Source organism: Odontesthes bonariensis, chromosome 13 (genome assembly GCF_027942865.1).
Source record: "Odontesthes bonariensis isolate fOdoBon6 chromosome 13, fOdoBon6.hap1, whole genome shotgun sequence".
Classification (NCBI taxonomy): domain Eukaryota; kingdom Metazoa; phylum Chordata; class Actinopteri; order Atheriniformes; family Atherinopsidae; genus Odontesthes; species Odontesthes bonariensis.
Window position 1 is genome coordinate 20194824 of NC_134518.1, and position 54742 is coordinate 20249565.

Consider the following 54742-nt stretch of genomic DNA (forward strand, 5'->3'; position numbering starts at 1 on the left):
ACAGAGCGTCACATCTCTCCAAACGCCCATCAAACTTTCACCACAGCATGCAGAGAGGACCCAGTCCTCTGGAAGAGGCCTGTTAGAGACAACGAGGACACGCTGGATCCTGGACTTGTAGGTGGACAGCGATGGAGACACTTCTGTTAATGACTTTTGGTGCAGTTTGACCCTCCCGTGAATTCCCCCCCCCCTGAGAACATCTTCTTTAGTTTTCTCACCCTTTTATCGGCAGAGCGAGGGATGGAGCAAGCACCCAGCGCGCCGAGCCCTCCTCCAAAACCGTCCCATCACGAGCCCATCAGCTTCGGCATCGACCAGATTCTGGGAGCCGGCTCTGAACCGGAGAATGGGCGCACGCCTGGAAGGCAAAGTGGATCAGATTTAAGCAGCGGGGACGCTTATTACAGCTTAGGAAGCCCGACAGGGACCAACGCGCCCTCGTACACCGCGCTGTCTATTTCGCTCTCCGGCATAATGCCTCCGGTGGAGGCTTCAGGTTCGTACGGAGAGAGCAGGAGTCTGGGCAGTCGGGGAGTGATACGAGTCCCGGCTCACAGACCCGTGACAGCCCCGGGACCCCCGACCCCGGTCCAGAGTGCTGTTCCTGGGTTTGGAGGGCTGTGCTTTCCCTGGATAGGAAACAGGTTCGCTAAGGACAGAATATCAGGTAGGCCAGTTGGTACACCAAATGAGTTCCCCTCATAAATATTTGATCATGTTGGAAACAAAAATAGAACCACTTCTCAAACATTAAAATAACACACACCTGGCTTTTCACGGTCAAATGAAAGACTTTCTCGTCAATCACAGAAATTGTTTAAAGTGGCAGAAAAGACATTAGGCTATAATAATTTGTATATTATTTTTAGATAAAGTAATATCCTCATCGACACTTAGATAGTATCAGCAAAGGTCACGGTTTTACAGATTTGCATCGTGTTTTAAGAGTTTCTTTTTCAATTCCTAAATCATAAAGATGGGAAAAAAGAAAGTTTCAAAAATTTGCTCGAAAATGTATAGAAATATTATTAATATGCTGTACAATTATTTATTGGATAATATATTAACAAAATGTCAGAATTCCCTGCAACAGAGGTGCAGATGAAGCGTTTAAAGTTGATGTAAAACATTTTATTACACAAAGAATGTAAAGGCCCGTCTCAAGGAAGATTAATAGCCCCCTTTTTTCTTTTTCTTTTTTTAATCACAGGGAAATAATTTATGTGATGGTGTTGGAAATAGGCCTAAAGGCCTGCTGTCATCTCTGGAATTAATGGTGCAGAAATCAACTGTTAAAAGTCCAAACAAGTTTAAGAATTTCTATTTATTTAGTTTTTATAACTGTACTGTTTCAAATAGCGTACTTTGGTCAGACTCATGTCACACAATAGATTGCATATAGGATTTCTCAAGTTTCTGATTCAGTCAAAACAGGGAAGTGCTGTATAACAGTGCAGCTGTAAGTGATAATGGCCTTAAATTTCCACTCAGTGTGAGCAGTGAATCAATCTGCTCGGCGTTGTCTAAAATCTACGACTCACCAGAGTGTTTCCTCCCTGCAGCCGCTCTGGTGCCGTTCGCAGTTACGCGGCGGATAGGACACCCTTACCAGAACCGGACTCCTCCGAAACGGAAAAAGCCCCGGACCTCCTTTTCCAGAGTTCAGATCTGCGAGCTGGAGAAACGCTTCCACCGGCAGAAGTACCTGGCCAGCGCCGAGCGGGCAGCCCTGGCCAAGAGCCTGAAGATGACAGACGCACAGGTCAAAACCTGGTTTCAGAACCGCAGGACCAAGTGGAGGTTGGTATGAAAGACTGTGTTCAAATTTGCACCTGCATTCCAACATGTTTCACCACAAGAGAAGCCAGAGCCAGGCAGCACAGGACCTTTTCAAAAATTAAACTTTCCTCCTGGAAAGAAGACCAACCACGTGATTTCCTGTTAGTTGACCCCCTCGACACGGAACAACATCAAATTAAAAAGAAAAAAATAAATAAATACACACACATTCATACACACATACATACATACATACACGCACACACACACACACATATATATTTATATATGTAGGCTATATACTAAATAAGTAAACTTTATTTGATCAAATCTGAAGCCACATTGTCTTTATGCATTTATTTATCTGAATTATTTTCTATGTGTGTGTGTATTTTCTCACGTGCTACAGGGCAAAGAGGTTGTTTTTGAAAAACTGTTTTTGGGGCGTAAACACCACACTTTGTGTAATTTCAGCCCAGTCTAAAATTCTAAATGGAAAAAAAAAAAAACTCTAAAATGAAGGCTTTCTCAAACATCACAGACCGTCTTTATTTTGTACATTTGTATGCTTAAAACAGGTCTTCTCTCATTTTTGGCATCTTGTAATCCTACAAACATCAAACTGCTTCTTTATGCTGCACATGGAGCGGACGTGTGTGTGTTTGTTTTGTTTTTTTTTCCATGTGGCGTGGGGGAAGGTTCTTTAACATGTAACCTCATATTTAGTTGATTTCTAAATGTTTAATTTCCCTCATGTCGTCTTTTAGGAGACAGACAGCCGAGGAGAGGGAGGCGGAGCGTCAACAGGCCAATCGCCTCATCCTGCAGCTGCAGCAGTCCGCCCTCCAGAAGTCCCTCAGCGAATCAGCGGTGTCGGATCCACTGTGCGCCCACAACTCCTCCCTGTACGCCCTGCAGAACCTCCAGCCGTGGGCCGAGGAAAGGGAATAAGGAACACGATGGATCGATTCAATGAGGACGGTGGGAAATATTTTAGAGAGGGAGAGAGAGAGAAAAAAAAAGTGTGACCATAAAAACCGAGGTTGGGTCACACCCATTTGATCCGATGGTTTTGGAACTGGACATAAGGCTGTGGTGAGTGATGTGCGTTTATTGGGAGAGACTTAGATGGACTGTTTCTGCAGCCCTGTACGTGGAAACTGCTTGGAAAAGTTTGCAAATTTAAAAAGGAGCTGAAAAGGACTTGCCATTAAAACTTATCGTCACTGTCTTTGTCCTCTCATGCTTGTACTTATTCTGTTTATTAGAATAAGAGGGGGGGAATCAATGTACTTTATGCTGTATACCTGAAGGATGTAAAGGAATCTGCAAAGTCAAACACAAGATTTTGTGTTCTAGTGAAGGTGTCTTTCTCTCTTTATTCTGAAGCTGACTGTGCTGCACTCGGCCACAGTTTTGTAAAGGAAGGGAGGATTTATTTAGTCACCGACTAAATAAAAACACATAAAAGCAAGGCCTACACTTTAACACATATACTGCAGAGAACATGCATCAAAACGTGTCGATAAGATTTAAATTAATACATCTGCTCTGCAAAATACAAAATGTCTTAAAAATGAGAAAAAGGCTGGGGGGGGGGGGGGTATTATTTATTTGCTCTGGTGCTCAGAACTCATTTTTAAAGAATATTCATGCATCCAACAATCGCCTGCACGTAGAAATGGTGCACCACTTTGCCCCCACAAAATGTTTCCCCAAGTGTTGCAATATGGGGGGAAATGCTATTTTGAGCAGTAATAAAAGAGAAGCGGGCATCCAGCTCAGTGAGGTGAAGAAAGAGAAATATGAAACAGTTGGGTAATAAAAGGAGTGATGCATGTTCAGTGATGGTGGTGAAGTCTTTTCATATTCCCATTGCTTTATTTGTTGGTTTTTAAACGCAGGCACAAACTCTTTTTGTACTTTCACTGTACATGTGTAAATACCAGTATAAAATGTTGTTGTGACTCTCTTTGCTCATGCTCTTTCTGACGCACCATGGGGAAAAAAAAAGAAAGAAAAAAAATATTCATAGGTTTTTTAACTCGCTGTTATGATGATGTACAAACGAGAAGAACGTGTGGAGTGAGGAAAAAAACAGCAGACATCAGCTGGATTTATTTCTTGAAAAGTTCATTGATAAATATAATGATTTTATACAATATCTCAACACACACATAATTCTAATTTTGACAGTTTTAAGTGTCTGTCTGTATGCCTGTCCATCTGTCGGCCAGTCTATCAGGGAGTACATGTCTGGGTACATTTTGCATCTAATTTCTATGACACTATTGGCAGCACAGTGAGCGAAAGCAAATTCTTATTATATAGTCTAACTTGATCTTCAGAATGATGGCTCTTGTTTGAAACATGGCTTCCATTCCTCCAGAATCAGTGTTAAGGTCATCATCTTCAGTGTTATTCTCAGATCTTTGTCTCCGTTCACCTTCCTTCCTCCCAGCGTCTTCCCCTCACAGTGAAATGTTGGTCGCTCTTTGTCAACATTTTTAAACAGGCAGAGCTGAGAACGAAACTCTCCTCTCGGGCAAAAACACAGTCATCATTTCAGCATCCACAAGATGAAACTACATGCCAGAAATAAATATTGAGCCAAGCAGGACCTTTACATCAGGACACATAGACAAACGCATGCAAATGCCTGTATCGTTCCCTCTCTTTATGCCAGAAAATGGGTTCTTTATTGAACTATTAATGTCATGATTACAGAGTCGCCTCCAAACAGACAGAGGGACAGACAGAGGGACAGACAGGTATCCGACAGACGCACATTATCTCAGAGAGGTGAAAGGAGACCACACGAAAACGGCAGATAAATATCTACAGTACACTCAAGGCGTTGAAACCTTCAAACACTGACGAATACACACAAACACACAGCAGAACTTAAGAAGAGTGTCAGGCTTGTGTCTGAGTTTAGTCTGAAAACAGGAGGGATGCCACACACAGGCCTGGATTCTTACTTGTAAGCATTTAGCATGAGTATATCGCCACCAAGTCCACAGGGCACCGATGCACTATTGTGCTGTGGGCAACTGTCCTGCATGCTTAACAAAACTGCTCCTTTCTCATTTTCTTGCAGTGACACAGGAATTCATAATGAAAACGGCTATTAATCTGAGCCGCGAGTGAGCAAGGTGTGCTGTCAGTTGATTTCACAGGCTTTTAAGAACCGTTCTTGCCTAAAACACCATACCAAATGAGGGAGGGGCAGTATATTCACACAGTGGAATGAGGCGCACACAGTCCAGGAGGACGGTAACTGTCACAACAGCAACAAACGAAGGAGACACAGACGAGGCTGACAGTCACAGAACGATCACATTTTGTCTGAAGAACGCTTTCTGAAACCAGAGAGTTTGTCACCATATTTGTTACACTAAGAGGCCTCTCATGCGGTTCTGTGGCACACTGTCATGCCCAAAATGGCAATTTTTAGCTACTTGTTTCCCTTCTCACACAAGTTAAGCTCTTCCCATTTTTTCTTGCAAATTCTTGTTCATCTCTCATCCTCCCCATCTTCCTTCTCTCGCGCTGTGTTTTCATCTGTTGCTCCATCGCCCTCTTGTTTGTTGTTTAGATGACGTTTTCAAAGAGCTGTAGAGACCTCATGATGTTTTCATCCTGTGCCAAAAGAAATTAAGAAGCTGGCTGTGAGGAGAAAGTCCTCCAACAATCACCCTTTAATTCATTTCACTGGCCACTAGGGGGCAGTAAAAGGTAATAAAATCTTAATGATCTCACTGAAGACAAGAACACTGATAAAGAACATAGCAAAGAGCATAATTAATAGCGATGACAGTGAGACTTGCAAAGGTGGGAGGCCTTTAATGGTTGGTGATATTTGTCCTTTTTTAATCTTTCTTTTTTCTTTGACTTGTCAGTTTAGGTGGTGCAAATAACATCTGCAATGACTCTGCTCTGTTGTATTCAGCCATCATAGTTATTCATGAAAGTAATACGGATTGTCATGTTTGAATAGGAAAAAATACTGTACCTCTTGACAAGAGAAGATGAATTCATCGAGAGTGACCACACCATCTCTGTTTTTGTCCATTTTCTGTGGGCAGATGCACACACATTGTCAAATATTAAATATTAAAGACATGCAGTTTGTGAAAAAAACCCTGGAATACACACTAATCTGTGAGATGTTAAGTTTGCCACTGCTCATGCTGACAGACTCGTTTTTTTGTGCCGTTGTAGCTACCAGATATACAAAGTATGCTGTGTTTAAATGATGCAGCCTTGTTCAGTGAGTCCTTGGTGTTTGTGAGCAGTTTATCAGATGTAAATAAAGGAATCGGGCGTTGGTACCTGAAAGAAGGCATCCACATGCTGTTTGGGAGCATCAGTTTTTAAGACAGGGTAGGTGTACTTCCCCATCATGTCATATATGGCCCTGACGATGTCAGTCATCTCCTGTGAAACAGAACAGAGACACACAGACCCAGTGAGTCCTGAGTAATAAAACCCTACAGTAGAGGGGGAGGGGGCAACACAAACCTCTTTGTTGATGTATCCATCTCTGTTGATGTCGTAGAGGTTAAAGGTCCACTGGAGCTTCTCTGTAACAGAACCCCTCAGCAGGGTGGACAGAGCTGTCACAAAGTCCTGATGAACAGAGAAACTAAGTAAGAGTGACAAACTGCAAAACGTAGAAGAGGGGTGAGTATCGGCAGGCAGAGAGGTGGAAAAGGGACTTTAGATGAAATCAAACCTCGAACTTTATGGATCCTGTGTGCCCTGCGTCGAATGCATTGAACAGGTAGTGTGCGTAGGTGCTGGCATCTACAGCAGCAGAGGAAGAGACCAGTTTACTTACTGGGTAGAGTAGATACAGAGACAAAGAAAACACACACACACACACACACACACACTTCACCTCCATGTGGGAAGAACTGCGAGTAAATTTGCTTGAAGGTATCCTCGTTTACGATGCCACTTGGACACTCCTGAAAATACAGAACGACACAAAAAAGAGTGTGAAAACAAGACGGGCCTGCATCAGGAGCGGGTCTGATAGGTGTCTGGTGGAGGGTTCAACAGATGCAAACTGTGATGGAATCAGTCAGTCAAACTATCACAGCGGGTGTTGCCTAAAAGCTAAAAAATGAAACAGCCAAATTTCACTTTGTAGATATGAATATTGCCAACTCTTATTTCTAAGCCGAAGTTGCAATTTCTCACCCATTCTCCTGGGTTTGAGTTTTTGTAGGGAGCTTTAGTCTAAATTATCCACCTGTCAGTGATTCAATTAGTTCTTTTTCTTTCTTTTTTTGACAACCTAAAACATATTCATTATGTAGAAAAATGATCTAAAGGCATGATCTGAAATGTTGGTTTCTTCTATTAGTCTAGTTATTTTATATTTAACCACAAGATAGAGCTACAGAGTATGCAGCAATTACAGATGATACAACTATCAGTAAAATGTCGTCCATAGACCATATATGGACTTGCAGCTGAAATATTTACATGATTTCTTTTTGTTAATGTCAAACCCTCCAATTTAAATTCAATGCTACTTAAAGCAATTTGTCTGCAGTTTAAATACAAATAGTGCTCATTTCGATTCAAAATGTAAATAAAAAAAGAGTTTGTGACTTTTAAAACCCAATATTTAAACATGAAAATTGTAAAAAAAAAAAAATGACCAAACTGAGATTTCTTCTTTTTTTTAAATATGAGAAACATGCGATGTCATCCACATGACGGCCAGGATTAATTGCTTATTTCAGGTGGACAATACCAAACTATGACGCACTTTTTTTTAACAAGAAAGAACTAGAGGAAGGAGAGGCCAGGTGCCTGCAGTCCAGACCTGTCAACCTGACCAGAAAATCTTTGATGTGTTATAGAACACAAAAATATTACAGAGGATCGTCTGAAATTCCATATCAAGCCAAAATGGGGCAACATTTTGCTTCTGTGAGTACAGCAACATGATCTTTTCAGCTCCCAAACACTTGTAAGTGCGAACTAGAAAAGAACAGCCTGTTTAACGTTTTTGACACTTGATGTGGAATTGAAATTCAACATTAACTAATATTTTACAAATTATAAACTGGGATACTGCACAGGTCAGCATGTAGCATTGCAATAAAGGATTAATACAGTTGTCAAATTCACAAAGCCAAGGTGGGGGGTACGTATTCAAACACTAGCACAACAACGCGTGTCTCCCCTACATTAATCTTATCAACAAGATTTCGAGATGTGCCAACCCTCACAAGTAGAACTTAAAACTCGAAACTCAATTAGTTGTTCCATCAGAAAATAAGAAAGAAAAAGATAATTATGGTAAAACAAGAAAATAAATCATGAACACCTGGGTTCACTCAATGGGCCTCATGCAAGAACATTTTCGTATTTTTATTCTAAATTTCTCTTACTTTTTTCGTAAGAAGGTCTCGTACGAACACGCCACGTCAGATTCAACAAGCGCTCTTAACTTCGGAAAAAGTGTGTAAACGACCTGCGTAAATGATGAATCACACCTGTGCGTATCTTAAGTTCACGTGCACGAGGATAGTAGATTTGCATACTCCACGCCCTAAATGATACCATATAAGGCTGTGCTTCCTCGCTGCTGTGCCAGGAAGTGTTGAGTGCTGAGAATACGGGCTCTGAGATTAAAGTTCTGCTTTCAGAGATCCAAAAAGGAAAATCTGTCATTTTTAGCAGTGTCAGCAGTGGACGGGACCTGCTAAAGTGAAGAAATGGGAAGCAATTACGAGTGCTGTTAATACCATGTCAGCGAAATAAAAAAATAAATGGTTTGATATGAAAATGGCTTAAAAAAAAACGTCTCGCCCTGGGCAGGCGATCGATGACTGCAACTAAAGCCGTGCAATCAGTTGTTGCCTCATCATGATGGCACTTTGATGGGGTGGTCCATGAGGGGGGTCTTCTGGCACCACAGCTTCTTGTCTGCCTGGGCTGGTTCAGGTTGTAGGAGACCCTCGTTCATGGCAATATTGCGCAAATCTGGCATGCCTCCTCTGGGCTATTTTGCCCCCAGCTGTATCGAGACACACCCACCTGGCCTTCAGCAGTGCGCTCCACAACGGCACGGGTGTTTTGATGCGTATATGTCTCGTGCTCCAATTATGATTGGCAGTCCAGCCACGGCATGAAAGTCCCTCTTAATTTGCACTTGTTGGACAGCGGTGTATGGGAATTTGATGTACCGTGGGTGATAAACTGATGAGAGCTTTGATGACCAAGGGGAGCGCACGGCTCACAGAGGACTGGGACACTCCGATCTGTCTCCAATCTCCCTCTGAAAGGTTCCCGTGGCCAAAAATCCAAGGGTGGTGAGGACCTGGACATGTGGTGGAATTGGGTTTGATCGGCGTGTTTCTCTCTGGAGTTGTGGCTCTAGCAATTAAGCTGCATATTTGTAGCAGCACAGTCCTTGGCAATCTGAATCGCGATCTCAGCCATTCGTCTGTCTCCACACGCTCTCTTCCAAGAGCCTGACGCGCTGAGGCGTCCAAAAGTCGCAAGTCAGCCGCTGGTTACGCTTCCCATTATATACAGATTCAAATTAACCTTCGATTAGTGCATATTTGAAGTCAAACAGAATAATGTCAGCATCATTGTTGGGTATAATGTATATATTTATTTATGTTTTCTTCAAAGTAATTAAATATACAATCCATTAGTCAAGCAAACGTGATTTGAATAACAGCGGACTATTTTACGAAACTCCTACGACAGCTCTGGATCACTCGTAAATTCTGTTCGTACCTGAAAGAAAACGTAAAATACGAAAAGATTGGTGAATGCGCAAATTCTCTTAAATCACTCGTACGGACGATTTAAGAACAAATCTGTGCGTACGAAAGCTTCTTGCATGAGGCCCATTGATTGAGTGATGTGCTGAAATTCATCCTGCAAGTCATGTTAAAGATGCAAAACCCGAGTGACAGATCCAAATTAATAATATACCTTCAGTGAGTGTGAATTTTGAACTAACTCAGCAAAGACACACACTCTCATATGCACACATCTCGTAAAGTCTCTTACATTCTTGAAGCCCCTGTAGAGCACTTGGAGCTCTCTTTTACTGAAGTTAGTTTGAGCTTCTAGCTGGTCGAGGCCCTCTGGTCGATGGCACACCATTGTCATCTCCAAGTCATCATCAGCTTTGTCTAAAGGGACAAATACAAAGAGAGGAAGAAAAAAATACAAATCATTTGGAATGATTTTGGCGAAAGGAGTGACATCAATTTGAAGAGGAGAGGAGGATGAAAGATGGAGGTGCAGAGAGGTAGAGGTCTGATCAGCGACTCTATGTTCCTCCTCTCCGCGGTCCTATCATTAACAACTCATTACTCTCCTCGCTGCAGGGGATGAGAGAAAGGACACATCATTGACTCTACTCACACACACACACACACACTCATCTATAGGTGAACATCAGAGTATAAAATCTAACACCCTCCCCATATCTCTTTTCCTCTGCACAACTCACATCATCCCTGAAGCAATCTACAGTGTAATAATTATGCATACTGTTATGAATGTGCAGAATTTAATAGAAGTACGAATAAAAATTCAGAATATGATAAAGTGCTCATAATGTGAAGAAGTAAAAGGCTGGAGCAAAAAAAAAAAGGAAAGAAAGAAAAATCTTGGTGGTGTTTAAATAATAACATGCTGTGTTTAATGAAGGCCTTTCCAGAATATTATCTGTGTGATTGAACAGCATTTTAAGAAAGTCTCATAATTTGTGTAAAAACTCAGCGATAACCATACGCTTATAATAACGATAAATCCTCATAATCTTTAACAGACTTAAGTTGCTGGACTCTCTGCGCCAGCACCTCAGAAATTAGGCTTGTTAGTCTTCACACAGGTCGAGGCGTGTGCAGCTCTCATGCTTGCTGTCTGCGTGAGATTGAGCTGGAATGGCCCATCTGATGATCTTTTTAACATCGGTTTGAAAATGATATGTTCCCCACTAGTCCACCGACCAATCCAGAAGTGTTTGATTTGTGACAACATGCTTCATTTTCCCAGTTTGAAAAGTTGATTACCGAAGAGATAAAACTCAGTTGAAATGAGCACACGATTGTAGCAGAGAATGCTTTGAACATGGAATGTGTCACGAGACACGGAGTCGTCTAAGCTTCCGATTCTGCTGTAATTGCGGGTCACACAGTGTGAGGTTCACCCCGTCTTTTGCAATCAAGACTTTGAACCATCGGCAGTTTTGAAATAGAAACATTTTTGTCTGTGTGGCAACACCATTAGTGCTTTGTGAAGCCTCATTACACCAACTAATCTCCAGTTCTGTCCTCTCAATGAATCACAGGTATGAGGTCGGCACTTCACCGTGCAACTTTATCTCACTGCTAAATCAACCCTCGGTCATTAGTCTAACCTTTTCAGATCGAGTACACTGTGTTTCTGCTTTATAAATCACAGACAGCACATTCGGTTTGAATTTTTCCTACCAGTATTGATCAAACACAGAAATGATGGAATCATTCTCAGTGTACATGCTAATGCAATAACATCACAAAAGAAAACAGAACTAATGATAATAATATGTTGTCCTGCAAGACCTCTTTGAATTGAGCCACCTTATTTGGTGTATTTTGGAAGCAATACGAGTTTGTAGATTGTTGAGTTGCTCAGCAATTAATCATCATGCAGCTCCTAACCCCTCCTTCCTCTCTCTGTTTTACACACACCTACGTACAGAAACACACACACACACACACACACACTACTGAAGGTCATGTGCTTCATCCCACAGAAAGATCTTGCTTTGACAGCATCCCATTGGGGTGGAAGTTCAGACTCTTTTTTAAAAGGAGCAATATCAACACGCACACACACACACACACACACACACACACACACACACACACACACACACACACACACATCAAAAGAATACTAAAACAGTAATACAGAGGTACTACAGAACATATTGTATGCATGTGAAACACAACATATATTAACACAACATTGGAACTTGCACACTGGCCATATAGAAGCAGTTACAGTCACACTTCATGCTTTCACCAAAAACCATCAATGTGCAGATTGTCCCATCTTACAGCAAATCACACATTTTAAAGAGAAACCACAACAGGGACAGCTTTTTTTTTTTAAAGCAGCTTATATCACGGCAGCAGGAGGGCTTGGTAAGACTGCAGTATAAAGATCATTTGATAAACTCAGCATGTGAGCACACGAAGAACTGCACGGATACCTGAGGTTGAAGTGTGCCTTATATAAATAAAATTATCACAAGTGTGTAGTCTACATTGTGAGAGTTGGCTTTAGATAGTGTTCAGATTTCATTTTGACATATTTTACCAGTAACATTTAGTCAGAGAGTAAATGATAAGAGAAACGTCTCACATGGTTGCCTGTTAACTGTCTCCATGGAATGAGTGGTGATTCATTTCAAGAAGGGAAATTATACTAAGCAAGATGTACTGTATGCACATGTTTTTTTTTCAGGCTTGCCAACAAAAAAAAAGATTGTAGAGACTCTAAACATGAAGCATCTGTTCACATCTTAAAGCGAGTGGAAAACAAGATGAGATCAATTGAAACATGTATGAAGAATTGAGAACACTGGTGATCACACACTACTGATGCACTGGATATTTTCCAATCTTGACTTTCAGTGAGCTGAAGCTGCGTTAGGCTCAGTTTTCTTCATTCAACATGACATTCGGCAATTACAGTAAGAGAAATGTTGGAGTTTTGCGGCAGTTTTGTTATCTGTGGACAAATCGGCGAGACAGCTGCCAAGTAAGAATACTAACGCTATCAGCACATGGTGAAAAACTACAGATCCTCAGTATTTGAGAATTTATGCAGTTAAGAGTGAAAATCTGACTCTTGAACAACAGCAGCACCAAACCATCTAACATTTGATGTATTTCCAGTGTGGGCTTTTTTTTCTCTTTCTTCTCAGATCTTCTTTTCAAAAAGTTGCTTGTCGACAGGAAAAATAGAATAAAAAGCTAACCACGACTCTGCTGATTGAATTTGAGCTGGACTGGATGATGGCAGTATGGCGACTCACCCTCCACAGAGATGACTCCCAGTAGGTGCAGCATTTTGACGGCCCCACAGCACAGCAGAATGATGACTATAGTGCTCAAGCTGCTGTCGCTCTGCTCCCCTCTTTCCATTTTGATTACCTCCTACTTTCCTTTGGTCTCACTCTTTATCTTGAAGCGTTCTGTAACTAACTTTTCTTCTTATTCCAAATAATAACCGAGTTTACATACTGCAGGACTAGAACACTCTTAAACCTTTGCTAAATGCAGCTTTCCGTTAACTTAATTCTACACCAGTCAGCTAATTTTCTTCTCTAAAAAGCTTTCATGACCATAAACTTTCTGTCCATCCTGCTTCCTCCACCAGTGAGCTCTGCGCTCACCTGCCTCTCTTTATTTCAGTCTTTTTATCCCCCAGCTTCTCCACTCCCCTGAGCATCTCCCTCTTGTGCCCTGACCTTCTCTCCATCCCACTAATTCTCCATCTCTCTGCATCTTCATGCCCCACAACCCCCCAGTCCCCACTGTATTTCAGCCACTGTGTCCTTCACTTTATAGGACTGGGCTTTAACTGGAGGGTCCGTCCTGAGCGTGCTGTAACAATGATAAACTCACCTTCAGCTGTTCCACCATATGTGTTTGTGTGTGTTCATGAGGAGATCGGCGCTTGATTAATTGTTGCCATTTACACACAGTCATCTCCAATCAACAGAAGGCTTAATTCACTGCAAAGTGACTTTTCTAACTGGACACGCCCTATTCCTTTCATGTGACTTTTTCCTCGATTTCCTCGATCTAATTCAGAAATCATGAAATACTTGGTAAGAATTTCACTAAAATGTGGGTTTTATATCAATAAAATGATTCTTAATGAGAGGATGCAGTGCATCAAAGGAAGAGCTATAACTCATTAATACCAGCAGGGGGAAGCAGAAACCAAAACACAGCACACCAGTGTGTCAAAACAGCCCAAAAAAGCTTTCAGGTTTCATATTTAGCTGTTGTTTTAGCTATCTAGCAAGTGCTATGAAAATCCAACCAAACATCTTCTTTTCCAAATAAATCATGATTTGTTGTTAAGATGTAAATCATTCAATGCAGGTGAGGTACTTTGCATGCTATATTCTGTACAACTGTGTCAAAAATGAGAAAAAATACAATGTGCTCTCAGTTTGCCAGCATATCACTAAACCTCGGCATGAATTCTTAACTAAGGAAAAGTGAGATATACTTATCTTTGTGGAAAACGCTAGTGTGCATTACACTATGCCACATTTTCCCAATTTAGTTGATATTCTTAATTTTTAGAGGAGTTCAACAAAAACGTGACTAAATAAATAGCTAAATAATAGCTAAATAACATATTTGGTCTTTTGAGACACTACAGCTGTCTTATTTTTCCATAACAGCCATGGGACTTTGGGAAGTTTGTCCTAATCCTGATCTGTCCATTAAGTTCAGCTGAAAGAGCAACCACGTCAAGGGTTGCATTGTCTTCTCTCACCATAAAACTCACATTTTAGAAGGACCCACAAGCGAAGAAGGCAGGCAGGTTCATACTCAGTCTAGGCCATCATGCAATGGAGCATCGTCTTGCATAAAGATCCTGGATTTCATGAAATGCCACTGCTTTCCTCTCCTAGTACTGCTTGCAGAAAGTATCTTCCAGAAGTTGGCAGCAGAATTGAGAGTTTGCAGTCTATCTTTAACCAGTCTGACTTGCTCAGCTCATTCCAGTCACTCTCCTTGACCCTGCTGAGGCCTGACTTGAAGTGGTGCCCTGTGTCTGTTCCAGCACTGGCTCAGTCACTCATTTTATCTGCCAATAAAACCTTTAAAAGCCTATGTTCAGGTATTATTAGATTTTACTTAGCGGTGAGTTGCTGTGTGCCATCCTTGCTTATTTTGGCCACGACTAAACACCTGAGTCCTTGTAATTCTGGCATAAAAAAGTAAGGGGCGGTTGGTGGGGGTTAAGCAGCCACCCCATGTACAGAGGCTACAGTCCTCACTGCAGCGGGCCCCGGTTCGAGTCCCGCACCGGACGGCCCTTTGCTGCATGTCTTCCCCCTCTCTCTGCTTCCTGTCCCTCTCCAACTGTCCTATCATTAAAGGCATAAAAAGCCCCCCCCCCCCCCCAAAAAAAGTAAGGTAAAAGTCCAGTCATTTTGCCTAAGCATGCACACATTAATGTAAGGTTTCAATCACTTCAGATAGCATACTCACTAAGTAAAACAAACCCCAATCACTTGAAAATAATTTAACCAAATGAGCATCTAGGTTTATGCAGTCTGGAGTTGGAAAATCAGCACAAAAATACAGATAATGACAAAATACTCACAGGCCTAAAAGCTTAACACATAGTGCAGACAGAATCTTTTTGTAGTGCTAAAGTACTGGTACAAGCTGGCGATTTATAGCATCCATTTAAATACAGCAGGGATCTGTGATTGCCAAGTGTGCTCAAGTGCAGCTGCTCCCCTACAGACTGCAGGGGGCTCTGCTGCATCACAAGGTTTCCAACAAAGACAGAAGTTCCACTTCTACTTTATTTACCATTCAGGAATCACAGTAGCCATGCTGGGGACAATTAAACTTAGTGGCATGAGTATGAATATGATTTATGTGTTTACTACACAAACACAATTGAACACAGTGAAATACGAAACTTCCTGCAACAACTGATGCACAATGGAGGCTCAGTGTAGTATTATTAGACCAAAACATTATAGGCAGCAGAGCATCTGCTAACAAAATAATCTGATTTCACTTTGTCACTGTAGTCAAGACGATGAAAAGCTGGTGCAAAAAAAAGTAGCCATGTGAGGTTGTGAGGACACAGTGAGTTTGGTCTATTTGGCTTCTGGAAACACATCCCAGAACAGGATGACAGTTAAACACAATCAAATTTCAGACGTGGTGATTGCAGTAAACTGAATACCTAACCCTGCTACTTTTCAGACAGAGTAGCCCATCACTCTGTTCTTTTCTGCTCCTTCTGCTGGAGCTATTTAATTTGAGTTTTTTAACAGGAGTCGCACACTTCCCAGGCTTTAGAGGCACTGCAAAAGGTAGAAGCAGGTAATTGCTTTTGAAAGGTGAAATATTTCCAATACTTAATTGTTACATGTACCAAATCAAGATCAAGGTTGGCTGTTGGTTTCTTCTATTAGTCTAGTTATTTTATATTTAACCACAAGATAGAGCTACAGAGTATGCAGCAATTACAGATTACAGTCCAGGTGAGACATAGATGGTTGAGGATTGATAGGATTTACAGACACAGGCCGAGCCAGCTCATTTTAATGAGTTTATAATTTACCAACAACAGAGGCTCCACGTGTTTTGGTACAAATATAATAGGCTGCGAGCGTGACAGTGACCCTGCTTACCACTTGTGAAGTTGTTGAATATATTTGAGCTGGACTCTTTGGCGCTGATCCAAACAAGCATTTACTGTGACATAGTTGCATTCTTTTTTTTTACTTCATTCTTCTTCTTGGTTCAGGACCATGGACAGTGCACAAGACTAATGGTTCTCACAAAGTCAGAAAAGCTTTACTCGTAATAAAAACAATTTGAGCTTATATTAGTTTATAATGGACAGCTATTAGTGCACAGGCCTACTACATCCATGCTTTGTTGGAAATAGAAGGCATAACATCAGTGTAAATCTGAGAGCCTCCTGGCTTCTTGTAACAGTGTATAACCCTGTAGTGTTCCCACTAGGATCAGAGATACTGAGAGTAGAAATTCAGGCGGTGATATCTAAAAGAAAAACATGAAAAGTAAAGAAGAGAACAAAACACGAAGAGCTGCAAAGATTTTGGCTCAGCGGGTATTGCGAGATTCTCATTCTAATTGTATTTCTTTTTACAAAGCATGTTGTGAGAGTGTTTAATACAAATGCAAAATGTATCCAGTGTATTACAACTGTTATTACTTTTATTATTCATTATATATGTTCATACAACATACTTTTGTGGCATTACTGATCAATTAATGCAAGTGAACAAAATTCACAGCTCGCTGTTTTTTATTTGTATTTTCATTCTTTCAACAGTAATTCATTTCATGTTGAGTAAATTGGTTATAGCAAGTCTTCATAAAACACACTATGACATTCACTGAAATACTGTCGACCCCATATTTTGCACTTGGAAAGTAAAACTTCCATTGAAGCCAAAAGTAAATCTAACCTCAAGTCTTCACCAACATATGTGACATGCATGATATGTTTTTAATCTCAGATTTTCAGATTCTTTTCCTTCTGTACTTATCTTCTGTACTTAAAGGGAATGCAATTCATTTGATCTCCTCCACTTGTCAGCTTTCTCCATATATTCTCTTTAAGCTATATATTTTCTATTTATATGGGCACTAGGCATCACAGCTTTCATTTCAAGCTGAAAACTCACTTAGTTCAAGAGTTAATGTTCTGCTAGACACTGGAAATAGTGACCTTGGAGATCATATATTTTCATTCTTATGGTTTAATTTCATCCCACCCTCCTGGCAATATCATTCAATGTCCTTTACAAGACAATGGTTCTGAAAAAAAAAGAAGAATAAGAAAAGGTAAAAAGGTGATCTCTATAAAAGTGGTTGCTCTAGCAAGTGACCACACAAGATTAGCCTTTGCCGTGAGATTACCCTCTATTAAAGGTTTTTCAACCTGAATGCAGTATTTCTATACAAGTGAAGTGTCAGTATAATGGAGTTCTCATAGGTCACACTTTCTGTTGCAAAGTTTTCACCAAACAGGTGAGAGCTAGAAACCCGCATGATCCATGCAATGATACATTCTGCAGACTTTGCAGGTGAAGAAAACTTAAATAAACCCAACCTAGAAAACCACCTTGAGAGCTTTGCTTCCTTCTGTCACATGAGTTATTATAAGCTATGGAGTCTGACAGTGAGCAAAAGCATGAAACATTCTTTTGTGGAGCCTATTTGGAGTATCAAGGGGTGGCCTAAAATGTGCTGCCAAGAGAGACTGGCTTCACTCTCCACCGCCAGCACACTCTGTCTTGAGTCAATACATACTCACTCACTGCCTAAAGCACAAGAACAGGACTGTTTATACATCCACCAGTGTCTAATGTTAGCTCTTACTTCCCTCTCCGTATCTTGCTTTTTTCTGTTTCCCACTAATTTTTCTCCCTTTCTTATCTGTCCCTCTCATCCTGCCAATCTAAGCTCTCCCTTTCCCTCTCGTAATGTGTCCTGTAATCCTTGCCAGAGAGTGTGTCATTTGCATAATCTGAATTAGCCTAATCTGCTGTGCTGGCGGCGATGAAGAGGGCTCGCTTTCACTGCACACTATCCAAGAAAGTAGCTGCTCCACTGGCCATGAGCTTTGGGGAGGTGGGGTCAGTTGTAACAGCCATATCCACTGTAAACCATGCAAAAGATGAACACATAATCATGTTCCACACTGTGAAGCTCTCAGTCTGAGACACATTGTTTTCCAGAGTCAAAATCCAAGTCAGTGGGCACAAGGCCAATCCCTGACTGGCCTTTGGCTGGTTCCCTGAAAGTCCAGTGACTTGCTCACACACAAACGCAAAATATTAAAGCACCCATGTGCATTGAACAACTGGCACCCCCATTCGTGCACACATATTACCTTAGCTTGTGAAGGAGAACTTAAGCGCTGGAGGGTAGGTGTTTTATTATGTGCCTGTGTAAGGTAGAGAACCCCCCCCCCCCCGCACACACACATAGAAAACTACACAATGTCACTTCCTCACATATTATTGTGGTACTGCCGATTATCTTTTGGAAGAGTGAGTGAAGTACAGCTCATTTAGACATACAGAGCAGCGTCCCAACATTGATTTTCGAGCAAATACATGTCTAGACCACGGATCCGCAGGAACACACTCATGGATTCTTAGGGATAAGGAAGACTTAATAAACAGTCACATCAGCTAATGAGAGCATGGAGGATGGAGAATAGGAGTAGACGAGAAATAAGAGGCATAAAAGATAGAAAGTAAAGGTATAGCAATGAGGAGGGCTCAAGAAAAGATTGTGTTGACAGCACATGAGGGGGAAACTGGAGGTAAGTAATGGAGGGAGAAAAAGAAGAAAAGCAGCTGGGGTAAGTGGAAGAGATGTGGAACTGTGAAAAACAACAATGTAAAGAAGCCGAGGGAGGCAGAAGAGCAAAAAGAAAGAAAGCTGATAAGAGGAGTAGAGTGATGGGTAAGAAAAAAAGAGCAAAGGAGGATAGGGAAAAGACTGCAGGGAGTAAGTTAGGAAGGCAGAGAAAGAAACAGAGAATTCACCTGGGAGCGGGGGAAAATGTTAGGAGAATTTTGAGGCCACCACAGGTAAACAAGTCCAAACAGACAGTAAATAAGTAGAAGAAAACTACAACCATTAAGAGTGCCAAATAAACACCAAGAACTCCTGTGAGAAGATTAAAACTATTTGAGAGAGCAGACACGTAAATGTCGATGTATTTCCTTTCCTAGTACAGCGATGATGCCATACTCAGAGGTTCTTGTCGGAATTGAATCTCTAAATATTGGAGATGATGCATGGGTCTGATGCAGTCGTGCACTGTCTGTCAGTGTTGTGATTCTGGGTTAAGTTATCAGCAGCTCCACAGAAATACTGCTTACATTTAGTGATGCACTAATCCTGCATGTAACTAAAGCACAAGAAAGATGCAACCGCCTCATTTTTCAAAATAGCAACAAATTTACACCTTGCTCACTCACGCCCTTGGGAGAGGTGTTTGTTTGGGCTTGTGAAGGAAAATAAAAACTTATTCAAAAGCTCAAACCAGCCATATGTGCTCACTTGGAATACGTCCTGTATGGGCTCATTTGGACTGAAAGCTGATAACAGCTTGCCTCCAGACATAAGTTTAAGTGACTGCACTCGAGAAGATTTTTTTCACTCTGGCACTGATCTCCTGCTTTTTGTGTCCATTCATTCATTCATTCATTCATTCATTCAGTTTGGGTTTGTTTAATTTGAACTAGGTTAACTCATTTTTAACCACATGAGGGACAATAAGTGAAAAACATTTCCCAAAGCAACAGGTCTTTAAGTCCCACTTCTCGCCTCTTCTGCACATTTGCACCTCTGACTCTGTTTCTCTTTCACATGGCCATGACTTACTTAGGAATACCCCAATCTCATAAAAAATCCTACCAAACCCTCCCACCCAAAACCGACATCTTTTGTTGCCATGGCTACCATGCTTCCAAGGTAACAGCAAGACAGGAAAGCAGTGTGTGAGCAGAGTGACAAATACCTTCGACATGTGTGTGTTTACTAGTGTTGACGCTCAGGTCTTTACACATACACACAAACACTCACACACGTCCATGTTTCACACTCTTTCTGCATTCCCTGAACCATCACATCTGAACACTTGGACTCTAAAACCATTTTAAACTTCAAATAATTAGCTCGGGGGGGGTCGAATACAGATATAGTACAATACAAGCACGCATGCACACAAAGATGTCGTCTCTTTCTTTCCTCCAATGGTTTGCTGTATCGAAAAAAAAAAAACCCACTAACATGGCTGCAGTCATTGTCTCACTAAAACTTTGTTGTGGAATAAACAGATGCACTTTTCCCTCTAGGAGCACCTGTTGCCCCTTTCATGTCAGTGCCTCTTAACAGAAACACCAGCAGTTATTAATCTTTGCTTCGCAGCTTGTGTACATGTCCCGTATGTTTGTTCTGGAGCGTGTATGTATGCGTGTGTGCGTGTATGCGTGTGTGTGTGTGTGTGTGTGTGCGTGTGTGTGTGTAGCTCAAATGAACACACAAAAGTTTCTGTGCGCACAGAACACTCATGCATGTGTGTTGATTAAAAAAAGAGAGAGGAATCACAATGTGTTTACCCCTGGACGGCCTCCTCTGCTTGGTCTGCATGGTCAGCGTGCCCACCACAGCCCCCATGTTTTCCGCTGTCGTCGTGGAAACAAGTGCGTCTGGATGCTGAAGTCAGTATCTCTTTGTCACGTGTTAGGATGGCTAAAACACACACACACACACGCTCCCTCTTTCCTCTTCTCATCCTCTTCTCTCCCCTCCCTCAATGGCTGTTCTCACTCTCTCTCTGTCATCCCTCCTTTCGTGCTTTCTCACTCCATCTCAGCGCTCCTCCTCGCTTTTTCTCTCCACCACCCCTTTTTCGCCCCACACTCCTCCACTCTCCATCTCCCTCCCTCCCAGCTCTTTGTTTTTCATCAGAGGTTGTACCCTCCCTCCTTCCCATTCCCTCGCTCTCTATATTTCTATCGCCCTCCCACCTTCACTGAAAGCCCAGAGCCCCGAGCATCTGTGATTCAGTGTGAAATCGACAGGATGTTGATTCACTAAATAATGAATTAATATGATTTTACCCTTAATGACACAAAAACAACAAACACTGTTACACTGCCCTGTTACACTCGCACACCTACAAGCACCTGTTTCCCTTTGATGGAGGGTAAATATTAAAAATTCAAATGGCTTGAGATTTAACTATGAATTATTGGGGGCGGGGGTGGGTGAAGGGAAACCGCCAATGTGACGGAAATTAGGAAGGACGCTAAGCTTTGCCTTCATTCTTCATGAAAAGGCCACTTCAATCCATCAGCACTTCTACCTCCTCCATCATTCCTGTTAATCCATCCATCCATGATGCCCGAACATTCTCCTACACACTGGTGAGATGGGTAGGGGGCTGTAGAGGGTATGTGTGTCGTGGCAGATTGATTCCCATGGCAGGAGAAATGGATGAAAGAGAAATGGGCAGGCAAAAAATATGTAAGTATATATTTATATATATAAAGCTTAAAGCTGAGGAAGTGAGAAGAGACGGCTTTTAAAAAGGAAGAGGCTGTTCAGATGTTTAATAGGGCAGAAATAGAGGGATCAAGACAAGTGCCAGATGATATTGAGTGTGTGCGCTTGCCTTTAGGAGCACACACCAAGATCAAGTCAAATTATAATTACAAACCAATCCATACAAAGTAAGTATAAAATTTTTCACAATAAAATGACAAAGGAAAGAACTGGGGGCAGTTCCAAATGCAAACACTGCACATACCAAACATTTATTACAGGGGGAGAAAGGCTCACAATTTTCTTTGCACATTAAATAGCTATTTCTCTTCTTGAAAAGCCCAACAACAAGAATTTACTCAGATAAATCTGCCGGTAATACATAGTCCAAAATGTTACACTCAGTCCACGGCCGCATTTATAAGCTAAACCTAATGTAATCTGGTAGAAATGTTCTGCCATAATTTTTTTTTTTTTGTTATATTAATGCATTTCTATTGATAGGCCTGAGTTTTTAAGGGTGTTGAGAGAAACATTTACACCGATGTCTAGTTTCTTCACTTTGACTGCTGGACCTCCCTTATTTTGATCTTTTATACTTGATCTTTATTATCTTTTTTTATTGGATTTTATAAATATCTTGTGACTACAATGAAGCTTGTCCACCAGCTTCAATTTCATATTTTTAAATTTAGTTTTGCCTTTAGTGTTCTTGCATTTTATTTTACTATCTATCTTAATTGGGCATCTGAGATTTACTCCAAACAATATCACATTGCTCCTCCACACAGTGACAATAAAGTATCTAATGTTGTGCTAATAATTACACTATACTCTGTATATACCCACCTTAAAGCGTGTCTTCAATAACCTAAGAATGACACTAGGGGTTGTTTGTTCGTGCAGGCAAACATAACCTATAATTACCAAAAAAATCAAAGAATATGCAATAAAAAGCATGTGTGGTCATGAGAGCAACTGCATGTGAAATGTCAAAATGGTGTCTATTGAGGTGACGGTGGCATAGAACGGAGAACACATTTTAGTCTTTGACATGCTTTTATTTTGACGCTAAGCAAGAATTTTCAACTTTAAACTGACACAGTATGTCATAGTAACATACTGTTGTGTTACGTGTCACCAAGGCAACCAGAATATTAATGTCCATTAAATTGATAGAGCTGCTTTACAGGTATTTGAGGTTATGAAGAAATGACAGTTTGGATTGGAGGACTTCTTGTTCTGAGTGCCATAGCCTACTACTCAATTCTGGATTTTTTATGTAGAAGCATTTCAATCTGGTTGCTTGTATACTTACAACAAAGGTTAGACTTATTATGCCGCAATACGCCACAACATTAAAACTACTGAGTATTGCGTATGCCACCAAAACTTGTTTCTGACTTATTGGGGCTTAAACATGAGACCTCTGGGGTGTCCTGTGGTGTTTGGCATGGCGACTTGGCAGATCTTCGGGATCCTGTGGGTTGCCAGGTTGGAGCTCTGCGGATTGGGCTCATTCCAGAGCCTTCCCACAGATGCAGATTGGGATATGGGAATTTTGAAGGACCGCTCAACATCTTTGGCTCTTTGTCAGGCTCCCAGAGATGTTCCGCAAAAAATATTTGCTGTGATGAGGGGTGCTCTGTCCTGCTGAGGGAGTCATCTGCCATGACGCGGTGTGCATGGCATGCAACGTTTAGGTGGTTGGGATCGTCAAAATAAGATCGCCTTAAAAGACGCAAAAGCTCCCAGCTGCACAGTGCATCGAAATGAAAGAAATGTTACTTCAACTGGCTGAATGTAGCTGTCAAATACATGCAGTAGGAAGCAGACTCTAGAAAACTGTATACAAAGCTATATTTATTAATATAAATGAGTGACAATCAGCAGGATCTCTCTTGATGTTTTCATCTTCTCATCACTAACTGTTGGCACCAGCTTAGAGATGTAAAAGCCTCTAGCCTGAGGACACATCCCAGGCTACAACATGTCAAAATGCCATTTTCTGTTCGCCTCATGGATGAACACATCATTACTGTCCCACTAACAATCAAATAATGATTTTTGAAAATAAGCATATGTCTGCTTTCACAGCTAAGTGTTCAGTTGTTGATTTGGAGAGAAGACACATTGTCTCCTTATATAAAGCCATCTGTTTGTAATAATGCCTCTGTGAAAGTGTGACAACTACTCCAGAAATGAGGCACTTTTTCTCAGCTGATGGTGAATCATGAACAAGCTGTAATTGTTACGAAGCCATACGGGCAGAGCTAGCAGAAAAAGATTTATTTTAGCGGGTTAAAAATCTCCAATCTGCTTCAGCGAAAATGTGCTTGAACGTGTTTTTTTTCCCTTTTTTTCTCACAACAGCTAGAGAGACAGAATGGACAGCAGTGGGGAGTAATCTTTTCACCCTGCCTACACTCACACATGCTCGCACGCACACACAAAAAAAATCACACATATAAACGTACTTATATTTTGCAAATTGATGTATCGTGGGAAGAGAAAAGGGTCTGTAGACTCCAGTGGCATCCAAACAGCATGCAGCACCATAAAGCATGACCATATCCTGCTACAAACACACACGTGCCCTTCCTCAGTGCCTGCTCTGCTATATAACTGCCTGTATTTTACCTACAGGGATTCAAAGGCTATCAAACTTGTTTTTTTTTTTTTATTTATGCTGGACCCTACTTCATCTTTAACCTTTAACCTCATCTATCTATCTCTATCCACCCCACAATCTATGAATCTGTCTTGAGGCATACAGCCTACACCAAAACACCTTTATCTAACCATCTCTCTCTATAAATCTCTGCGCTTGTATCAGTGTAGTGTTCCTGTCATTTTAAACACATCTCCCTGCTTGTTCCAATCTCAAATCTCAGTCTCCCTGCAGACCCTGACAGGCCTGTTTTCACACACTGACAGAAATGTTTCTCCATCTAGTAATCATTTCAAAGTCTGTCTGTAGAGCACAGAGAAAGAGCGAGAGGTTGGAGTGAGTGTATGTGCTTGCTTTTGTGCTTGTGAGTAGAATATTGCGAGTGACTTGCGTTTGTGTTTCCCTACAGGGTCGTGTGTGAGTGACTGTAGGCTGCTTTGCAAGACCCTTGTCACACTTTCATGAAAAGATGTGAAAATGCAGAGAAGAGGAGCATAAAGTGGCATACGGTACACATGCGTCTTCCTCTGTAAGCTACCGTTGTGCATATATAGGAAGAAAAAAGCTGTGAAAGTAGCAATGGAAAAATATTTGGCACAGAATGGTGAAGAAGAAGAAGGAGGAGGAAATACACTGGTAAAAGCTTCCAGCGGGAGATTAGACTTCAATGCAAAGAAAGAACAAAAGGGAAAGAAGTGGGTATGAGCCAGTAGAGTGGGCGAGAAAGCAAGGGGAACGCAGGGGACATGCAAACGTGATATTTACAGAGAACAGGATGGGAGAACAAAGAGAAGGAGCAAAATGGAGGAACATGCATGAGACAAAACTCTAAAGATCTTGATAAGGATTAAAATGCTGGGTCACAGTGTCAGAGAATCCGCTCAATAAATTCAAAGCTGCAGAGTCAAACCAACATTAGGGCTTACCTGCAGGCCAGCAGCATCAAAACTCATTATTTCTTTTAAAAGATTAATCACAACAGTTATAGATTGTCAGTCTATCATGCCACTGTGTGACAGTGTTCAGTCGACATTCAAGGCTTTGGCAATTATTCATCAGTGGCAACATGGCTGACAGGGAACATTTTTATTAGAAAAATCAATACTGACACCTATCGCTGTCCAAATGACTTCTCAAAGCAGCTGCTTCCCTGTATCTTGATCTTGGAACGCACGCCAGGCTTCTTACCTGCTTCCACTTATGGAAATGGGAATAATCAAAGGAGCGTTACCTGCTGATGTGTCATTATGGAAGGAAAAGAAAAGCAAAAAGGCTGCAGCTGAATAACATAAATAAAAGAGAAACACAAATAGAAGAAGAATGGAGAATAGTGGTTTGAGGTTTCTTTACCTATAACTCTGAAAAAAGGACAAAATGAAATGCCGTCAGTCAGTCAGAAAGTGTAGCTCTAGCTGCAGTTGTTCAAAGGATTAGCTTCAGCCATTATACAGTCATTAATAACCCAGTGCTATAGATTATCATGTGTATCCCCTGAGTGACTGAAAAAGATTTTAAAATAACCCACTGAACCCAGAAACTGATGGTGGCAGATGGTTGTAAAAGTTTTGGTTCCTTTGTTATGAAAACATAATAAATCAAGGCATCTTTGCCTGTCTGTTGGCTCTGCTCCCATCACGACAACCATTCATCCAATCCACTTGTCTGGTGTCTTTCTGGTATGTTGCACAAATTAGGAATACTGTAAAAACATGGCCAAACCTTCCCATCAAACCATGCACCTCCCCATTGCAGTAGTGCCAGCGCCTTCAGAATGACAGCATTTTGATTAGAACCATTTTTCCTGTGATTTACTTTGATGTGCCACCACAGGGCAGTGCGTATGTGTGTGTCTGCAGCAAACTGCCTTCTCTCCATGCCTTTCCCCTCTCTGGAGCTTTCCAGCTTTCACAAAACATGGTTGATAATCCACGAGCTGTTACCTACCGTTTTCAGCTTGTGGATTAGGCAGACATGTGAAGGACAATATGGAAATATCTAACTGATGGAGCATCACTCAGGACAGTTCAAAGGCACCGCAAAGCTCATCAGAAAAAACATGTTTACAAGCTACACACACTCGGTAAACCTGGTAGAGCAATTGTCATCTGACTTGTACAAATATGTCAAAGAGTGATGGGTTAGCGACTGCGGGAGATAACACAGTCACATCAGCAGGGCTCTATAGCATTGGCAATAATTTCCTTTACTATTTGGTTGAGAGTTCTATGTCCCTTTAAAGCCTGGTTACCACAGATGTACCCAGGATTGTGACCTGCTGCATTGAAAAAAGAAATTGGATGTGCAAAAAATGTTTCCTGCAGCCAAGTGAGTCCCAATCAGAGGTTGTCACCTACTGTGAAAAAATAATAAGAAATAATGCTGTGTCATCCATTTTGTCATTACTCTTCCTAATATTTTAGGTTTTCACTGTGAAAATGTTTATTATCTATCTCAAGATATTTTGGTAGGTGAAGTATCAAAATCATAAATTTGTAGGTTGTGGCTAAACTTGCTGATTGGAACCAGACTGATTGGAGTGTGTTGTAGAGTTTGAAAATGTTCAGATGATGGATGGTCTCATTTTGGAGATCTGTTCTGTTCTGCTGGTTATCAAAGAGTCCAACGGCTGATTATGCTCTAAACATTAGTTACTGCACAAGCACAGCTGGATGCCAGCACAGGGTAACCTTTTATACCAGCATTTAAGGACTTTTTGCAGTCTTCACCTTCACCAGTAGATATCAATCCTGAGAATATGATTTTACCTTCTTTGGTTTGGATGGGTCTTACAGATGCCGACAGAGGCAGACCTGCTCACACACATGCCGCTCTTCCATCCTTTCATTCTCACAATACACGACTGCTTGCAAAAGTCAGGAGATGTAATACAGGCAGAAACAACACCAAAGCGCCTGTCATACCAAGTAGTGTGACATCAGTTTAGTTACAAGCCACCATTCACAAAGTCGAGAATGGCGAGCAGAAACTTTGCTTTCCATATTGCTCTGTGACCTCATTATGATGCCACCAGATCAGATAACATGGCAGTAACAATCATCACTTTTCATAATCCACACACACACGACTCGCCATGTTTTATTTCTCGTCTGATTACTTGTCTGATCTGATCTTTCTGTAACTCAAACAACAGCACAGAGAAACACAAATAAACTACACGTATGTGAATGTCATTGGCAGTGATGATAAATGCCCTCCATCTCTTATGTGTCCTTACACATCCACCTGTTTTATTTCTTTATTTAGCCGATAATTGAAGCTGTTCATCTTGCCTGTGTCTTTCCTTCACACTGCAGCACATGTCAAAGGTAAACAAAAACAAACAAACAAACAAACAGGTAGTCACCTTGGTAAGTGCTTTTAAGTAATTTCGAAACAGGAAATGAAAAGTGAGCATTCTGTTTGAGTTTTCAGGATTAGTATTTTTCTTTTTTTGTATTCTGCTGTCCAAATTATAAATCATAAGGGAAAAAGATGTACTTTATTTTAGGTAAGAATGCATGGTGTAAATGTAGATGGAATTGACTCATTTGTGGTGTTTGTGTGCACTCAAGTCCTTTGTGTAACATGAGCGCAATTAATGCTCATAAACTGGAATGGCTGGTGGGAGATTGTTCACTAAACAGAAAGAAAACATTTTGTTTTCAATTTGTGTTTGTAAAACTTGAATCAAACTTAAATTCCCAATTACGTCTATTAATTGCTCATAGAAAATATAACACATGCCCCCTGAATCTGCTCAGTGCTGGATTCTGTTTACCACATTTGTCCATTAGCTGCTAAAGAAAGAGAAAAGAGAGCAAGTCTGATTGAGTATAAATCAATAGGGTTTTGTTTTTTCTGGTTTATTTGTTTCCGGTGTTTGTTTTTTTAGCTTTTTTTTTCCAGCTGTCACATTAATTTAGCTTTAGTTATGTGCTGCTGTTTTAACTGTACGTTCAGGCTTAACCAAACAGCCAGAGCTAAGTAGCTATCTATATTCATCATCTGCATTTCTCTCATCGGCTCCAGTGTTACAAAAGCCTGAGGGCAGGCACAGAGCTGAACCGTCAGCGGAGATAAATTGCATAGAAAATGTTGTTTGTCTTTGAAAAACCGAGAAAAGCACATATGCAAATAAAGTATTTTTATGCATACAGTATATTGATTCTTCTATTTGATAAAATGCTTGAATGTGGGTTTAATTTGCAACACTGAGAGATCAAACGACAACAGAGGATCTTAAATAACAGGCTGATTTTTAATGAAAACGATGGTGTGAATATTTACACGCTGCAGACTACAGTGTGAAGAAATATGAGATTTGAGGTCGTAGTATCCAAATCTCATCATTTGATACTGATGCACATCACACAGCATGCTCCTGGCACCGGATTAACCACAAACCTGTTTCATGTCAGCAATTGCCTATTAGAGCTCTTTTGCTATCCTAATTGTCCCTTTTGGTGCACTTCTTTTGATGTTGGATCGAAGAGAGTGAAGGAAACTGTGAAGCCTGTTAAAGAAGCAGGGATCCTGTCTTCTTCACTGTTTAGCCCTGCAGCAGATGGAAACACTGAGCCAAATGCACTTGCTCGCCAGAAGTACTCACACATGCACAAGCCCACTTATATTTACATCTATTCTGCTGGCCCCAAACCGAAACTCTGCATGTTAAGTAAAACTTCAAACAGCAAGAGTGATGTTCTTGTAGGCCAAGGCTGTGCCAGAACTAAGAGCAGAGAGATGTGAGGCTTCGAAGGAGCGGATGAGATGGAAACATGAAGATAAACAGCAAAGGCAGAAGAAACGCAAATAGATCAAGAAGACTCGGCCAATAGAGGGGGAAAAGCTTAAAGGGAGAAAGACGTAAAAGACAAAATGAGGAGGTGAAATGAGGTGAAAGTGAGCAACACAAAGAGAAAGTGATGGAAAATTCACTTGACAGAGAAAGAGAGGGCAGATAAATGAAAGCAGAGGCAGAAACAAATGGAGCGAACAAACAGGGAGACGAATGTGTCTGTAGGGTGCAAGTTTTGTAGTTTATGACCACTGGGAAATATCTCATAGAAGCAGCATAGAAGACAAAGAATGAATATCCTCTTTTTGCCCCAGGTGAAGAGAGACCTACTGATAAATGTCTTAACACCAAGCCATGGCGATATGAGCTGGTGGGCCATTGACTGATAACTACGTTGTAGCTCCAGCTGTAGAGTTTTGTAGGCCAGGGGATCCATTTGGCATCCATTTGGCATTTGTGTGGCTTCATTTAACAAAGCACAAACACCTGCTTTACTTGTTTTTTAGCATCTCTTTCATTCAGTCAAGTTGTCACAAATAAATGACTCTGGACTGTACTGTAATGCATCTGGTAAACCAAGGTGCTCTATGGTGTCACTTTCCTTATGTGCAGCCCAGAGCTGGCCATGGGGAGCAACTGGGTTTCATGTCTGGCTCAAGAGTACATCAAAACACAGAAGAAGGTAAAAATGAGTGAGAATAAAAGGCTGACAGACAGCTATGCTCATGCATAGCTAGATCTGGCTGAGCCACTGGCTAGACATCAGAGAATCTTCATTCCTAAACTGGTAATGGAACCTCTAACACTGGCTTCTATTATGAACTAGGTTGAAGCAGCAGTTTATTGCAGGGATTTTACTTTTCTTTTGTGGCTGTTATTGTGCTGAAGTGAACAATTGAATTTCGCTGAAGTAGAGGGAAGGTGCACTGAATGCTAAATTGCCTGTTGGCGATAAACAAACAGTAAATCTGTGGTTTGTGATGAAATAATGATTTTGTGTTTCGTGTATTATCATTTATTGAACAAAGCGTGTTCCAGAAAACCCCTTTCACTGCTGAAAATGTGTCAAGCGGAATTTAAAACTCCTATATTGTGAAAATGAACAATGAGACTGTGTGTGCGTGTTTTTTTTGTCAATAGCATGGAGGTAAAATGCTGTGAAAATGTGTTGTTGCTTACTACTGCCATCCCTACCACCCTCATACAACTAGATTGCTTCCTGGCTTTATGAGCCATTAAGAAATTCATCCCGTTTCTACATTGCAACTCAACGCTAATAGTCTCTGAGCTGAACATTTGCACATTGTCGTAGCTCGTCACTGGCTTGGCTGAACCACCAAGAACAGTGTGGTCAAGCTGCCACGGCCAACAACAAAAGGTCTCAGCAAATGTTCTGTTGTTTGCTGCAAGTGCAAACACAAGAATCATCATGGTGTTTCTGAAGTGGGATACTTTTCCACAGTCAGTGTTTTGCCTATAGAAAGCTTTCAGCACCCTCCAGGTTAGAGATGTGGGGCACAGTACAGATGCTAACTCTTCACTCCGACATTTTTAGCCAGCTAAATAAGCCACACCTTTAAAAAATACACCAATCCCTCTATTTCCCCCTATTTTCATTACCATTATCATTATTTTTTTGTTGTTGTTGATGTCACCATTATCAATTTATTCATGGTATTTCATTTCAATTCCGCTTTATTGTTCAGATATCATCTGGATAAACAGAGCTGTACACATTCACACAACACACCCTTCATCACACTACTTACCAATTACACACACGTTTTACACTTTTCCTGTAAGGTTTTCCTTGTCCATGCATCATGTCACTTCTTTTTTGTGTTTTTTGGCATGTTCCATATGTTGCTAAATAAACAAAAAAAAATAATAGATAGAAAATATTCTAAAAATTTAATTAAATGAATATATGAGGTAAAAGAAAATTTCAAACAATCACTCAGTCCCCCTCCAAATATCAACATTGTTAACATTGTTTTAAAGATGTTTTTTTTCTTTATGTATAAAGAACATACAGTGTCACGCTCAAAATCATCCATCATCACTTTGTCAGGAGATTTCTGAGGACAGACAGCCTTTGTGTTCCATGTGGAACTTTGGAGGAATCAATCCCAACAACTCGTGGGGTGAAGTTTTACAGCTATTTTGTGTGCGCCAATAAAATGAGTAGCTCTTAAAGCTGGCAGACCTCACATGTTCTGTTTATGACTGTGATAGAACAAAATCGGATTGCGTAAGTCTTTGTATCTTATGCAGAGATGTTCGACTACAACAGTAGAGGATTTAATTTATTTGGACACACGATAGTGTTCAATCAAAAATCTCAGAGAGGACAGAGATCTGAAGTCTTCATATTTGAGAAACCCGAGCAAATTAGTCCTAAAAATGGCTGGGTTTTGTCACTTAACAAATTCTATTAAAATAATAGAATAAAATCTGATGCTAATCTGTGAGAGTCTCTGCAAATATGGCTGTCATCTGGCAAAGTTTTGCTGTATTTTCCTCTGTCCCATCTCACTCCTGTCCAATTCCTGCACTCTGGCACAAAGCCAGACGTTACACACCCGATGGCCCAACCCGTCTGCTTGGCACCTGCCAGTGTTTTCCCTGAAAAAGAATTTGGTGTGTGGTCCTTGTTATGAAACTTATTGGTCTTGAAAATATGTGCTACCAAACATCCCAGAGCTGAGAACAAGGTTTAGCTAAGATTAGCATCATATTACCAGCTGATAACATATTATCAATCACTGTTTCCAAAATTGTTGAGAGTGATAGAAAGTTTCAACATTACCATTCGTATACATCAACTTGCATGCAAGCTTGTCATCTTTATCTTCCTCTTCAGGATAATCTCTTACTGGTTCAAACAATTCACAGCTGAATTACCCTAATTACCCTAATTACCCTCAGAGAGGGCCTAATGTAATCTGAAAATCAATTTTAAAGTCTTCAGTTGTAGAACTATTGTGCAACTTCTTGATTTTAAGTAAACCAAATGTTTTTGATTGGATAACCCTTTAATTTGATCCATTCAGTTTATACTCTGAAGGGTTCATAGAAAAAGGTCAGATGTGTGTTTAATGTGTTCTCTGTCGAATTACAGAAGGCAACTGGATAGTAATAAGAGATATATTCAAAATTACAGAAAAATGAATCAATGAAAACTTTTCCTTAAATGGGTCGGTTGTGTAATCAAAATATAAAAAAAGATCTGCCGGTTATGGGATGACAAGTAGCCAACTACCCAAATTCTTTTCAGTGTAAATCTTAACTGAAGAACGTGTGCCAAGAACAGTAAACCAGCCAGCTGGCCTTTTGCTCATGACGGTAGCAGACAATGAAGATGACATCAATGTCAATTTATTAGCAGTGCAATTCTTAAGATGAATGTTTAATGCAGAGTTCAATCTGAGCAGAAAATCAAGGCTATTGTGAAGCTTTTCAACTCCACCAGCTCTACAAGATACTGCTGGATGACAGGATCAGCTGCAGGGCAACTGCTGGGATTGTTGATTATCTGTAAACATGCGTTTTATTCTGATTGCAAAAGGTCAACCCAAGTCACGATTGCTGTTGCTCATATTGCCGCATCTGTGCTGTCGTTTATTTAAATAAAAAAATTTAAAAAAACAGTTGTTGTGCTTATCAGTGGTGAAACTACCAAATTCATCATGCACTCTTACCTTAAATTACTTAATAACTGTTTTGGCACTATAAATGATTAATTTTGTGCCCTGCTTCACTGTCATCTTTCAGCACCTGAGTGTATGCTTGTGTGATGGCGTGATAATTAGTCTGGAGGATTAGCATTTTCCCTGAACACGAGCATGTTTTTGTAATTACACAGCTTCTAAAGTGAACTGCCAGACAAATGTTTTCCTCAGTGAGGAAACAAGAGGGTCAAGGACTAGGAGTCATGGTTTGTGTCTGATATGGCCAGTGCATAACATGAAAGAGTCCGAAGAAAGAGGGCAGGCAGTGTCACTGCCTGTCTGCTATAGGCAGTGCCAGACTTGCATAATAATAGATCCCCATTCACTGAATGAGGAAAAAGCTGTTGAGTAAAACCCCTGCCATTTTAAGACCACCATAACTGATTTTCGGAGCACAAATACACAAGTTTGATGGGAAAAAATGTCTATATATTTTTTGTAATATTTTTAGAGTAGGCCTATCAATAACTTCCGGAATGGAATTCTAAGGAGTTGCATAATTAGGATACATTTTGAAGGTTTAAGCAAATTTTACTTGGAAAAACAGACATCAACACCATCATACACGCAGGGATATCAAGTCGGCATTGAATGTGAGACTGATACATCACAGTTTTCACACACTATCATGTTAGAGCTTTCTTTTTCTCCCAAAATGAAAAAAGTATTCAACACTTATCATGTTGTGGCTTAGAAGAGGAGACAACATCCCCAGTCTTGACAACTCAACAATTTATGCACCCACCAGAGTGAGATCTTAGAAACATCTCTCTCTGCCTCTGTCTCACTGCTCCATGATGATAGAGGTGCCTTAGAGTTCCTCCTAACTCCTAACTGTCAGACATTATAGTGCATGCAGATATCGCTGAAATCCCTGCATGAATGTTGTCTTTAACTTGATGAATTACATGTTTTTCAGCGACATGGAAATGTGGTCTTCTTAATGGGCCACTTTTCAGGAACAATTTGAGATTCCATTTTGTGACCAAATAAACAGGATAGAGTGTGAACAAGAACAGCTACAGCTGGGAATAGTTTCAACTGGGAATTTGGCTATGTTGATATGCTGTAATACGTGCAGGGAGTCGGAGAGAAGCAAACGTGAGGAGCTGCTACAAAGCAGAAGCCAAGTGCCGTGATGACACTCTTTGTGCATGCAGCACAAATGCTACAGTTTGGCAACCAAACACATAATCTCTAACCGTGAATATGTTGGGTTATAATAAAGTTAGCAGCAGGACGAGCTCATGTTTCTTTGACAAATAAAGCCTCAATTCTGCTTTGCAGCATAGGCAGGGAAAATGGTTGCTCATTGATAGTGACACTATCATATTATTATATATTGTATTTACATATTATATTATATTATATCTATATTATAAAATGACATATTATTCAGATAGTAGGCAGTTGTGTTGATGCTGAAAACCTGTCTACTTGTTTCATCATGGAAAACTGGATAGAGAACTGGATCAACAAGAAGCATTGATAATGGCACTGGTGTTAATAAAATCGTACCAATTCCTCTCCGTACCTACAGTACATGTACGCTCTTTTCCAATGTAATCTGAAATCTTTAAACCCGGTGAGAGCAAACTCAGTGTCCATGAATAATAACTATATTTGTTGTTGTTGATGATGATTAAACTTATGTCTCGATAAAGTAAATTTGTTATGATCAACAGTTACAGCTGATGTCTACCTGCTGGTGTAAAGTACTGTTTTGCCTGAAAGTGAAAATGTGGTTTCAGAAATGTGAATATCATTTTTGCCGCATTCAACCATGAATTTGAATATCTAGGCGTCAGTCAGCAATTGCAAAGGCAAACCCCGACGCAAGTCATGAGTTTCTGATTGAATCGGGTCACATTTATGTCGTTGGATTAATATACGTGTCAAACTTTATAATTCAAATTTCCTCCTAAAATCTTCAGCCAGTTAACCTTAAGTCCTTCTCAGCTGGCCGTTGCCTCGCTTTAAGGCTGTGATCAAGGGTGGGCCATCCTTCCATGCAAAATGAGCCCTGCCCTGCTTTCATTAATCCACTTTTTATAACACTGCAGCAGATGGTGAACACACTCACATTCGTTGACGCGCACACTCCAGCCCCCTGAGAAAAAAACCTTGCCTCCTCTCTCAACGTTTCTCAAATTTTCTCCCTGACTTTTACTCATCTATCTCTTCCTCCTCACATCCTGACTATGCAAACTTCAAAGTGTTGGCTACTTTTAGGTCACTCTTCAGGAGGTAGGGAAGAGAGGGGGAGGTTTTCAGCTTGAAATTGGCTAAAAATACAACCAGATTGCTTTGTAACCATTGTATCCCATTGTTAAATGTGTTGTCCTGGAAATCATTACAAAAGTTTCTGATGTGTAAGTTGGTTCTGTGGAAAGCATCCACCTTGAAAATGTGCCTCAACGCACTTCAGAAGCTGAGAGCTGTTGCCACACAGTTCAGAAAATAAAATAAACAGCCCACGCGTGCTGCTATATGTTGGTATATCACACACCTATTTACAAGTTTTTTTTTAACAGCAGACTTTACTGTTTAACAGCTATAACAGAAAATACAGACAGATGAAAGCCATCTCTCTGAGGGCCTCACACAGCATTTGCAGAATATAATCCACATCCCTCACATCACCTCCGCAACTTTTGTTACAGCATACGCAGCCAGTAGCCAGTTTTGCATGATCCCACTGTGGTTAATGGTCCAAATACATTTCTGAATTATATTGCATTTTTTTCCTACAAGAGGTGAAAAATAATCTGGCTGATAGTGTGTGTATGTGTGTGTGATGCATTTCTGTGTCAGTTTGTGATAAACATCAGGTTTAAGGTCAACAGAAGCAAGACAAACCATGGCCAAAGGCTGATGGATTACACCACCCTGATTTACAATACTAACACACACCACTACGGCTGCCTCACAACTCACACAGAATGCAGCGTCCCTTGCCCGCTGCCATGTTTTAGCAGTGAATTATGTGTAGCTGCACGGTCCCAAGTATATGTAAGAGAAGCAAGCACACATGAGTCAAGTGTCAGCACCTGTCAAACAGCAGGGCATATGGGAGGCAGGCTGGTATGGAGAGCAGACCGGGGTAAATACTTTCACCTATTATAGACATGCCCAATGGCACAGCGACACACACCTACATCCACAGTTCAAACTGAGGACAGGTGGCCTGAAAATTGCATCCTAAACTATCACCGAACCACATTTTTTGTACCAACTTGTTCAGTCTACATTCAGCTAATTCTCAGAATGCACTTTCTGTGCAATATACCTGATTCTTAGAGCAAACATGCACAAATTCCCGATGAAGCCTCAAACAAATAACAGCAAATACAACACATCTGAGTGACACTCAAGAAATTTGATCAGTTTAAAATGAGAATTCTTACCCCTGTGGTACGACACCTGCTTGGACTGCAAGGAAAAGGTTCCCATCACAATACCCATGTTGACTTCTGGCTGCAGGAATTTGTGTGCGTGTGTGTGTGTGTGGATATAATCAAGGTGTCCAACTGAATATGCGCACGCTGGAGGTGTGTGTAATTTTTGATTAAGTTAGTCCATCAGCCGGCTGTGTGTGTGGAAGTACAGATATCACTTCTCATGCTGCCTCACACCCACACAGTTCTGCCGCTCCTCTTCGAGGGTGTGTAAGTGAGAAAGAGATTGTGTGTGTGTGAGTGAAAAGAACGGCACACATGCACTCTGAAGCTACCTTTGTCTGCGCCGTCACTGAAGCTGCCTATTTTACATGCCTTCTGTCTCCCTTTCCACACCGCACACCCTCCGTCTTTCTCCCTCTCAGGGTTTTCTCTCAGCACCAGACTGTCATTCCATCAATTCCTCTGTGCCTCTTTATGTATTTGCTTATCCCTGCTTCTGCTCTTTTCCTGCTTGTCTCTGTCGCTCTGTGTGTGTGTCTGTCTGGTGGGGAGCGGGGGGTTGCACACTGTTGCACGGTGAAACGCAGAGAGCGGGGGAAGAGTAGGAGAGGAGTACGCAACTCACAGGAGAACAAAAGAGAGGAGATATGAAATAATGATCAGAAGGACGAGAGGGTGAGGAGAATAGAAGAGCAAAGTTTAAGAGAAGAGGGTGAAGATAGCAAGATAAAGAGAGCAAGAGGTGAGAGGAGAAGTGGGATTGCACGACTGATCTGTCCCACTTTGCGATTCAGCAGGCAAACAGTCTGACTGAGGGGTATTTTCTGCTTTATCTCTACATGCACAAGTCTGACAGCTGGTGCGTGTACGTGCTTGTGTGTGCATAATTATTCTGCCAGAGGGTGGGTCACCAACAAAGCCCTGTACATCTGACTCTGCTACATGTGCAGACATGCTGCCTTGCAGATGCTCGTGTCTGCATCAACATGCTTTATTCAGAATGTTTTTACTATCAAGTCCAAGTCTTTCAGCCTGCTCTCGCTCGAAATGTATCACACCTCAGCTCAGTCATGGCCCTTTGGCGTCAGAGAATGACGCAGTCGGTACGCTTGTTGTGAAAGTTGTGAAAGGTCACAATTAAAGTCAGACTGGGATCTTTTCCCAACCCTGACAACAACCTTTTAATAGCTAAACATTTAAATGACCGTAACCAAATTATTATAGAATGATAATTCCTAACTTATGAGTGACTGAGAGCACAAAGGTGGGAAAGACCCACATGGGAATGGAGCTGCAGTTTCCATGGTAAAGCCAAGAAAACAAAAGGGTCATCCATCCAATCTCTTGACAGATTGTGAAATAGTTACATTCTGGAAGCTAACAACAGTGGCTGATCCCGTAGGAACATAATTGGCAATGCTGCCAGAAGAGTGAAAAGAAAATAAACCTAAGGAATCAAAAATATTATCCTCAGCAGAATTACTTCTTTTCCAATATCAGTTCAGTAACTCTTGAGCTAAACTCTTCTAGCAGCATTTCTGCTGGAAACCAAAAACGTAGTGTTTGGTGTCAGTATGATAGAAAATGAGCTGCCAGTAGAACAGATCAAATAACTTTCAATCCCCCCTTGGAAGAGAAAACTGGAGAAAATAACAGATCTGAGGATAAAATCATGTCACACATCGTCTGTGTCAATAAAGCCTTCAGAGTCAAGCCGTCAGCCAATCAAAGCAGAATTGTGTCATCATAGCAGTGTTTCCCAGCCAGCGTAGTAGGAAGGAAGCGACTGTACCAGCTGTCCTTTCCTGAGTGTAGCCACGTTGCTCCTCTGAGACACCATGTAAAGCGATGACGTTTCTGCAGCGGTGGCAAAAGTTGGTTTTCTGACCCTTTGCCTTTGTTGACCTGCCACATGTGTCGAGTCAAATCTGCATTTGGGTCCTCTAACACAGAAACTGTGACAACTCTCACAAAATTGTCCCAAATCAAAACAAATGCCATCTCAAGGCAGTTCAAAGGTACAATCCAATTAATCAAATTCTAAATAAGTCCAATTCATACACAGACAATTGAGCAAAAAGTTGCCTAGCTTGGGAAAACCAACAGATTGCGTTGAAATTTCTCTTCGATCCAATCTCGCATCCCGAGCAAGAACGAGGCAACATTAGAATTGGCAACTGAGTTGAGGAAGCAACTGTTTGTCACACACCACAACAAGAGGAGAGGGGAATTGAGTTATTGATTAAAATATGTCCAACGCCACAACACTGTCGGCTGTTAGAAAATGTTCAAGATATTCTGCTGCCTCTAACTAATGTCGTCTTTAAATAAGAATAGTAAATAGTGATTTAGTCAGGGGATAGCTACAAGATCCATTTCACACAAACTTTTCTGTCAGTCGCGCTCCTGCGTTCTGCGTAACACCCTGCTGTTGAGATTAGCAAGCTGCACCGATGCTATTGATGGCAGCCCCCTATTGAAATTCATCACATCACTGTAGTTAAGAAAACAAATTACATCTGCGGTTGAGCTGAGGCTGTCGAGGCCAATGATAAAGCCATTAGGCCATGGCATTCATTAAAAGCCTCTCGCTGCAGCAGCGTGCATACTGGGTATGAATGCAGAGTTAAAACAAGAAGAAAGAAGGCATGAAGAGACAGGAGTGAAAAATTAACACAGAGAGCAGGAGTGTGAGTGTAAAAGGAGGCATTTTTTAAGGTGTGAAACACACAAATCTTGTGTCTCCTTTTCAAGCTCTGCAGAAAGAAAATCTGACAGAGGTTTCTTCCTATGTCACTAACATTCAACCACACATCCATGCACATGTGGAGTAGAAACATGAACAAACACCCGCTGGTTACAGTGAGCAAGAGTGTCAATGTATCACCAGAAAGACACAGGTCTTTGAATACACACAACAGAAGTAACACAAAGACACACTGATTGAATACAGAGAGAGTCTGCCTGAATAGACGAGATAAGGGGGAGCACGATTCACTGTACTGACGATGTTTAACTTCAGTGGACACGTTACACACACATCTGTCAGTGGAGAGAAAGCTGTAGTTTGAACAAACACCTTCAAAAACCGTCTGAATGAACAAAAAGAATCTCAAAATATGAGAGCTGAAAAACAGGCTGTTTTGAGCCGTCTCTGAAAAAGTTGCCATCTTATAAATACCAAGTATTTAAACAACACTGGGCGAATTTTCTGTGGAAACCGGAATGCAATGACTGCATAATAGAATAGAATAGAATAGAATAGCTCAGACTACTCAGAAAAAGAGTCATCCCAGGAAAAACAACAGCATCAGTCATTTCAGTGAGTGCACAATGACCCCCTATGTTTATACTCAGCTAAGACCTTTCACAGCCATAAGAATTATGACTGCAATCTTTTTGGGGCAAAGAAGAAAAAAATTAGATCTTGTTCCAGAGCAACAAAGTCTGCAGGAAGAAGATGGATGGGACAACAAAATGATGAACTGAAAAAAGCTGCGATTCATTTCCTTCTCTTCCATCACCAAAATGTTTCCCTCCCAAGGTATTTTTGTACCCTAACTGAGCCTAACCTCCACAGTATGAAGTAAGAAACCATTTCAATTTTTCAAAAGATAATCTGTGACAAATGTGGAAACCACTCACAATGTCGTGGTAATAATCACATCTGAGCTGAAAACAGTTAAACGTGTTTGATTCCACGGATCCCAGAATACAGAAGTCCTTCAAATAGTACAAACCCCATTTCAGTGCTCAATCTTGTTTGAGCCCAATGATTTGTATTTATGTATTGAATCTACAGTGTGCATTTTCTTCCATATACTGACATGCATCTTCACCATTAGAATGAAATGCTGCATTTAACGTACTTCAGAGGAAGGAATTTGGAACTTGAAATTGTTATTTTCTACATTCAAAAGCTACACTTGACAAAATCATGGCTTCCAAGCTTGCTTTGTTCCGAACATTAAACACTCATCATCTGTTCACTGAAGACCTAAAACTGTGTAGAATGCACAGAAATATTTTGTGTTTACTGTGTAAGCCTCCTTTTAGAGGAATAACATTGATTTCTTCTAGTTTTTGCCCACATCATCTTCTCCTTTTACTGTATTACAGCCATTTAAGTTAATGCAACTTTTTTAAACATGTCTTGTATATGCCCCAGCATAGTCCGATCAGTTTTGAGTCAACATTGTTTTTCTTTAAATTCAACATCAGTGCCACAGAAGCCACCATTTTGATTAAGTAGTGGCACAGTGATGCAGACACAATGATGCACATTGATGTGTAAGCGCTCACACTGCAGATGTCACTTTCAGTTTAACACAGAGGTATAAATCGAGCTTCAGGTTTTTCGTTCCTTTGGCTAAAAACTTATGAGAAATGTTTACGGTTTAACTGCAGAGGTTCACTCTTTGAAGGAGCCATTTCTATGATTTAATGACATCTAGTGGTGACTTTGCAGATTGCATAAAACTGAATACTCCTTGCTGCTTTCCCTGGTTACTTGAAATGGGCAGTTTTAATAAAAAGTAAATAAATAAAAGTCTGTGTTTGTGAATGCTCTCTGCAATGCTAACCAGCACTGCCAGATGCAGACCAGTATTTCTCAACAGCGCAGCGAGTTACATCTGTGAAAGTCACCTGGGAATATTAAAACACTCGACAATGTTTGTAAATGTATCTGCAAATGTGGTTTATAAATTCGTCTGAGAAGAGTGACTGTTAATGCCGCTCTATGCAGCAGATTGGTAAGTGTTCACAAACATAACTGGTTTTAGTGTAATTAGAAAATTAGATTAACTCAGAGCTTATGTTCTACTGCTGCTTCGACTTCACATACACATTTGAGCTCAGTTTTTCATTGCTCTCTCTTGAATTAAACGCTTTGCTGGCTCTGGATTTTTATCCATGGTCGTGCCGACATTTTAGACTGGTTGGTCTCCATGGTTTCTGCGAACAGGCTGCTTGGGTTAAGATAGAACGGATACATTTTGGTCACCAGTTGATGTCCAACAGTTCCCGCCTCACATCTCACTGACATACGCACTATCGTCAGATGTTCTTGTGATTCCTAAATGGTCTTTGTCTAAATGTAACTTATCTTGCTTTTGCTGATCTGAGTATCTTGATGCAAAGTTTGCCTACACAAACAGCTTCCTTTAGATGTTCCAGCCAGCTGCCAGATATAACATGCATAGACTCCCATACACTGATGGCTTGTCTTTCACATAGTCCCTCTGCACCTGTTTTTCATCTCGATTAAAACATGGTTCTTGTACATGACAAAATGACATCCTAAGATTAATAAAACACCCTTTTTAGCTTTTTTCTTTTCCCTTTTGTTACCAGAGCCTATATTAAGAACTATTTGAATCGTTATAACTAATCATTTGAATGTTTGTTTGTTTGTTTTTTCACTAAAGCTCTATTTCAAATTGGATATACAAATCATCACGATTATCTTACGATGTCTTAGGGATACAGCTCATACCACACAAAGTAATTGAAGAATTACCTTTCCAACTGTTTCTAACAAGAAAACCAAATCAACTCTGTGAAGCTAATACTCCAACAGGCTGACGGACCCCAGCCTCACTGCAAGTCACGAAACAGTTGTGTAAAATTAATCTATTAATCGTGTTGATGCAAACATAATGAACCAAAAAGTCATTTCATGTTTGTGCAAATGACTATTTGGCTCATCATGTTTGAACCAAAAGGAATGATAGATGCATATTACATAACTGCGTCATGAATTAACTAGGTTTGGCTTCATTACATTAGACCAAGCACCAAACCCTTCCAACACATTAAACCTGACATCGTTTGTACTGCCTCTCTGTCCTGTCCAAACTGCTGTGGATCACTCTGTGTGCCAGCCACTTCCCATCATTTATCAATTATTACACACCAGACCATTTACAGGAATCGACATGACAGTTTGGGTTGGAGGGAGGGAGAAGAAAAAAAGATGACATTTGGCCGTGGAGCTGAAGGGTAAAAAGCATGTTACTGTAGAAACAGAGGGTGTTGACAAGCACAGAATGTGGTGAACAGGCACTGAATAATAAATTGGCATGTTAGTTGCTGTCCAGTCTTATCATACGATGGCTGGATGGAATCTGTCAGTGATGAGCACACAGACGAGAGGAGGAAGAAAAAGCCGAAAGCACGGAGGGAAAGAAAGATGGAGGGAATGAATGAAATAAGACAGGACTGGAATAACTGCAGAAAGTGAGAAGACTGTAGGACAAACAAGCTGAGCAAGATGGATAGGTTGTAAAGGGGAATAGAGTAGGGACTTGGGAGGGAGATGTAGATGTCAAGAGTAAAAGGAGAGGAAGGAAGGAGGGATGGATAAGTGGAATACAAGGAGAAAAGAGAGAAAACTGCACCTGGCCTCTAACAGGTTCTCTGACATTTGAGTTATCAGGAGCAAAATAGATTAAATCAATGATCCTGCCAGAGACTGGAATGGCATGTAATACCACCCAGATCTACAAGTCAGTTTTCCTGTAGAAAAAAAAAAACAATATGTCAGTTGCTCCAACACCAGACTACAAATAAGCTGTGCAGCAAGGCTGGAGAACAGTTAGTGTGCAGCGAGTCAGCAAGCACCGCCAGAGTAATGTCGCCCCTAAAGTCAATCTGCTGTATATAATATCATCGCGTCTCAAAGATGGTTCATTTCCCCCATATCATTTTCAGGCTTTTAAAGGGACTTAAAAAAAATGAAAAAAAGAGAATAATTCTGTGTGCTTGAGAGCATATATTTGGGTGTCTGCAGTCCTTACTGACTCAAAAAAACACAACCCTGTCCCTCAGAATTCTCCAAGTCTGAAAATATCTCATTCAGTGAGCCGTTCAGATTTGTATTGGATTTCTACAGTATATCACACCCCCAGCTTAGAGTTGAAATATCCAGCCTCCTCATCTTTATCACCACTCAACTTCAGATTGAAATCATGCTGCATGCACTTTGACACAAAGGCTAAACTCAATTACTCTTGCTCTTTGCTGTGCTTTGAATGTAAGACCGGGTTTTGGATGTTTGAATTATTGTCTTACATAAACTATCGGAGGGCTGCGGGTAAAGTAAGAGCACGAGGACAACTTCGGCCGTATAACTCGATCCACTTTAATGTCCGACCAAAACAAAACGTCAACTCTCACATCTTACATATTACTCCGCCAATCTTAATCATCACTCACATTACCTGCACGTAAAGTGCGCCATATTATATAGTTCCAGATGACACTTAAGCAGCAGAATATAATATTTAGAAATGTAGAAACAATTAGATAAATTAAGTGGACTCAAAATAATGAACAATGCAAAATAAGGCAATCTGCTGTATATGTATTCACACCAAAATAAATCTCCTCTTACATTAACAACAAAATCCACACCAGCAGTTATTTAGTTCACCTAAGTAAGAAATGAATGTATGCCTCTCTGAACAGAAGTGTAAATTCATGACTGGGAGACAGTGTAGTAGTTTTGTTTTTCTGCTCTCATTTGACCAAAGCCTGTAAGGGACATTTCATCAAGACCTCAGAAAATTGTGTCAAGCTGTGGAAAAAGGGCAAATACAGTATGTCCATCTCTAAGATTTATCAATAGATTTTAACGACCGATTCATTGTTGTTGGACACAATTTGTATTTTTTTCGCATAGGCTACATGAACACAAAAAACAATGAAAAAAAAATTTGATTCAGTTTTTCCATTGTTAACTGCCATCAGTCCACATGAGAGCTGGTGGGCTTAGTCACAAAATACCAAAAACAGGCGACATATACCACAAGCAGGAAAGCGAATGATTTACATTAACTGGATGATGGGTCTCACCTATCTAAAAACAGATCAAGTTGTACAGTTATGAAAAATGTCTCCAATTCAGAAGTCCTGCCAGCTGTCACAAAAAAAGGAATATAAGGCTAGAGTTCTACCGCAAACTCAGTACAATGCAAATGAGAGGAATGTCACTTGATTTGAAAATTAAACATAATTAAGGAGACAGCTTTGAGCTGAAATAATTGGTTGATTATAATGTAAAGCTGAAGCTGTTTTTATTTTTGGTGATTCAATTCACACAGCTGCAAAAAATTAAACTACGATCATTATGTCCCATCAACAATTGCTCGTAGAGGTTGTTCTGAGGTCAAGTAGCGACAAGCATAACTTTTTAATAAATCTTGCTGGATGATAAGCAGCAACTGAAAACTGAAGTATTTCCAGACTGTGGGAAAAAAAAGGAAAAAGGAAAAAAGAAAAAACACTGTAACACACAGACAATAATTGTAAATGCCTGGGTGTAAAGTTCTGTATTTAAACCCCAACACCTCTAAGACCTTATACCTCCACATGCAGACTTTGTTGGTATTTAAATAGCCTCGGGGTTTTGTGTGGCTACAGCCTCAAACTGCTTAATTTCACCGGCACTGTTTTCATAGTGCACGCACGCTGACCCTTTGAGTCATTTGTTCAGAGGTTGCAGTCATCTTTTAGCGACACGTAGATGAGATCCATTCAGTCATTATGGGTTTTCAAAGTATTTCTTTCAAATGAAAAGACTTGAAGAACAAGGACCAACTCGCTGGTTTAGCATCAGCTTAGCATCTAGACACTTTTGGTGGTAAAACAAAAAGAGCAACTTGTGATATGTCGAAAAGTGGATACATCTCACCAAATTGTTGCCAGTTGTGGGCACCAATCTTTAACCGAAATGAAAAATGAGATGACTGGTGACCAATGGTGGTCACAGTGTTTTACCTCTTTAAAAATAAAAATGGGGGGGGTGGGGGGGTGGGGGGGGGTGCTTTGGTAAATCTGCTCAGTCTTGAGTTTCTCTCCATGACAACAGGCTTCACTGAAGGCCACGGTGGCCGATTTTCTGTCCCACAGTAAATCTCTCAGAAAGATTCACCACTGCTTTCCGGCCACAAACTTTATGTCGGCTGTCAAGATGTGAAAAATAACCCACACCTGCAAGCCGATACACAGATGAGACCTTTTGCAGAGTTCTCTGAACTCCAGTCAGCTCGAGGGGGAAATAGTATGAAACACACCAGCACAATGCTGTTCATCCAGCCGTCCTTCTGCCTTGTTGAAAAAAAGGTAGTGGCCCATTTTCTACAAATGCTTTATACACAGCATCACCTTGCCTGTGGGTGCTACTGTACTCCGGCCCTGTCATCCTCCTCCAGCTACTCTTCCTGGACACAGAGCGTTTTCTTCCTCAGAAGTGAAGGTGAAAACGCCATTCTTTCATTTTTGTCAACTACAGATACAGTCTTGTGAAAACTGAAGTACACCCTCTGCCTTTCCAGCTTTAAGATTAGGTAAAGAGATCCTCAGTTGAACAACAGAAACCCATGATATATTTCACTGTCATTATTTATTTAACAAAAACAAAGTCAAATCACAGAAGCAGTGTGTCGAAAACAAAGCCTGGCCCGTGTTTCATTTGCTTTTAGAAACACTTTCAGCAGCAATAACTTGAAGTATCCGGTGTATGTCATGACGTCATGAGTCTGGAATTGTTTATAGTATTGCTTCATTGAGTTTTTTGCAGACAATTGCAGACATCTCTTAAAGCTGTTTAATAATCAACAATCTTTTTTTACTCTCTTAATCCCATGGAAGCTGTAAGAGTTTACTTTGTTTATCACTTACTGCTTCTGCTTTTGGACATGGTATAATGTGTCAAGTGTTGTTTTCATGTCTTGTGTTTACTTTGATATAGCTCTTGATACGGGCCAGATGACATTTTATTATGTCCTGATATGTTAAACCTTAGAATTGAAAGGGTCCTTTCCTTTTACTGCGACAGTAAATCTTTACACTCCAGTGGTTAGTGTGTAGTAAATCAAAACTCCTCCAGTTGTTTGCTTTCTCTGTTTGGTTTCCATTTTCCTCCCTCTGTAGTCGATGAAAGTGAAATGAGAGTTAACTGTATGCAGACTAATGACTGATTGATTTGCTGGGTGGAGGATGGCATCTCCTCCCCAGTGAGTCTTTCCTATGTGAATTTTTATGCACTTCATTATGTATTGAACATTTTCCGTGTCCTCTGTGGAGCGTTTAAAGTGACATGACAGCATTTTGGAGCTGAGCAACACACACACACACACACACAAACACACACATAAACAGATAGACGATAGCAAATGCAGACACGCATCCACCTCAAAGCCATTTACATGGCGCTCACTCAGAAGACAAAAGAGAATAATTATGTACACAAACTTGTCTATTCCCATCCTCCCTTTTTCTCATTTGCTCCTCTTTCCCTGCTTTTCCTATTTGAATACAGACCAACTGAATCCCCCAACTCAAAGGGGTTTCAGAAAATATCTGAAATGAAAATGAAGCTCCTAAATATTTTATTAAATGCTTACAAGGAACACTGCAGATATGAGTCGCTGTGCCTAATGACAGTGAAACTGTGAAAATCCACCTTGTTCTGTGTCATTCATCAGCCGACAGAGTATGAGCTGCGTCGTCAGCAAGCTTTCTGGTCCTAAATATGGAAAGCTTTGTTTGGTAAAGGCTCCAGTTCTGCTCCAATCTCCTCTGGCAGTGTTGGAAATCATAGTAATTGCATCTTGAGAGAAGTAGATGAGAGATCTGATGCCCTCTGCTGTGCAGCGTGAGAAACACAAATCTGAACATGAGATACCAAAACTGAGTGAAACATTAGAATCGTGCCAAGAAATGCATAAAAGAATATGAAGCCATTTTAGAATAATATTTTTATCTTAAAGACCAGATATGGTGAGCCATGTACAGCAAATTTTAAAACAGACTGCCTGCAGGAGAAGGAAGATTAACTTTTGTATGATCCTCCCGTTCACAACAGAAGAAAACTTTGAAGCCTTCAACTTTCTTGTTTTGTGTTTTTGTTTCGTTAAAGGTGGTTTGTTTCTTTTTTTTCAGCGAGCACTCAGAGGCAAATCTAAAAAAGATTGAGCAGATTTGAAAAGATCAGAGTTGAGACTTTTTTTTTTATTTTAGAGGCATTCTTAAGGGAGGAAGCAAGTTCAAATTATGAGGAAAAAAAGAGAGCAGATTTGATCTAAAACATGCCTTGAACTGGACTCAAACTATGATGTGAAGCTTCTTTGGCAAGGAGAAGAAGGCCTGCTGTGGATTTTCGATTGAACAGGGATTTGTTAGCTGATGGCTGCCACCAGGTGCTTTCAAATGTGCCCAATTTGCTGCAGGTTGGCAGCAGGAAGCACCAGAGGGCAGGCTGCATGGAGAGGATAAGTGGAATGGTGCAGGCTGTGTACAGCCTGGTGCTTTTAACAGAGTTTTCTGAGATGAGAGGAAGCTGAGAAGAAGTTTAGGGGTTTAGGCGGTGCGGAGAGTGACAGACAGGCAGAGATTAACTGAGTGTACAACCAATGACGAAAGGGATTTGGTGTAATCAGCCTGCAACTAAAAAAGAAAGAGAGACGAGCCAAAGAGAAGCCTGAGATCTCTGTGGAGCTGGAAGTACAACTGTTATTTTCTTAAATGATTATTTACAGGAATGTTGGGTGTTATTAATACATGGCTGTTAGAGACTGAAAAAAAGATGGAGGATACAATGAGACAGAGCAGATGATGGGACAGGAAGCATCAAAGATGCACAAGATTGTACTGGTTCTAATGCCTCAGGCTGCAGACCAGAGCAAACATATCAAGGTCTGGAGACTAATTTGTTTATCTTGGTCTTGAAATACAGATGTACAACATGTGTTTTTGGGGAAATGGAAACATATAGACACACACAAAATGGCAACAGTATATCTGAAAACAACATCTCATTTAGATCTAAGCTTATTTAACCTTTTTAGTACAGTCAACAGCTATTAACTTACTTAGTCATCATTGTATTACTGTATTATAGCCTTTAAATTGATTACATTTAAATATACTTTGTCATTTTTTTGTCATTTTCCACTGATTTACTTTATGTTTATAATTTGTTTATATTTGTTTAACTTCAAGTTTGTTCTTTATATTTTCAGTTCCTCTCTGTGAAGTTACCACAGCGATATACTGACTTTTCCTTGATTTTACACCTCACGATTTGTTTCTAAACACAGTTCTCTTACATAATTAAAAAAAAAGAGTACTTTATATTTGTTTGGAAACTTTGAGATGGTTATTTAATTTGTTTTTGATTAATTATTTGTTTTACAAGTCTGAGAGTTTAGAGTTTGATGTTTTTGGCTCGAGGCAGAGCATATCAATCGATCGAAATTCTATTTTTTTTCCTGTCATAAAATGTCTCATATTTCTGAAAGGATGATCTGAGACAAGAAGTACAAATTGGAGTTGTGTTTTTATTTTTCAGCTAACTTGTATTTTGTCAGAGCTACCAGTGGAGGTCAGTGTTGCTCTGACAGGTGTTACAAAGTGAACATTATTTTGGGGTACCCTTATTCCCTGGACTGTGTCTTTCCTTTCAGTATTCTGAATGGATAAAACCCTCACTGCTTTCTGCTTCACCAGCCATGCTGCTACTGATATGAGTATATTTTTGCTACTGAGAGAAGAAGAGGTAAACTCTTCATTTTCCTCAATTTATTGCTGCAGCTTTTAAACTGTTCTAAAATGCTGACTGTTAAAGGTCATCTGAAAAAGAGACTGTAAGATGAAGTTTAGTGTCAAACTTGCAGCCAGGCCTCTTGGCAACAGGAAGAAATTGTCCTTCTTAGCCTCTATGTCAGCATCTAATTGAAGGAAGTAATTTTGTCGTGGTGCAGTGAGTGGAGAGATGGAAGGAAACAAGGAGGGGAGATTGTTTCAGTATCTTAAAAGCTGTATTTTACAAACTCACTGATCAAGCGTGAATTTTGAAAGGATTCATGTAAATTCTGTGTTTTGGATCCAGAGGCAAACATTACATTTTGGAGATAATCAATGCCACCAAAGGCAGAATCATATTTGAAGAGCTACCTGCTTTTCTAATGAGATGGAGGACACAGAAGATATCTGTGAGAAATCTGTGTGTGGAGTTTTACAGACATTTCAGTTATGAAGCACTCGTGTTATCTGATCTTCACCAATTATCTGGAAAAGTGATCCTTTGACAAACAAAATATTAGACACCATTAGGCGCTATTAGAAAAAAAAACATAAAACCAAATAAGACCACTTTAGATGAGTCTCTTTTTCCACTTACTCCAAATGGCTTCATAAACAGCTTACAGCTATCCAGTTTCTAATGCAAAGATTATCTGAAAGTGACCAAAAATAGAGCCAAGATTCTCATAATAACTCGACCACAATTTCACACAATATCTCTCACTGAACAGTTGTTAACACAAGCCACAAAACTACACAACTGTAATGTCTCTTTAAGGAGCCGGTAGTTGTATGTGTGTGTGTGAGAGACTTTGAGTTTATGACCATTGTTTAATCAGATGAAGCTCCCAACGGAGCTCTGAAAAATAGCAGATGTGGACCTGCGTGTGTGTGTGTGTGTATGATTCTGATATTTTCCAGAAGCAGAAAGCTTGGTCCTGCAGCTCATATCCTGTGTGGGCGTTTTAATGACTGTGTGTCCATCCCGTGTGGGATTTTTACATACATGTGCAGCATGCTCCTGAAAGCTTCTCGACTTTTGTGCGTTCGTGTGTGTGTGTGTTTTATTTCTTATGACAGAATGAGACTGTTCATGTCACTTCGTTGGTCCTCTAAGGAGTCATTTGTTATGTAACAGAAACCTCAGAGGCACCTCCTCCATGACGTTATGAGAGTGTGAGACCTCGAGGGCATTTCTACCCACTGTGGTTGCATGCTTGAACCATCCAAAAACATGTGTGAGCATCCGGGTTTGTCTTTGTGTATCTACTTCAGCTATATGTGTGTGACTGACTGGAATTCTTTGACGTTTCCCATCCCTCCGGACAAAATGTCAATTGGTTCAAAGAGCATTATACTGTCAGTGTGTGTGTGTGCCTTCAGGGGGCTGCTGCGCTGCAGTTTCTGAGGCATCACGTACATTTGCCGGCGCTGCTTCCATACGTCAAGAGTAAAATCACCCAAAACAAGCTGAAAAAAAATGTATCCCTTTAATGTCGCATGCTCACACAAAAACAGTTACATCCACACGCTCACACGCAGAACAAAAGCTATTGCATCACAATAATAAAACCCTATTCTTCCTCTCAACATCATGTGTCTGCAGCTCCATTTTCCTGCCACCACAGCAACACGTTTTATTACCGACATTCATCACAAGAGCACAATCAGACACACACACCCTGCTCTGTGTCAACCACATCTTTCTTCTCTATTAGCTGCTTACTCCCTTCATCTCTGTCTCCTTCACTCCAACCCTCTGGAGAACACACTGAACAGAACGAGGTCGACCGCAGACAAGAGTAGAGACGGAGAGGAGGAGAGAAACGAGTTGCAGCAGCTGAAAATGGAAGATGAAGTTGACTCAACTTTAACTTCTGTTTTCCTGACACCTCTGTGTTTGCTTGCCTGTGACATTCTTGTGCACAACACAGTACTGCTACCTTTGTTGGCAACTTGAGGAACTTGACGTATTTTCTTCAACTTGCACAAAGATCATCATACAATGTATTCTGCTCATATTCAAGCCCTTACATACCTTTTATGAGAGTCCCAGTGACCAGTCTGTGAAGAGACGAGGCGAACTTTACAAGTCCCTGTTTGCAGCGCTTAGCACAGCCCGCCATCCTCACTGTTACCCGGGACACAGCAGGCTGGGCAGGGCCAGAGAAGGACAGGGAGTCCCCAGTCAACGTCAGCAGTGATCAAAGTGACTGCCCACAACTTCTTCTGGAGCAGCGTGTAAATCCAACACTAGTGAGGGAAGTAGAGGCGAGTCCGCTCTCCTCACTGTGTCGCCTTTCTTCCTGCTAAGCTGGTGGGAAGAAAAAAGAAACAGTGATCTCCAGCTGCTTTCCCTGCATTCACTCCTCCACTCCTCCTTCTCCATCCCACCTCTGAATGTGTCCACATTTGTGACTGCTTGAGTGTGAAATATGTGTGAAAGGTGAAGAGACAGTAAGAATGCCAGAGGCAGAGAGGGGTGTTAAAGATTAAAAAAAAAAATCTGTGTCCAAGGAAAGAGTGTGTTAAAGATGTTCTTACACTCCAAGTTTCCAAGAAACTTCTGAGTCTGAGTCTGCAGCCAGCCTGTGGGAAATAAAGTAATGAAGCAATCTACTGAACTCCTGCTGGTTTTTCCCTTCTCCTTATTTCCTTCCCCCCTGCTTATCAAATTCAACCTCACTCTTAAGAGGGGGAGCAGTAATCCAGTTTCAGCACCAGTGACAATGGACAGCTCCTACAATGCAGAGAAAGCACACTGAGCAAGCTCTGCATCTCTGTGGGCAAACACACACACACACACACACACGCACACACATATACTGCACACACTCCTCCTTCAGCCCCTCCCACAACCCTCACTACACATGAAGACACATTTGGCATTTATCAGCGATTTAAAATGAGCTGTGCGCAAGTATGTGATCTTTTATTGGCAAATATCAAATTCAGCATATGTTCTAAGGTAATCACCATCATTAGAAAAAGAACATACTTATCTGTACAGTCTGTCTTTACATAGAGATTAGTAAGAACATTTTGCTGAGATACACATCTTTACTTAATAAGTAATGTCAAAGACTAAAGTAACTAAAGTTGTGATGTTTTTTTCTTCTGTTTATCAAATACTAAGTCAGTTTATTTTCAGAGCACCTTTCTCAGAGAAAAATCACAAAGTGCTTCCAATGAAATGAGAAAAGGAAAATACCGCCTTTAAACATCTGAAAATAAACTGAGAGGCTTGATCATGCAGAAAAAAGCTAAAAAGTTAGCACCAAGAGGTGAAAATGAATGTTATAGGTAAGAAGTGAAAAAACAGAAAAACTGGAGTCCCGTGTCCACTTCCCTTTGGTTCCGTTTGAAAGTATTTTGTAAAGTCTAAGATGATGAAGAGCTTTAAAAATGTGGTGTTTTTTTTCATTTGTTTAGAACATTTGAGCATTAGAGCTCAATGTTTTATTTTTCTTATTTTTGAATCATCACATCAATAATATTGTAACTAAAACACTACATTGTAGATAAATTCCTTTGGGAAGTTAGTCTTGACCGTCAAGTTTTTTTTTATTCTTTTCCTTTAGCTATGCTGCACCCTTTGGTTCAAATCAGTTGGATCTGAGGGAGCCTGTTTCTTTAAAAGAATATGTAAAAGGTTTGGATGCAGTGGATGCAGGCACATCTGACCTGCTATAACTGAGGTTGAGTTGTCCTGATATTTCTGGCTTTTAGCTATGATGTATATGATTGCTGTTCTCTCAGTAGTTTATCCTTACAACACATATGCATGTATCTATCATCATTGTGCGCACATAGTACTGTTGTTATGTTAATAACTGTTGCCTGTTGGCAAAGACTCTCTCGTAAACACATTTTAATTCTAAAGAATTTTTTGTTGCCGTTAAATAAAATTGTGAATGAAATAAAAAGATAATTATTAAAAAGATGGCAAAACATTGGGAATTCTGCAGCGTGGTGAATTGCATGCAAATGTTACCTAATTACTGCACAATAGCTTAAATTTCAATAATGGATGGGATTCATGTACTTTAATCTATTGCAAGCAGTAATGCTACAGACTACAAACTGTACCCTCTGTGCTGTACTATAGATTAATTCAAAAATAAGAAACTAAGTAGCACAAAATGAGTACCCGAAGAACCAAAGTTTCCCAACAGGGTGCAGCACTGTAATGAGGGGATTGTTGTCATTCCCTTAATACATCAGCGCTTTTAATGTTGTTGCTGATTAAAGAATCGATCTCGAACAGAGCATTTTGTTTTATTAGATGTTGGATTAGAAGCTCGACCTGCGGCTCCCCCTACGTAAATGTACTCAATTAAACTTTTACAATACCTTCTTCTATAATGCATTGGTAACTCAAAATTTCATTGAATCGCAACTGAGTAAATGGGCTTGGTCTCTTCTGAATGTTAATTCAATATATGTATTGGTTGTTTTAAGATACTTTGATATTCCTTTATCCTTCATCCATACACTGTACCTAGAGTCTGACTATGAGACTGCAGGCTGATGCTTTTGACCTTTATCAGGTCCCTGAACCATCCTGGCTTTACATCGTGCTATCATCATCATCTGGAACTGGCACATAGCTCAAGAGAGATGAAGACTAAAACAGAGACAGCGTGATAGTTAAAAGAGGATCTCGTGAGAGGGAAGAAAGGAGAAAGAGGATGCAGGGAGATAATCTTGTAATGTTTTTCTGGGCTAAATTTAGTCCTGAATCATGTTTGGCTACAGGACCAACGGCTACAATGATACTGGGGAAAAAAAAAACAATAATTACAAAGTAAAGAGGAGGAGAAATGAAGAAATGGATGAAAACAGATGCTATAGGAGGGAAGGGAGAGAGCCAAGCAGTGAAACAATAAACATGCAAATGGAAGGCATAAAAACAGAAGAAATAATAGAACTGATGGAGGAGAGGGGAAATGAGATGGGGAATTTGCCAGGAGGAGAAGGGAAGAGGAGGAGGGACGTATAGCTGCATGGAGGTGGGATGTAAAACTCAATGTTCCATACTATCTCTGTGTTATTAGCTATCAAACTGAAAGGTACTACAGGAACAGGGATCAATACCTTTCCATGGGGTCTGAGTGTTCTGGTTCACACATCCTGAAAGAAGCAGAAGATGGAATGAGGGAACCAACATGAAAGATGAGAGAAAGCAAAACTAGATAGGAGGAGAGCACGTAAAAGCAAGTGAGAAAAAGAAGGGAGAGAATTGACTTCTCCCGCACCACCACTGTTTAGGCTATAAAGCGTGTAGGAGATTGCTGTGTGGAGTAATTTGCATAAACATGCTTCTCGATTACCGCCCCCATTGTTCATGATTAATGAGATTAGGGCTGCCTTTGCATGCACATTCAAGGATGTAATAGTGGTTAATTGCTTGTCTCTCCCCAAATTAGAAGTTTCACTGTTTGATGTTTGTTTCAGCAAGTGATGAGACCCTCGTTTCTCTGCCTGGTAGGCAGGAGAGAGTACCTGAGTGATAAGTAATGTAGAAGATAAAGATGTGGAGAAAATTGAAAAGAAAAAAGAGAGCAAAAACAAAACTGGCTGGAAGAGATAGAATTTCATGACGCACAGCAGCAATAAAGCAAAGCAGGGAGGGCAAAAAAAAGTACAGAGAAAGGTAGTATATGCTGCTTATGTGAGAAACTGAGTATTCTTTGAAAGAGCCAAAGAACGGGATGCAAAATGAAGGGGTTTAAAGAAACACCACAAATGAATAAGAAAGGGGTGACAACAAAGCGAAGAATGGCCACAATTATGCAGATGCAACTAAAATAAAAGAGGAAGAAAAAAGACAGCTTGAAGGCAAGAAGTAAAAAAAGAAAAAGGATGATGGGGAGAAAGATGAGATGGGAAGAGGCAAAGGAGGGAGGTAT

The 54742-nt window shown here is 40.5% G+C and overlaps 2 protein-coding genes across 6 annotated transcripts; one reads left to right on the plus strand and one right to left on the minus strand.

Annotated features, from left to right (window-relative positions):
* Nucleotides 1–243: 243 nt before the first annotated feature.
* Nucleotides 244–2733, plus strand: tlx3a (T cell leukemia homeobox 3a). Its single transcript, XM_075480658.1, has 3 exons — nt 244–670; nt 1566–1803; nt 2550–2733. The coding sequence occupies exons 1-3, from the start codon at nt 244–246 to the stop codon at nt 2731–2733; spliced, it is 849 nt and encodes a 282-aa protein (XP_075336773.1).
* Nucleotides 2734–3868: 1135 nt separating this feature from the next.
* On the minus strand, nt 3869–50971 carry kcnip1a (Kv channel interacting protein 1 a). 5 transcript variants are annotated; one of them, XM_075481442.1, is made up of 8 exons: nt 50869–50971; nt 9835–9959; nt 6686–6755; nt 6521–6591; nt 6307–6414; nt 6118–6222; nt 5798–5860; nt 3869–5424 (listed from the first exon to the last, which is right to left on the minus strand). In XM_075481442.1, the coding sequence occupies exons 1-8, from the start codon at nt 50954–50956 to the stop codon at nt 5377–5379; spliced, it is 678 nt and encodes a 225-aa protein (XP_075337557.1). In that variant the 5' UTR covers nt 50957–50971; the 3' UTR covers nt 3869–5376. The 5 variants fall into 5 exon arrangements, with proteins under 5 accessions (XP_075337557.1, XP_075337562.1, XP_075337558.1 ...); XM_075481447.1 differs by lacking the exon at nt 50869–50971 and adding an exon at nt 36575–36766; XM_075481443.1 differs by lacking the exon at nt 50869–50971 and adding an exon at nt 36249–36766.
* Between the last annotated feature and the right edge of the window lie 3771 nt (nt 50972–54742).

What these genes read in the sequence shown, in the direction of transcription:
- tlx3a (XM_075480658.1), top strand. Translation starts at nt 244, where the DNA reads ATGGAGCAAGCACCCAGCGCGCCGAGCCCTCCTCCAAAACCGTCCCAT. An exon ending in CGCTAAGGACAGAATATCAG is followed by an intron (nt 671 to 1,565) that starts GTAGGCCAGTTG and finishes TCCTCCCTGCAG; the next exon opens with CCGCTCTGGTGCCGTTCGCA. An exon ending in AACCGCAGGACCAAGTGGAG is followed by an intron (nt 1,804 to 2,549) that starts GTTGGTATGAAA and finishes GTCGTCTTTTAG; the next exon opens with GAGACAGACAGCCGAGGAGA.
- kcnip1a (XM_075481442.1), bottom strand. Translation starts at nt 50,956, where the DNA reads ATGGCGGGCTGTGCTAAGCGCTGCAAACAGGGACTTGTAAAGTTCGCC. An exon ending in TCTACAGGGGCTTCAAGAAT is followed by an intron (nt 6,756 to 9,834) that starts GTAAGAGACTTT and finishes CTGTATTTTCAG; the next exon opens with GAGTGTCCAAGTGGCATCGT. An exon ending in CAGGATCCATAAAGTTCGAG is followed by an intron (nt 6,415 to 6,520) that starts GTTTGATTTCAT and finishes TCTGTTCATCAG; the next exon opens with GACTTTGTGACAGCTCTGTC.